This window comes from Pantherophis guttatus, chromosome 1 (genome assembly GCF_059756535.1).
Source record: "Pantherophis guttatus breed Tessera chromosome 1, ASM5975653v1, whole genome shotgun sequence".
Lineage (NCBI taxonomy): Eukaryota > Metazoa > Chordata > Lepidosauria > Squamata > Colubridae > Pantherophis > Pantherophis guttatus.
The window spans coordinates 235906079-235978167 of record NC_142063.1 but is presented as its reverse complement, the minus strand read 5'-3'; the positions used below and the strand labels follow the sequence as shown (position 1 = coordinate 235978167).

Below are 72089 nucleotides of genomic sequence, written 5' to 3'. Positions count from 1 at the left end.
TTCCTATAATCATTTTTATGGATAAATTAAACTCAATCTTAAACCACGAATGGTATTTCCCAAAGAAGGAGCAGAAGCTGTTTCTGCCAATTTTAATACTGCCTCAGTTCCTAACTGTTTGAATAGAGCTTACTATAAGGAAAAATAACAAGAAATATTCTTAAGGGTAGATAGAGTATTAACTTCAAAGACATCATATAGGCAATATCTGAAGGATTAAAAAAAGGATCAATTTAGAAATTCTACAACTAAAATAAGATTATAAAAACAATGATTAATAAAGGCATAGATTATAAAGATCATAGTATAGAAGATGTTGGTATGTATGTAATTGAGTTCATTGTCTGGTTTGGTGAATGGTTGTCTCTCAGCATGAACAAATAATAAGCAAAGAATGTGTGTATTTGCTTAATTATTTAACTGCAGAAGTGATTTGCCAGACATATCTAATGCAACTTCCTTCTGCAAAATAACCATTGCCTTTTTAAAATTCAACAATCAGCTGTGTAAATAGGGAGATGGAGAAATCCTTGAAAACTGTAGATTGGAAAGCACTTTCTTTGGGTCCTTTTTAAATATTTTATTCATGGCTTAGCCAGAATCAAACACTAGCTGTTATTGGGGGTGCAGTTTAGGGAGTGAGGAGCAAATGAAGCACCAAAGTTATGGAGTACTCTGTTAAATGCCTTGATGAAATAAAGTCATATTTAAATCAACCCTATTTCTACAATCTATTAAGGAAATTACACAGTCAAGAAATGAAAGAAGCTTGGTTTAATAAAACTTTTTCTGAACAAATCTATGTTGACTTGGAATAATCACTGCATTTTTTTCAAGGGGTTTATCGTTCAATCACATGATCTCTACTAGACTCAAACTGAGGAGTCTACTTATCCAGATTTTCCTTTTTCCTTCTTTTGAAGGGCTATTTGCTCTCTCTAATATATTACGTTTACATTTAATATATTACGTTTCCAGGATTTCTATCTAATAACCCCTGGCCCGCATTTTCTTCCACTTCCCTCCCACAGCTTCAAAATCAAAGTAAATAAGATTGTTCTTGAGTATCTTATTCATCTCAACTTTGATACACGGCAAAGACTGACTTTCAGCGGATTGATGACTTACCAGCAGAACAATAATCTATTTCTATAGTAAATGGATAGTACTAAAACTTGCTAGGCTTCTCACCTGGACTTGGCAATAAATCAATAATCTCCCAATAGTTCATCCTTAGCTCAAATTCTCTATTTGATTTGGCAGAAGATTCACGGATGCAGCTTGGCTAGATTAAATTCTTTATTGCAGACCAGAAAGCCTCACACAGAACAGGTGATTGCACACTTCAAAGCAAAGATGTTAAATAGTTTTATATGTTTTCAAAGGACTAACTATAGTTTAGTACATAATATACTCTGCTGACTGCTAGTTTCCACCTCACTGGGTAACCCACAAATCTGGGTAACATTTGTTAGAAGATTCCAGCAAATACAGTGTTCTTTTGCCTGTTTGCAAATAATAGTTACACTCCTTCTCACTTTCAGGCTTCAGGCTAGCGCTATTTTTTTTTCCTCCCGAAAATCACAAAGCATTTTACTTCACTAAAAACCTGAAAGCTGTTACTAGTTTCAAAAGCAAGGAATATCTTCTTATTCTCATTTCTGGTGGCTACCATAATCTTATAGGCTAGTTCCAATACTTAACAGTACTTCTCCTAGTTGGGGAAGAGTTGCTTCTGTGGCCCCATTCTTGGAAAAGCTCTTTTACTTGGCTGATGAAACATTTTCCCTTTCTTGTACTGTATGGATGTACCAACTGTGGCATATTTCACAGTAACTCAAATCAAAATTGAAGATCAGAGCCCTGAAGATTTTGGCCAAAGGTTAGTTTTTCCAGAAAATAAAGTCCAATTGAACGTTTATATTTAGGGGACTGAAAAGATGAATGAAATGGCCATTCTATGGATCGGTTAAATAGCTTTTTCCATTGTGCTACCAATCAGCTCAAAATGTATTGAAGGAAAAATGGAAGAGCAGCCTATTGAAAAGCTGGGAAGAAAGAAGCTAAAGATAAAAATGCTGGTACAACTGTTATCGGGAAGCTAGTGGAAAGCAGTGTAGTTTGCAGATGATTGAGGAAGTGTCACAACTTGCTAGGCCTGTGTTCCCAGGACACTACATAAAAGAACTTTGGGTGAGGCAGTTATAAGAATGGAAAGTTAGTAATTTGGATGAATAATTTGATGGCAAATTCTCTTGGAAAAATTGGCCAGTACTCCAACCAGCATTCTCTGTTTCTCTGTGTTTTGTTGGTTTATGTTTGATCCTTTTAAATTCTCTTCCTCATTGAGCCATCTTTACTACTGCACCCAGTAGGTCATAATTTGAAGTTGAGAAGGATAATATTTGGGTAACTTTGGTGAGGATGCCAGTTTTCTTCCTCTCCCTTCTTTCCATTTGGGTTTGTTTGTAAAACAGAATAACAGAGTTGGAAAGGACCTTGGAGGTCTTCAAGTCCAACCCTTTGCTCAAGCACGAACCCTAACCATTTAAGACAAATTGTTGTTTCCAATCTCTTTTTAAAAACTTTCACTGTTGGAGCATTCAGAACTTCTGGAGGCAAGTCATTCCACTGATTAATTGTTCCGTTTCTTTGCCATCTTGTTTCTTTGTTTCTGTTTTGTGTATTTTTATTTATTTTTAAATGTCTTTAATGTTTTTAGCCAAACCACCCAAAGTCAGTGGGACTTGGACTTTATTACTGTTTTGTTTAGAGGAGCATAAGTGACAGTAAATACTGCTTATTGGGTTTTAAAATTATTATTAAAGAAGGCATGTAAAAGGGGTTTGGAGTTTTGATATGAAGTTTATGTGAAGCCTTGAAAAGGAGTGGGAGGCTTTTCTTTGACTTGGTCAGACGAAGTGAAGCCGTATCTTATTTCCAAGCACTGCCATTCTGCCACATCAAAGCAACTATGTAGACAGTCTTCTGTGATCTTTTGTGCATGAGTAAGTGTGCGCACAGAAGACATTTGCACTAAAGCAAAGTAATCGGGCAAAGCCAAGTGAGCTCCCTTAATGCTTTGATGGAAAGTCTCACTTTTTCATGCTGTGCCACAGCTTTATTCCTTCAGTCAGAATTGATGTGACTCTGTTAAATGACCAGGCACAGAGACTTATTAGATAGGAATCCATGCTTTTAGAAATCTCCAGAGCACTCGATCCTCACTACCAAGTCAAGATTAATTGTATCCAAGGATACTACATACCAACTTGAGAGAAAATCCCTCAAGTATCCTTTCTACTCCCGTCATAAATCTACAATAATAATAAGTTAAATAATTAACGATTTGTTGTTTTCCCTGTCACCTAAATCCAGCTTTCTGCCAAAGATCTTCCAATCTGCTACTGGTAGAATCCATTCAAATTATTTCTTTTATGCACTGTTTTCACATGTATTTATATATTTTGTTATATATCACAGCAGGTGGCAGCATCTATTCAACCATGGCTGATCTCAAAAAAGCAAAATAGGGTCAACCTGACTATTACATAGCTAGAAGACTATCAGGAAATCTCAAAAGACTGCATTACATTAGTTATCTAAACAAGTCTATTTATTTATTTGTATCCCGCCATTATTATTTTTACAAATAACTCTAGGCGGCAAATATACCCAACGCACCTTCCTCCTCCTATTTTCCCCACAACAATCCTGTGGGGTGAGTTGGGCTGAGAGAGAGAGTGTGATGGCCCAAGATTACCCAACTGGATTTGATAGCTAAGGTGGGACTAGAATTTACACTTTCCTGCTTTCTAATCTGATGCCTTAACCACTAGACCAAACAGGCCCTAGATAAATAAAGTAAGTTTTTTTTTATAAAAAATGCAAAAAAAAAAAAAAAAAAGGTCCCAGAAAGAAATGGCAAACCACTCTTATACCCTGGCCAAGAATATTACATGTCCACAGAGTCACCAGGAGCTGAACCTGACTTGAGGGAGATTTTATTGTTTTCCTAATGCGATATGTTGTAAAGCCGGCTAGTCCTTTCCCTGTTTCCTGCTTAAAATGACTTTTTACTCTTGACATTTTAAAATGGTTCAATCAATAACAAAAATCACTGATTTTTATTTTAAATAGCATATAAATACAGGTGACTAGTCAGTGACTATATGAACGGCATGGAGTTTGCTTCCACGAGACTCATTTATTTAGTGATAGAACAGATCTTTTATAAGCAAAAATAATACACGAATATCTCTAATTTCTCTGCATTTGGATGGCAGCTCCTGAAGAATAAACTGTTTTTCAAAAAATATATTGCAACAATCAATATTAGCTTTACTAGGCTCCAGTATTCCTGTGCTAACCCAAGCTCCACAGCTGTTTCTTGTCATTCCAGTTGCTCAGCCAGTGGTCACTGGCTTCAGAAGTTCCAATAATGGTGTAATGTCCAGCCAATGAAATCTTGCATTGTACAGGGAGTTTACTTCTAAGGTCTCTATAGCTTCAATCCTCTCTGTTTTCTTTGAAATTACGTTTAAGTGGAGGTATACATAGATTGAAAAGTGACCAAACTGCTTTCAGAAAGAAAGATGAAAGATGGGATGAAATGAAACTATTGCACCCAACTCATTCAGTGAAAATCCACTTCTTTTTTTCAACATTTTAAAAATAAAGTATGGATGCCCAATTTAAGTAGATGATAGCTTTTGTAATTTGCAGGAACACAAGTGCAGGTAACTATTTGCTGTACAATTGGTTATGTTCATTTAATCAATATAATATATGCTTAATGTATGATTAACATCATCCAAGCGTAAGATTCATGGTTCATTTCAAAAAGATCATGGACCTAAACGGAGTTTGATCTGAGGTATGAAACTGATGGCTGGATATACAAAGTCCACGAAGCATTTAAATACCAGAAATCATCAAGATTATTGGTTTCTGTCAGAATGTCAGAATCATAAGAATGTTAATCCAAACTTTTAGGACTTCCGGCGGTGACGTAAGAGTCGTGGCGGCACAGAAGAGAAGAGCTCTCTCTCTGTTGCCGATTTTCCGAGCTTTGATGCCTGTTTTTGGCGGAGACCGGTCCCGAAGAGACCGGGAATAAAGAGGGGAAGCTTTGGGGGAGGCGAGGAGAGGTGCGATCTCCCGCCGTACCGTAAAGAGCCCTCAATCCAGGCTTGGGAAGAAGTCGGCTGGCGCGGTGAGCACAGTCGGCCCGGAGACCCGAACGAGCCGATTGAGATCACTGGGAGTAAAGGAGGGAGTACAGTGCAGAACTGCTGAGGTCGAACAGGAACGGAACTAATTTGGATTACTAATTTTGGCGCAAAACCGAGGAGAAAGTTTCTTTTCTTTCCGGAGGGACAGCGTGAAGAAGGAAGATCTCAAAGTGTAACCGGGCGGCAACTGGAAAGGCGAGCAAAGAGGAAGGGGCAAAATACGGAGCAGCGAAGAAAGTTTTAAAAACTTTAAAACAGACAAACGAAGGTGAGGAGAAATAACTTAAACAGAGGAGATTAAAAGAAGAATGGACTCTCTTTTTTTTTAACCCCGCTTCTAGCTGCCTGAGCGGAAGGAGTGAGAAAATCTTGGCAAAGTAAGGATTACATACAGTGACTGTGCAGAATAGAGGCCGCCATACTGTAACCGGAAAAGACTTCAACAGTTGTAAAAGAACTTGTTTTTTTTTTCTTTATTGAAAACATACCGAGGCCAACAAAAACATTGAAAAGCACTGCTCCAACTTATCATTATTTTCTTTACTTAAGTATAGATGAATTAATATTAATGTTATTTATTGGAATTAATCAATTAAGAAATATAGAGTATACTTAATCAATTTAGAAAATATTTATAATACATAGAGATTTAGAAGTATTATTATTAGAGCATCATATTACTATTAATTAATTAATTATTATATATTAACCAGTATATATTATTAGAATATTTTATGTTTGTGGATCTTATTGAATAACTAATTACTAGATATTAAGATACTAAGAATTGATCAATTGTATAGTCTTTAATTAGATAAGATATTTATTTATATATATATATTTATACTGGTAGCAATATTTATACTCATATTTATATTTATATTTATATCTATATTCTTATCACATTCTTAACTGAATTATATATAACTTTATATAGAGAGAATTAATTATTTAAAAGAATTTATTTATTTAAAGAAGGTTTATTGGATTGATCTTTTATAAGGAGGGGGGGAAAAAAGAGAAAAGAAAAGAAAGGAATTATAGAAATTATAGAAATTTGGATGGTGATTTGGGAGAAAGTTGATAAAATACTGGGAGAACAATACAAGATTTTGAAAGAAATGACTAGCACTACCACAACCACGTTGAAAACAGCTAAGAAGCCAACACCATTTTTAACAGGAACAACGGCCTCCCCAGTGACACAGAAAACCTTGGAGGGAATGTTTGCATCAGACAAGCAACCCAGTACACCTAATATGCCAACAATGCAGGCCACGCTCATAACAATTCAGGAAACTATGGCCAAAATGCAAGAGTGTATGACCAGAAACCATGAACAATCCAGAAAAGACATGGACGAGGTAAAGAGAGAAGTCAAGAATGACATTCAAAAGATTGATGGAAAAATGGACAATACAAGAAATCATTCAAAAAAATGACCAAAGGATAAAAGAAATAGAACAAAAAACTGAATTGACGGAAGAAAAATTAGAAGCATTAGATACAAAAATGACAGGATTAAATAAGGAACTTGAGAACACCGTGGCCCAATTAGAAATGGAGAAGGCAGCATTCTATTTGCGTTTCCAGAATGTAGCGGAAGACCGGGAGGAAGATCTGACGATGGTAATGGCTGAGATGATAGCAGAGGCACTCCAGAGAGAAAAAGACGAGATAATTAATGAACTAGATGAAGTTTACCGAGTCCACACTAACTACGCCTGACAAAACAAACTCCCTCGGGAGGTACACATAAGATTTGTAAGAAGGAAGGTGAGGGATATTGTATATAAGATAACAAAGGACGAACCAATGTATTATAGAAATAAAGAAATAATCACCCTAAAGCAAGTACCTAAAAGAATACGAGATTTGCGAAGAGATTATTGGTTCCTGGCCACGTTACTAAACAGAAGATATATACCATTCAAATGGATAACCCCGGAAGGAATGTTAGTAACATGGCAGGGAAAGAAAATCAAGGTGGACTCGCACAGCAAAGCAAAAGAACTATATGACCAAATGATGGGTGCTGAAGCAACAAATGGTAATAAAGAAGAGGAAGGACGAAATATCAAAGGAAAACAGAAGAGAGATCGGGAAAGAACACCACAACAAGGAGGGAAAGTAGATGAAGGAGAGACCCAGGAAGAGGAAGGAGTGCAGACAAGAGGCAAAAAAAAGGAACAGGAAGAAATAAAGAAGAAACAACAGGAAAGTCAATAAAAATAAATAAATAATGGAACGGACTTTAAAAATACTATCTGTAAATGTTAATGGACTCAACTCACCATCCAAACGACACCAAATTTACAAAAAAAATTTGAAACAAAAATCAGACATTGTGTGCCTCCAGGAGGTACATATAAGAAAACAGGATATTAAATATATACAATATAAAAAATTAGGTAAAGAATACGCTTCATTGGCAGAGGAAAAAAAAAAAGGAGTGGTGGTATATATCAAGGAAGGAATAGACAGTAATATGAGGTATGTGGATACAGAAGGTAGGATAGTCATGGTAGAGCTAAATCTTGAGCTCAAAAAGATATTATTGGTAGTAATATACGCCCCAAATAGTCAACAATTAGAATTCTACAAAAAAGTGCATGAGAAAATTATAGAACAAAAAATGGAGAATGTCTGTCTGATTGGGGATTTTAATGCAATCTTAGATGTAAGAAAAGATTATGAATGTGGTCAGCAAAACAAAAATAAAAAAAATGTATTACCTAAAACCTTTATGGATACGGTGGAAGAGTTAGATATGGTAGATAGCTGGAGATGTCTTAACCCCGAAGCAAGAAATTATACATATTATTCGAATCCGCATAAATCATGGTCAAGGTTGGATATGATTTGGGTAACTAAGATGTTAATAATGGAGATAGAAGAAGTAGATATTTTACCAAATAATTGGGCTGACCACAACCCGATAATGATGAAGTGGAGAGGTCAGCAGAGAAAGAAGAATAGATGGACTATGAACACACAGACACTGCAAGAAAAAGAGTATAAGAATTACATAGAAAAGGAGCTAGAATGGTTTTATAAGGAAAACACAAAGCAACACACTTCCCTACAAAACCTATGGGATACAACCAAAGCATATGTAAGGGGCCTCACGATATCATATAATGTAAAACGGAGAAAAGAGAGAGAGAAAGAATATAATAAATTATTAGAAGAAATTCAAAATTGGGAATGTAAATTGCAAAGAAACCCAGGGGATGAAAAAATAAGGTTAAATTGGTTAACAGCAAAACATAACCTAAACATATTAGAGCAGGAGAAATATGCAACAGCATTGAAATATACAAGACAAAATTATTTTGAAAACGCAAACAAACCAGGGAGATGGCTGGCGTATAGGCTGAGGAAGGAAAGAGAAAAAAGAACAATTCAGAAATTACGAGATGATGAGGGAAGGATTCAATGGGCTCTAGAGGGAAAAAAGGACATAACAGTCCAATATTATCAAAAACTGTACGAAAAGGATATAGTAACAGAGGAGGAAATTGAATATTATTTAAAAGGGGAGGGATTGCAAATACTAACAGAGGAAGAAACAGAATTATTAGATAAGGAGATTACGATGGGTGAGTTAAAAGAGGCACTGAAGAGGCAAAAAAATAACAAAACCCCGGGGACAGACGGTTTACCAATAGAATTCTATAAGACATTTGGAGATCCATTAAATGGAATACTGTTAGAAATATATAATGAGGCCCTAATGGAGGCAAAGCTACCCAACACATGGAAAGAAGCATATATTTCCTTAATACCTAAAGAGGGGACAGATACCACACTAATAAAAAATTATAGGCCGATTTCTTTGTTGAATACCGATTATAAAGTTTTCATGAGTATAATTGCCAATAGGATGAAAATAATATTACAAAATAAAATACACCAGGACCAAAATGGTTTTCTGCCTACAAGGCAGATAAAAAACAATTTAAGAATAGCATTGGATGTTTTAGAATATTATGAGGTGCATCCAGAGAGACAGGTAGCACTGATCTTTCTGGATGCACAAAAAGCGTTTGACCAAGTTAACTGGCAATTTATGAAGCAACAAATCAAAAGTATGAATTTTGGAGAAAGATTCACTAAAATGATAACATCGATATATCAGAATCAGAAAGCATGTGTCTTGGTGAATGGTGACCCAACAAAATTTTTTGGAATAAATAAGGGAGTAAGGCAGGGATGTCCACTTTCCCCTTTACTATTTATTTTAACATTGGAAAATTTATTAATCAGAATTAGAGCAAATAAAGAAATTCAAGGACTAAAGATCAAGAGAGAGGATTACAAGGTCCAAGCATTTGCAGACGACCTTGTTTTTTTCGTAGAAAACCCATTAGAAACAACCCCAAAATTAATAAAAGAGATTGAAAAATTTGGAAAGGTAGCAGGTTTAAAAATTAATAAAGAAAAGACAAAAATGATAACAAAAAATATGATAACAAAACAGGTAGAGAAATTAGTAAAAGAATCCGGTCTGCAGACAATTAAAAAAGTTAAATACCTAGGGATAAATTTGACGGCCAAAACGACAACAATAAAAGAAGACAATTATGATACTTTAGTCCAGAAAATAAAGGAAGATTTAGAAAAATGGGGGAAACTAAAATTGTCTTTACTGGGGAAAATAGCAGCAATAAAATCAAACATACTGCCAAGACTCCTTTATTTATTCCAAACAATTCCAATAAAATTAGATAAGAAATTCTTTGATAATTTGGATAAAATAACTAAAAAATTCGTGTGGGAAGGGAAGAAATCAAGAATAAAATTGAATATACTACAAGATGATAAAAGTAGAGGTGGATTTGGACTCCCGGCATGGGATAAATATTACAAGGCCGCCAGTTTATTATGGATTAAAGATTGGATAACCTTAGATAATCAAAGATTGCTAAATTTAGAAGGGCATGATTTAATGAAGGGATGGCATGCCTTTATATGGAGTTCAGGAAATAAAATATATAAACATTTTAATAACCATACAATTAGGAGATCTTTAATTAACACATGGCTACAAATTAAACAAAAACACTACATGAAAATTCCCGGCTGGCTATCGACTATAGAAGCAATAACTCACCCCAACATATTATCAAAACAAAAGATTCTAAGATACAGAGAAATAGTAAATGTTCAGGGGAAATTGAAAACTAGGGAAGAGCTCAAAGAACAAGGAATAGGAATAGACTGGTGGCCCTACTCGCAAATAAAAGTAAGATACAGAAAAGACCAAGAGGAAGAAGGAATAGATTTAAAACAAAATCGATTAGACAAACTATTAGAATCAAAAGAAGGGAAATTAATTTCAAAAATCTACAAATATTTACTCGAATTCGATTTGGCAGAAGAGTTGGTCAAAGGGCAGATGATAGCCTGGGCGAGGAACATAGGGCATAATATACAATTAGAAGATTGGGAAAGAGCATGGGAAGATAACTATAGAATGACAAAATCAGTATCATATAAAGAAAATCATTATAAAATGTGGTACCGATGGTATCTGCCACCCGCAAGGTTAGCAAAAATGTATCCAAATGTGAACCCGGCTTGCTGGAAATGTAAAAAAGCGCAGGGAACTTTTTACCATGCTTGGTGGCTTTGCCCAAAAATCAAAAAATATTGGAACAAAATAAAAACATGGATATTAGAGATAACAAATCACGAAATTGAATTAACACCTGAAGTCTTTTTACTCGGCATGATCAATAAGAATATTAGGAAGGACATAAAATACCTAATACTCCACATTATAACAGCGGCAAGATTAGCGTTGGCACAACTCTGGAAAATAGACCGTTTGCCAACTGATCAGGAAGTAATACAGAAAATCTATGTATGTGCAGAGATGGATAAATTAACCCTAAAATTACAGGATAAGGAAGATTCAAAATACTTTAAAATATGGAATAGTTGGTACCAGTGGATAAGTCAGAGAGAGGGAATGCTTAGAGATGAAAGTTAGGAGAAATTAATGCAAATAAAAAACTGCACTGTCAGAGAGATATAGAAGGAAATAAGTCACTGTGCGTATATATATATATATATGTATATATAACATTAGAAAGTAGTTGATAGATGAAGTTGAGCACTATATATGTATAGTATATGTACTTGTAATTTGTGTGTTTGATTAAGAAAAACTTGTTCAGTTTTTCTTATAATTGTTTTAAATGTCCTTTTTTTAAATACGAATAAAGTTTGTTTAAAAAAAAAATAATCCAAACTTTTAAAATTACTTTAAAATAATTTTTCCCACTATCCATCTATTGATCACTGGGCTAAGAAGTCATGGAGATAAATTGCAACAGATCTGGAAGACACCTGGTTTATAAAACTATTAGTGGCAGGTTGCAAAAATGCCAAGGTCCACCAGATGAGACAAAAACATTCTAATAATTTGCTACAATCCAGTTCTTGTACTTCATGTAACCTTAAAAAAAATATCAAAACTTGATGCCCAACAATTAAGCATCTTAGTGGGATGTTCTCACTTGCTTTAGCCTGCCCAGAATTATCCTATGGACTGTTGCATCTCTTTTTCTCCTCAAAGACTTTTTTTTAATCCTATCACTTTTTTTCCTATCACTATTGTTATGGAAAATCTTTAGACCATAAGCCACGGAGCATTGGAAGGATAATAATTTCATGTTTCAACTAGTGATTTGAAAGGTAAAGGTACTATTTCCTGGTGGTTTATTCTCTGCAGCTGTGTCCTCTTTCCTGTAGAATTCTACTTTTAAATTTCTACGCCCTGATGATAAGTCAAGTCATAGCAAGCTAGCAGAAATTGCAGGAGGATGTGAGCTACGGAAATGCAAAGATTTGTTTCATGTGTACAACACAGGTGCATCCTCTTATCTGTGTGAGTCAGTGCCTCTTAAGGTAGATAGCAGAATCATACCTATAGGCCAGTATAGTGGTAAGCAGTTCTTGGTCTCTTTCTTCCAGACAGCAAATATAAAATAGAAGGGAGACCGTATAAACACTATTCAGTTGAATTTTAGGAATAGATGAAAGTCTAAAGTTTTATTCCTGTTAATGTTTTATTTTCCTAACCTACCATTTTTCTTGTTAATTATCAGTTTGGATTTTTTAAAAAAAATATATCACAAGCCTCGTTTTCATATGGAATGGTCCTAATATGCAGATTTTCTATAAGCAAACCCTCTGGATTGTCAGGCACGAACAACCACAACCACATCCACACATGCAGAGTTGAAGCTAACAACTTTATTATCTACTGCCTATAATACAGGAATCTGCCCAGTCTGGCAGCCTACTCTTGGGAACAATTAGATAAGGCTCCAAAAACCAGGAGTGTGGAAGGGGGGGGGGATTGTCCTAGCCTTTTTGCAGTTGAACAGTGATTCTGCACTTGATCTCTTCTCCCTGCCCAGGTGCTTCCCAACATAGTTTATGTGCTATTTTCATCAGAATATGCATTTTATGTATATTTTCTCCTTATTGGTTTAGTCTTTCCCTTTGATATGATGATCCATATACAACAAGTCTAGCATTGCAATTTGGGTTATCAGCAAGGCATAAAACATCTAGTTCTGACATGTAGAGCAGAGGTGACCTTGAAGGTCAATGAATACATGTGAAAAGAAGAGCCCTGGTGGCGCAGCAGACTAAAGCACTATTAACATCAGCTGCCTACAATTACTGCAAGTTCAAAACTCACCAGGCTCAAGGTTGACTCAGCCTTCCATCCTTTCTAAGGTAGGTAAAATGAGGACCCAGATTGTGGGGGCAATAAGCTGACTTTGTATAAATATATACAAAAGTATGAAGGCTATTGCTTAACACATTGTAAGCCGCCCTGAGTCTCCGGAGAAGGGTGGCATATAAATCAAATTAAAAAAAAATAAAAAAAATATGGGGATATTATGAGAATTCTGACAACAGAATTGTCATTTGGGGAGGGGTCAGTTGTAAAACACCCAAAGTATTCTTTCTCATCCCATCTTATCTTTTCCTGGGTTGGTGGATGGGTAAACCTCCAACCAAAGAATTTGTCTGCAATGACTAACCATTATTATTTGCTAAAAATTCTTCTGCTTGGATCTATGGAAATAAAGCTGGTGCTGAGACAGGCACTTTGCATGGCAGCGTGCTAGTTTTCATTTCATTTTTTAATTAAAAGAATCTAAAAAAAAAAAAAATCAGAGACGGGTCCCTGACATCAACATGAAATCAGTCTCAGGCACAATACTGTTATCAGGTAATAAGGCACCAGGCTAAAAACCAGGAGACTGTGAGTTCTAGTCCTGCCTTTAGCACCAAGCCACCTTAACCTTGGGCCAGACACTCTCTCTCAGTCCTAGGAAGTAGGCAATGGCAAACTACTTCCAAAAAACCTTGCCAAGAAAACTGTAGGAACTAGACCACGCCATTGCTAGGAGCCAACACTGACTTAAAGCACATGGATAAACAAAAAGATATCTGAGAGTCTCCAAACCAACCTAATCAGCAGGCTGTTGGAAGCCCAAGCAACTGTAGGATCATACTTTCATCTCTTCTATTTCAAGCAGCATCCTCTCACCCTAAACTCCAAAAGATCCATAATTTAAAATTCAAGAGAGAAATAAAGTTTTACAAAAGAAAGAACATCATCCACCTACTTCTCTGCACGCACCCTCTGGAAACATCTGTGATTCTACAAGAGCCACTGCTTTGAAAGGAGTCACTCCCTCTAATGTGGAACCATTTTAAATTACAGCATGGATTTTTTTTAACAAAATAAAAGCGACTGAAAAGCAAGACACTTTGTATATGATCCCAACCCTCATAATTTATTTGCATGCAGTCAAGATGTACAGAACATACAGTATAATTGTACGCAGTTGAAGAGTGCTGAAAAATGAATACAAAAGGTCTGTTTTTCTGACATAATGGAAATAGAGCCTTTTCAGGGAGGGGCATCTATTTTTTTTAATCCAATTGTACAAACTAGCTGTCTTATTAGACTAACACGCTTTCATTTAATTTGGCCTTGACAATGACTCTTCACAGAGCATCAGTAGAATACAGATTGAAATCCTAACAATAACAGCAGCAGCATTTTGCTTTCTGCATTTTCTGTTCAAGGACTTCAGAGTGCTACACTGTTATTATTGATTCAGTTCTTATAGCAATTCAAAGGGTTTTTTTTCATACATTACTCTGCAGGGTGCAAACATCCAAACTTTTCAAACTTTATTGCCTGGTGTAAACTATGTGTACTGGTATATAGGTGCCCTGACAATAGCAGTAGCAGATCTGAGAGAGAGCTGAGTTAAAATGGTGGCCACCAATCTGTGAATGTACAAATGTATGCCGGCATAAACTGTGCTGTCTCCATTGTGGAATCTCGTTTTGCAGAAATAACTAGGATGGTGAAAGGGAACTAGCCTAATGCACATATTCCAGTCCAGGCAAAGATCCTGGACTGATAGATTCTCCCCATGTCATCTGACCTCTCACCAATCAGGTCTCTTGATGCTCCTGCATAGCACAGCCATTCTTCTGCATTTGTGACCAGCTCGTCTATTTACAAGCACAGGTCTAATGCTGTCCTCAAGGAGCACTAAACTCACATTCAAATATAGCCTGGCTAATAGGTGACAAGCAAAGAGAAGGGAAGCAGGATGAAATGGGAAATCAAACGATCAGAATAGAGTTGGAAGGTACCTTAGAGGTCTTCTAGTCCAACCCCTTGCTCAAGTAGGAGACCTATATCATTTCAGACAAATGACTGCCTCCAGTGATGAAGCATCCCCATAATAATAATGATAATAAGTAAGCTTCAGTACCAATAGTACTGCTAGGAAATACTGGCAAGAAATAGCCAGGGAGTCTATTTGGGCCAACAGCACCCCAAAATAACTGATATACTCTCAATTGTGGTTTGATTATGTCTAATAGGAGTAGCCAGCACTATTAAAAAAAAAAAACACCTAACAGCCATGCAAAATTTCTTGTTGATAGAAGCAGTGGAAAAGTTGCAATGCATCCAATTGGAACAGAACTAGCACCACACAAGCTGACTGAGGCCAGTTTTTAATTCCTGGTTTAAATTGATTTCTGTACTGCATAGAACTAGCTCTCTCTCTCTCTCAAGAGAGTTATTGTCTTCATCATAATCATTTCTAGAAACTAGGTGAGAAAGTGGCCCACAATTATATTGATCATTTGCCTCCAGTGATAGTTATCTAATTGGCTGACACACTTTGCAAGCATCATCTCCTACCAATATCCTGCAAAAATTGACCCCAATTTTTCCTGTCCTTGACCAGTCATGACAGAGAAGAATGAGCCCTGTAGTGAGCAGTGTTTTGAGGACTCAGACTTTGTGTGAGAGATTAATGTTCACTTGCAGAAAACTAAATTTTGACAATTCTATTTTGAGTACCATTTCACCTCAAATCCTGCAAAATGTCATTTTCACAGAAAAGAAATCAGAGAAGAACCAAGCATGGAGCAATCAATTGTTTTAATTATATTTTAGGTTGCTTTGCTCGGTCAGATTTCAGACTCCTAAAAATCATTCTGATGCAGTTATTTTCATGATTAATAGCAGCAACCAAAATTACTTTCTAGGTCTGTATATTCTCATCAAACAAATACAAAAGAACCAACCACATCCTTTATTAAGAAAAACCTATTTACGTCCTTTGTCCTAAAGTTTCATCTCCTAGAGACTACCTGGTAACTAAGGTTACTTGTATGGTAACTTGTCAATAAACTTGATATGCCTTAGAGCAATCAAATATAAGAACAGAGGAATACAGCTATTTCAACGTTAGATCTGCTAGCATTCTGTTGTAAAGAACTGCACTTATCCACAGTCTATTAGTATCCTACACTCATGGATAAAGAACTAAATAAGATATGTGACTGCTACTGACCTCTGTCTCTGACTCATGTTTCTTGGTAGCATCTAGTGAAAAATTAGCTAGAATATGATGTCATTTCACTCAGAGTTTCTCCACTCGTTGTTGTGTTCATTTTTGTTACTTATAGAGAAATTATGGCATTGCATCAAACAAGGTCTTTCCCCAGATTTTCTTCATTTTAGGCGGCATTAATTAGTAGCTATGTGTCCTATCATGTCTGGCTTGGGCCTTAAAATATATTAGCAATAGCTAAGAAAATACAGAAATAATGCTAGCTGTTCCTAGTGAATCCACATTTCCTGTAACAACTGCACACTAAATTTTTATCCTTAGATGGCAGAACCCTGTATATTGCAGACCAATCAGGTATAGGAAGAAATCAGATAATTTTTAAAAGCTACATGCTGTATAGCTGTGAACATTTTCAATGAGAAAGAAGCTTAAGGGAACTTTCTCTAAATTATTTTCTTTCTGATGTGTTGAACAATTCCCAGAACCCCTAATCACATGGCAGTGCTCATGGCAACTTGTTGTTTAAAATATCTACGTAGCACAGTAGGTAAGAAAAGTATTAGTTGAAATCTGATGGAATGAAAAACTTCCAAGCATTGTGAACTGTAGACCTGGATAAGTGGCATGTTAATGCTGATGAAAGTTGGCCACAGGTATGAACAGAAGAGGCAGTATGGAAACCTCTTTTCAATATATTTTACAAGAAGGCATATAGGATGAATAATTTGATAAACATGAAACAAAGTCTTTGATAAGATAATCATCTTATTAGATAAAGATCAACTTCCCAACCTTCATATATATGAGCCTCAATTCCCAGAATTGTTGGCAATGACCATGTTAAATTGGAAATGTTGGGAACTGAAGTTCATACATCAAGAAAGTGCTAAAATTGTGGAGCGTGATATAGACAATGATTATTCTCTCTCACACACACACATATATTTTGTAGGGTGGTGTAACTTCAAGACTTGAACAAAGACAGCAGAATTTTTCAGAGAAAGACTAGTTGTTCAAACAATTTGACAGGGAATGGCTATATCCAGTGACCAGAGAGTAACAGCTGGTTACCATGGGATGCTAAAAATGGAATATTATGTGGAATACTAGGAATAGAAAGGAGAATGTTTGCTTTACTTGCTGCATTTGTATCCCATCATTCCTTCCACATCTCAAGCCAATTGAAATAATATTGCTTGTTCTATTTTATCATTACATAAGCCTATGGAGTAGGTTAAATTGAAGACTACTGGAACCAAATAGAGGGAGAGATGGTGGAAGATTACCAATAGCTTTCTTCTTGCTCTTCTTTCACCTGATGGTAATACTCTGGGAATGCCCCATCTTTGTTATGGTGTCCTTTCTTAGAAACAATCGATGTAGCATCTCAAAATTTGGAGCCAAACTATAATGTGGTAGAAGAGGATGGTTAAGAGTGACATTATTTTATAAGAAGAATGAGGCTGCAAGATGACCTTCTAACTCACAATTGCAATGCAACACGGACTTTAGGAAATCCCCAGGTATAAGTATAGGACCAGTACCTACATTTCAGAATCTGCTGTCATATCATTTGGACAAAGGGTCTTCCTCATATTGTGATACAGTATTTGTCCCTGGAGAGAGTAGCCCTGGTTGATGGTAGAAGACATAGGGTCCATCTCTTGTCTTCTTGGATGTGTTGCTTTTCTGTGAACTTTTGAAATGCTTTTCTTATTTGTTCATTGCTTTAGTTCATTAATGACATTCAAACTGGAGACAATTAACTTTGCAAGTAATCTGGAATATTAGAGAAAATACAATCAAGTATTACTATTTTGCAAAGTAACTCTGAATTGATATCTTTACTGAGATACATTTTCCCTCTAAAATTTGATAATGTTTTTCCTGCACATCAAGAAGGCAATACTTTTAGACCATAATCTAGAAAAAGAAAACAAATCGTGCATTTCAATTACAAAATCAATCTGCATTAGGATTTCCTCAGCTTCGGGATGTATATTCATTGTCATGAAGTAGTGGGAGAGACATATATTACATAGCTGAATTAATGCTAGGATTAAGGTTCTTAAGGCTGCTTCAGAAAAGGAAGCATTCACTACTCCCCAAAGCCATTTGGGGAACTTCCTGACTTTGATGTCTCTGTACTCACAATGCAATTTATATACATTTGGGGAAAGAAGAAGAAAAATCTGTCGTCTTATTTCTTCTTCTGTTATTTCTTCAGTCTCTAGTGATTTTGCCTATTTATTGAAAAGCAACTTAAAAACAAACAAATAATATTTTGCTCTGCAGATTTATGATGAAAAGATGATATAAAACCATTATTCTTCTAGCGCTTAGTGATGAGGGGTGGGAGGGAAGCATGTTAACAAAGGAAATGCCTTTCAGTCAGATCATAATGTTCCCTGATGTTCAGCTGGAATGGTATAAAATGTGCTTCTAATGAAAGCAAGTGAGAAGGTGAAGAAAACTAATGAGGGTGTTCCTCTGCACTGGAACACCACTTAGGAGCTCTATGAACTTCTGTGTTAGGAGGCTGCACAAATTAGGTCTGATACCTTCACCTTCAAGTTCACAAAAGCCTCACTTGTGGTGTAGCAGAAGCAGTTATGTATCTTACATAATTTTCATTCCCATTATGAATCTACAATAATTTACAATAAAACCAAAACTGACTTAATTATCTTACCCTTCTTGTTTGTTTAGCGCATAAACACCTATTCCTAACCACAGTCATGTTAACACGACAAAATGTGTGCTGTGCTTTGCTCTTTCGTACTTGCAAATGATACCTAGAAATACATATGGGATGGAATTTGTGTCATGATGTCCCAATGAAACTCCATGAATGCCTCTGATTTAGTGCCCTAGGAATGTGTAAGAAATTTGGTGTAGCGCTTAAGACACCAGGCTAGAAACTGGACACTCCAAGTTCTAGTCCCACCTTAGGCATGAAGCCAGCTGAGGGACTTTGGGCCAGTCACGCACTCTCAGCCCTAGGAAAGAGGAAATCCAGCAGGTTCTGGAGAACCAGTGCTTCTGAATTGTTAATAAGCGGTCCAAAATCCTAGAGAATAAAATAGTCCAAATTAGAATTCCGATTTGAGGATCTAATACTATTATAATTTTTATAATTTATTTAAATACTTTATATAATTTCTCAATTTGCAAATAGTAACTCTTGGTTTTACATAGAGTTAAATGCATAGGTATTACTTAACAAAATACACTTAAAATAGACTTAGGACAATGTGTGAACCCAGTCTTAACTTCAGGACGAAAAGTTCAGTTACCTGTTGCTCAAAAATACAATGCAAGGGACACATTTTATAGAAGTAAATGTGGGCTGAATGCCATTATTCAAGGGATATGGAACTGGCTTGAAAATTATACTCAGAATGCTTATTAATGGTTCCTCAACTAAATGCAATAAGCTTCAGTCCTAGGCAATGGTGAAATCCAAATTATTTTACTAGCGGTTCTGTGGGCGTGGCTTGGTGGGATGGTGTGGCAGGGGAAGGATACTGCAAAATCTCCATTCCCTCCCCACTCCAGGGGAAGGATACTGCAAAATCCCCATTCCCTCCCCACTCCTGGGGGAAGGATACTGCAAAATCTCCATTCCCACCTCACTCTGGGGCAAGCCAGAGGTGGTATTTGCCGGTTCTCCGAACTGCTCAAAATTTCCGCTACCAGTTCTCCAGAACCTGTCAGAATCTGCTGGATTTCACCCCTGGTGCTAGGTCTTATACCTTTCAACATTTTTATCAATAATTTAGAGGAAGAAATAATGCTTACATTTTCAGGAGAGATAGAATTAAACAGGATAGCAAATACTGCAGAAAACAGAGTTCATTAGAATTGAGCAACTATAATAAATTTGAATAAATCAGTAAATAGAAACAGAAATAAAATTCAAATTGAGCTTGAGCTCTTATAAAGTTATTATGGAGCCAAATGAACTGACTATAATTTGTGCCCAAAGTTACATCCTTTGCAGTGTTCCTGAAGTCACATGATTGTGATCTGGCCACTTGACAACTCATTTGCACTTAGAACCAGTTGCCAAGTACCTTGAGATCATGTGATCACCATTTGCAACCTTCCCTGATCTCTTCCCCAGAAAGTCAATGGGGAAGTCTGCAGGGAAGGTTACAAGCTGCTGTCGCCTGCTTAGAGGACTCCCTCTCATCTCTGGGACTGGCTGAAAAAGCTCCCTGTCTAAAGAATTTTTATAATTCCTTAATCTGCAACACTACTGCTGAGAATTCTGGAGACTGAAGTTCACACAATTGGACAAGTTACACTGTGACACAACGTTGCATGTTCATTGCGATTGGCTAGGACTGCAAGTAAACGCCCTTTCAAGTTACAAAAAAAATAAAAAAAAATAAACCAACCAACCAATTAACCAACGAACCAACCAACAAAAATTTTAAAAGAAACAACATCTGGGAAAGAATAAAATAAATATATCTTTTTGCACATTATAAAATTGTCTCTTATCATATTAAAAAAAAAATGTAAACGGACGTTGACTTACCTCTGAACGTCCCTTTTGAGTGCGCTGCGACTCCAATCCATGGATTGGGGAACTCTCCTCCCGTTGCTGGGGAACTGAGTGCAAACTTTCTTGGCTGGCCACGCCCTCTCTGTGTCACTCCCGTCAGTCTTTCCTCACGAAGATACAGGAGCTCCAACGTCAACTAGAATCTCAACACACCCAAAAAAACAGAGAAGTAAATGCAGAACAGGAAGCCCCAACACGGGCGGGTATGGATTGGAGTCGCAGCGCACTCAAAAGGGACGTTCAGAGGTAAGTCAACGTCCGTTTTCAAGTACGCTGCTCCTCCAATCCATGGATTGGGATATACCCAAGCTACAGATCCTGGGCGGGAGGCTGACTGTTCCCTGAGCCCCGGGATTCGACCACTTGTTGTAAAACCCGACGGCCAAAGGATGCTTCTGCAGCAGCAAACGAATCAATTTTGTAGTGTCTTACAAATGTCGAAACAGACGTCCAAGAGGCTGCTCGACATATATCAAGAACTGAGGCCTGAGTTGCCCAGGCTGCTGAAGCCGCCGCACTGCGGGTAGAATGTGCATAAATACCCCCGGGAACGGTCTTGCCCGTGCTAGTATATGCAGTCGAGATGCAGGCCTTGATCCAGCGCCCCACAGTAGTTGGTGACACTTTCTTCCCCATAGTGGATGGGTGGAATGAAACGAGCAAGGCCTCAGTACGACGAAAGGACGCAGTTCTTCTGACATATCTGCGGAGGGCCCGTCGCACGTCTAGAGTGTGCCAGTTCTTTTCCCTAGGGTTCCGGGGATCCGGGCAAAAATTTGGCAGAATGAGCTCCTGGGCCCGGTGAAACCAGGAGTTCACCTTTGGTGAGAAGGACGGGTCCAACCTCAACACCACTCTATCCGGAAAAAACTGGCAAAGATCGCTTCTAACTGACAAGGCGGTCAGTTCGGAAATCCTCCTCGCAGAAGTTATCGCGATTAGAAATGTCAGTTTGAAGGTTAAGAACTTCAGCGGGATAGAGGCCAGCGGCTCAAAGGGAGGCGATGTGAGTGCTTGGAGGACTAGGGGTAAGTCCCAAGTCGGGAAACGATGGACCACTGGTGGTGAAATATTAGAAGCACCATGCAAAAAACTCCTGATACGAGGGTTCTGTGTCAAAGAGCGATGAGGTTCACACACTAGCACAGTTGCAAGTGCTGCCACTTGGCGTCTCAATGTGGCAGGCTTCAGCCCTTTATGTAGACCATCCACGAGGAAGTCTAACACGTCTGGAATGTCGGCGGAAGTCGGGTCCACATGATGTTTCGAGGACCAAATCGAGAAGGCCTTCCAAGAAGCTTGGTATATGCGAGACGTCGAAGGCCTCCTGGCGGCTTGGATAATGTCAATGGCCGAGTCAGAAAGTCGGTCCTTCTTCAGCAGTCGCCTCTCAAGTGCCAGACGGTCAATCGGAGCCACTGAGGCTCTGGATGGGCGATGACCCCCTGGCGGAGAGAGACGACCTGCTGAGGTATTGTCCATGGAGGTGATACTGAAAGGTTCACTAGATCCGCATACCACGGTCTGCGCGGCCAACAAGGCGCCACCAGTAAGATTTCCGCCTGTTCTGACAACATTTTTCGGATCACCTGAGAGATCAAGGGAAGCGGAGGAAACGCGTACAGAAGCCCGACTGGCCACTGGCACCTCAACGCGTTGCAACCCTCCGCCTCCTGGCATTGGTAGCGTGTGAAATACCTTGGTAGCTGTGCGTTGGTGGGTGCGGCGAACAAATCTACGAGCGGCTTTCCAAAACGTCGAACTATGTCCTGAAATATGTCCGGATGGAGTTGCCACTCTGCCGGATCGATGCGTTCCCGGCTGAGCCAGTCCGCTTGTATGTTGGAAATTCCGGAGATATGATCTGCTCTTAGAGATGCCGTGTGCCTTTCTGCCCAGGACAAGAGCAATTCCGACTCTATCATGAGGTTCCGAGATCGAGTGCCTCCCTCTCGGTTTATGTGGGCCTTGGTGGTCATGTTGTCCGTCCGGATCAACACGTGACGGCCCTCTACGATGGGACGGAAATGTCTTAGAGCAAGGCGAACAGCTCTCAACTCCAGCCAATTGATGCTGTTCGCCTTCTCCGCCGGAGACCAACGACCTTGGACTACGTGTTCCAGAAGGTGAGCTCCCCAGCCCACCAGACTGGCATCTGATGTTATGACTAGTCGGTCTACCTCGAGGAAGACACATCCGTTGAGAAGTGCGGGGGAGGTCCACCACCTCAGTGAAGATCGAAGTTGAGGCGGAATCCGAACCGACGACCGAGAATTGCTGCGATTGGTTTTCTGAAACGGTAACAGGAACCACTGCAACGGTCTCGCGTGCCTGCGTGCCCAGGGAACGATTTTGATGCAGGACACCATTTTCCCTAATACCTGGGATAGACGAAGCAGTGAAACCTTCCGGCTGGATGCAATCTGAGAGACCGATGACTTTATGTCTTTGATGCGATCCGGCGACAGAAATACCTGGCCTTTGGTCGTATCTATCACCGCTCCCAGATGGAGGATCCGCGTCGTTGGAACTAGATGGCTTTTCTCGCGGTTTATTGTGAAGCCGTGATGTTGAAAGACCCTGAGTACTGTCTCTATGTCTCTCGACGCTTGATGCGGAGAAGATGACAGGACAAGGATGTCGTCTAGGTAACATAGAAGACGAATTGGTATAGATCTCAGGGACGCGGCTACCACGGAGACCAGTTTCGTAAAGGTTCTGGGGGCGGAAGAGAGACCAAAGGGCATCGCACAGTATTGATAATGGAGAGAGTCGTATTCGAATCGCAGGAACCTGCGATGCACCTGATGGATCGGAACGTGTAAATAGGCTTCCCGTAAATCCACCGACTGTAGCAGATCGTTCGGCCGGACACATGCCAGAATCGACGACAGGGACTGCATCTTGAACCTCCGATACAGGATGTACTTGTTCAAGTGCTTTAGATTTAAAACACCTCTGTATCCTCCCGAAGACTTGGGGACGAGGAACAAGATGGAATAGAACCCTTTCATCTTCTGGGATTCGGGCACCGGTTCTATGGCTTTGATGGATAATAAATGAGCAATCTCCGCCTCCATCAGATGTCGTTGATGCAAGACCGGAGACACCGGGCAGCGACAAAAACGGCTGGGCGGGGTCCCGACGAATTCGAGACAAAGACCGTGATGAATGGTGCGCCGGATCCATTCCTCGGTTGTTGAACTTTGCCACTGATGAAGAAAGAGCTGGAGACGACCACCAATGGCAATTAGATGTTGTGAGTCATTTGCCACGCTTAGGAGGGCGGGAACCGCCACCCCTGAAGGGACGCTTGGAGGATGATTGTGAGCGTTGTCGGTCTCGAAATGGCTGACGCTCCTGGAAGCGGTCACCACTGTGACTAAATGATCGTTGAGCATAGGAACCACTGGATCCCGAATAGGACCGAAATGACTGTCGATTAACGTATGGTGAATACCTGCGTTCTGGTCTGCGAAAGGAAGAAGGAAGAAATTTACGTTTCTCTTTGTCCTCCACCAAAAGAGGGTCTAAGGCGGCGCCAAATAAGGCCGGAGCTTTAAAGGATGACGATGCCAGCTTCCACTTCGACTTCGAATCGGCTTTCCAATTGCGAAGCCAAAACATACGCCTGTTGGAAACTGTAGAAGCGAGAGAGCGGGCTGCGAATTTTGTGGCATTTAAGGAGGCATCCGCTGAATATTCCGTAGCAGCGACTATCTTGTTAATATCCTGATGTATGCGTTTCTCAGCAGTGGGAAGACGCTCCTGTAGCTGTTTGAGCCAAATTAACGTTGCTCTGTTGAAAAAGGATGTCGCTGTTGCAGCTTTTATCGCCCAAGCGGCCGCCTGATGTGCTTTGCGAAACCCCATTTCAGTTTTTCTTTCGTCGGCTTTCAAGCCGTCCATAGCATCCGCTGGCACAGCCGATGACGAAGAAAGGTTGGCCACGGGCGCGTCTACTGTTGGTAATGCTAAGATATCGTCCAACTCTGCCGCCGCGCAATAAAGCCGTTTGTCCAGGTTACTGGGCGCCGTTAGGGAACCCGGCTGACCGAAGGCACTCTGGACAACATCTGCAAAAAGTGGTGGGCAAGGGATAGCATCTTTCTCCTGCTTAGCCACCTGAAATAAGGCATCGTGTGTGGATGAAGACTTGGTAGCTGGACCAGGAAGAGGAGCAGTCAACAGTCCAAATTGGGTGGTCACTTTAGCTTTGTACAAAAGCGATTTGAAAACAGAAGGACGAAACAGTCCAGTAAACGATGGTTTCTCTGGCGGTAGACCTTCATCCTCGGAGAATTCCATGTCCTCCGGACACTCCTCCTCCTGGTCAGACGCCTCCGAAGAGACACAGTCGACTTGGGAACGTCCCGGTGCCTTGGTGCGAGGGGGGATTTGGGTCGGTGGCTTCGATACATTGGGAGCTGTTTGAAGAACTCCCATGCCTTGCTGCAATCCAGTCGCCAAGATCTTGGCCAATGCGTTAGACAACATTAACTGTAAGTCTATCTGGCCAGTACGTTCTTCAGGTCTCAGCCCAGCAGCTGTCGGGTTAAAGGTAGCCGATGGACCTGGTCTAGAACTATCCGATTGAACCGTCTGCTCCAACAAGGACACGTTAGGTAAAGACATAGAAACCCCCCGCACTGTTTCCAAATTAGAAGAAGGAGGAGGGTGATTGTCATTGGCCCCTGTAGCCTCTGAACAAATTGAAGAGGCACTAGAATGGTTTTGATAAGCTTCAGACCTTGTTGAAGAAGTGGGACATACGGACTGATCCCTAGCTTTCTTTGCTCTGTCGAACTGCTTTTCAAGCGCCTTATGACGCTGTAGTTCAGATCTGTGTCGACTGTCCAGTTTTGCGGCCTGAGATGATTTTGATGAGGTCAGATGTTTAGTTTTAGAACGTTTTTTCCCCCCTTTTTGTTGAGTCATCTCAGAAGGTGGAGTCACATCCTGCTCCCCATCGGATGATAAATCTAAATCCGCCATAATAAAAGGCAGCTGCAGGAATCGAACCTCGCAGCCGAGCCAGTCAGACACAAGAAACTGTTGTAAGAGAAAGTTTTGGGCCAGTAAGTATCAATCTCCCTTAATGAGGAATTGTCCTCAAAGCCCTGCGTTCAGGCAATTTCCAGGCCTTAACAGTCTGGCCGTAAAGATAATAGCAGACTGTCCCCCAAATCGCCGTTACTCACACACGTGGAATGGCTCTAAAATGGCGTCCGTGCGAGATCGGATTCCAAAATGGCGGCCGCAGTGAAAAAGGTCGAAATTAGTCTTTCTGGACGAGCCGGCTGCAGGGCGCCAACTCCTACAGCTGCTAGAGGCTTCGGTCCTGAAGATTTGTCTCCAAGGGAGCCCCGGAATTCACTTTAAGCCGGCGGCGATGAAACGGCCCGGTTGCGAAGGTTGGCGGCGATCCAAAATGGCGGCCGGCAGCTTCGATCGCGGACGACTAACCGTTTGGGGAAGCCTGGACCTCAGAGCCTGTCAAAGGCATAGACAGACGCTCCGGAGCCGCCCAGAAATGTCGGAGCTGAGGCGCTCGTGGTTATCCCAGCTCACCAGGAGACCAACGAAGCGCCGGCGGCTAAGGGTGTTCACGGATCCGCCCAGCCGGGTCGGAATCCGGATAGCTGCCTCGGAGAATGTCAAAGGGGAAGGAGCGAAACGCCCTGGAGCCCCAGGAACGTTATCGCTCCCCCAGCAGCCTCACCAATCCCACGCTGCAGCTCCAGTCACACAGAGAGGTACAAAAATAATAAACTAAAATAAAAACAAAATCCAACCTAGCCAAGAGTCTTTCAGGAATCTAACCAGAGCTAAATACAATCCAAGTTCCCTCAGTCACTGAGTGAGAAAGACTGACGGGAGTGACACAGAGAGGGCGTGGCCAGCCAAGAAAGTTTGCACTCAGTTCCCCAGCAACGGGAGGAGAGTTCCCCAATCCATGGATTGGAGGAGCAGCGTACTTGAAAATTTGATACAGTACTGAGCTTGCACTGTTCTTTCCTTCCAACACATGAATTCAATCAAGTGTAAATAGAAAGAAATTAAAAGGAGGAAAGCCCAAAATTCCAGATGTAACGTTTCACAAGCTTTCTCTTAAAAACAAACAAACAAAAAACACAGAGAAGAAATGGGCAACAAGTGGAAGTTTCCTACAACCTCTTCTAAGTATGTTTAATTTTCAGGTAAGTGTAAGATTATTTTCCCAGCTATGCAAGAATGAGTCACAAGGGGGAAGGGGTAATAAAAACAGAGCATATCATCATACAGTATGACCAAAATAGCAGAAAACCCTTGGTTAATAACCATTAACGCCACATACTAAATACTCAGACTTCTTTTTTAAAAAGGTAAATGATTACTCCTAAGCACACTTGGAGCAACCTATCTAACAGTTCTGCCAAGAAAAAAACAGCTTCTGTTATCACCGGTACACAACCCAAATGATCAAGAATGATGGCTAATTTGGTCTACTATCACTCAAGTCCAATTTAAAAGGGCAAAGCAAAAAGACAAGATACGAAAGGAGAATATTGGGAGACGGGATAGCTTCAGGCTATTGTTAATGATGGGAAAGAGAAGCTTTAATGCCTGCATCAGTGGGTTTTAATTTGTTTCAGGTCAGTAGTGGCAGGAAGTCATTAACATATGATAGCTATTTCTTTTTCTGAGTTTACTGTCTCGGTCTTTATCCTAATACATTGATATCCACCTTACAAAATTTACCAGCCTAATTGGCACCTTTGCGACAGCCTTAGTCCTCAAATGTATAGCCAGAGTGAATTCAATCTAACATTGTGAATGCTGTTGTGGTTCCAGCTCTGCTGAAAGCAAAGAAAATCTAACCTGCATAATAGAAGCTCTGTGTGGACTGCACTCTGATCTGCATTCCTCTCTAGCCCTAACCTGAGCAATACTGATAGCCCAGAATGACATGCAAAAGCCATCTGAAACACTGGTTAGAAGTTTGTGACAATTCACAAACACAAAAGCAATTAAGGGAGCACTTTCCACAAAAATTAAACTTAGAAGATAGAAAGGGGCATTTTAAAGCACTTTACAAAATGCAAATGGTTTTATTGTTTAGCTTTTTATGCAATTAAATTATTCATAAGGGCAGATCTTGGATGGTGGGGTCGTTAATTCATTTTGTGTGTGGTGCATGTGTACTTGCATGTTCGTATGCATCCAATTCTGGAGCAGCACATCATAGCACAGGTATCTCTGAATGAAAATGAATATATATGCTCTGCATATTTCTATTGCAAGAATACTTCATAATATTGTACCTAAAACTTTACCCCACTATTGATTTAAAATGCTATTCATCCATCCAACCATCCATCCAACCATCCATAAATCAATGCCAGCATTCAATTTGCTGTTCCTGTTAACAGTCATTTTCCTGCCTTCGTTGCATTTGCTCTGAATCATCACTGAATGGTGTCCCAGTTTTCAGGGTTTTTTTTATCCCTCCATCATTGTTTGTGAGAATACTAGGCATTAGAGGCAGACTGATTTTTTTTCCCAGTGAGGCAGACACTAAAGCAGAAACAACCCCAAAGAGGATGGAGATAGATCTGCCATGAATGTGATTCTCAAACAGCAGAACTGAACATGAGCAGCTGCTGAACTATGCATCTTAATTCTAGAGAGGGTTGGAGAATAAGTGACAAATATAGTGAAGTGGCAAATGCTACAAAAGCCTGGTTCAACTCCCCTCATTACTTTCTGGGTAGCCCTCTGTTTTCCCAAATATTATACTAGAGGTTTGCTGAGCTCAATTTTACTGGAAACAAATTGGAGCCAATTTGAATCCGGCTCCAAATTTGGCTATGCAAAGGAGATACATATGAAAGGAGCACAGAAAAAATGAGTGGTAAGTAGTCAGTGGAGACAGGGTTCCAAACAAGAATAACTCCAAATAGGAACAAGTAATAAAGACCCCAGAGTCTAAACATGGGCTTGGCTGGTAAAGAATATGTCAAAACATATTTCCAAAAATGATGTACAAGCAACTCTGCAAACTTAACCAAAATCATGAAAAAAAAATCCCAGAGTCCCGTCTGTCTGCTTAAAACTATAGTTTGGGCAAATTCTCAACACAGCAACAAATTCAAGATAGGATTTGCAATATGATTATGAACATGGAAAACATAAAGCCATTGGGTAGATCTCAAGGATAACCTTGCTTGTTGTGACCCTCATGGATTTTTAACAAAACATTCTATTTGCAATATTCTAAGTGTAGTGGGGTGCAGACACATCTAGTCTGTTTTTGTTTTCTGGTAAACACCTCGAGGAAGCCAGCTTGAAACAAAATGGTACATGAGGCACATAGTATTCATACAATAATTCAGTAGACAGAGGGCATTGGTTAAAAAATGTAGATTTAAAATGAATAGTACCTTACAAATTGCCTTTTTCCCTTTTGTTGCCATGACAGTTGAAGTAGCCAACCTAGAAACTGTAACTAATAGTCATTGTTTAATGAATTTTTGGTCACTTCATTCCAGAGCCCATGCTCTGTTTAAATTCAACAGATTTTTGTCTGCTGGTCTGTAAAGTATAGAAAAAATACCCTTTGATTAAATGGATAACAGAATTGCTCTGTGTTCTAACAGCTCTTTCTCTGTAATACACATGATTTGTCATTAGCAAACAATGAAGGCTTTGGGAAGTGGATCTTTTTTGAGTGAATATTCGTATGAGTGCACAGTATATATTTATCCAGATCATCCTCTTCTGTCCTTCGCTGCTGATCACGTGGGCTTAGAATTGTAGCTTAGCAATATCTAGAAGAGCACACTTTGTGTTTTTATGAGTATGAAAGCTATACAGATCTTTCCCAACCTCATGCTCCCCTAATGCCTTAGGACCACAACTCCAGAATTCTCAGCTGGGCTTGATAGGAATTCTAGGAGATGTGGTAGACTCACCACATCTGAAGAATATTAGATTGCGGAAAGCTGAGTTGCAGCATTGACACACCCTTGAAAGTGAAATCAATGAACTCTTAAATGAAGAGGAAGAAGATCCCAAACAGATGTAGTTTGTGACAACGCAATTGTTGAACTATAATTGTCCTGGCTTCCTCGAATGCAGGCAGTTGTAACTTAGCAATATATAGGAGAACACAAGCTGTCTGTTTAATAATCTTATGATTACCAATTTGAGAATAAATCCACACATATCCTAGGAGATATGCATGTTACCAAAGTGCAAAAATATTCAATACACACTCAGGAATAATATATCTGGGCTGCTGGATGACCACTGGATGATAGATAACAGATGTTACTGTGCAGATTTCTGCAGCACAGATATAGTATTCCCCAATGTATAGTAAAAGCTATAGATTAGTAGAAAAAGCTAAGCTCCTGGAGCTATTATTGCACCAATGTAATTCTAATTACATTGTATGTACAATATGTTGTGAATATTCCGACATTATTGCCAAAGACTAGTATTAATACAGAACAATGCTAGTTGTACTATGACTAGCGTAGTACAATGCTAGTCATGTATCACAGAACTGCACTGTATTCAGGCACCATGAACAAATTGATACATAGATATAATTGTGTTTGCAGCTTTTCCATAGCTTTTCATCTAATCTAAGTATCTGCAGAACTATGATGAGTCTTAGAAAGGAGCCATAATAATCAGATTCTTGTTAAATCAAGAACTAGTAATGCACCTCCAGAGGCTGCTGAATGATAACTTTCAGCAGCCCAAGCCTTTGTGACCATTCTGTTGAGAGATGCAGTTCAGCAACCTGGCTAAACTAGACTGGTTCTCCCAATTGGACTGGGGTCCCAAGGGTGGGTGCGTGTGTGTGTGTGTCACTCTGGCGGTGGCTATCTGGTTTAGAGAAGACCCTACATCTCCCATGTTCTTGCTCCCTTCTCCCCCCTCCATCTTTTAATAACTCATTATTATCATTATTGATTTGTTTTACCTTTTACTGGTTTTAATGTTTGCAAGCCACCCAGAATGATTTCTAGATGAGATGGGTTACACACATCAATCAATCAATCAATCAATAAGCAAACAAACTTCTGGAGGATCGCGCACTAAATGTCCACATCACAGGGAGACAAGAATCAACAGGAAAATATTAAACTATTCTATTACTTGCTGAAATATTCTTTTATATGGACTTTTCTTGTTACACTGGTGTAATCTATCTATCTACCACCTCCAGCACTTTCTTGCATTACGTTTCATGGATTGTATCTATTAAATCAGTGTAAGAACTACTGAACCAATACTTTTTGCAGTAAAAGTCTTTGGAGTTTGATCACTATTTAAAAATAAGACAGGGAAAAATAATTATGCTGCTGAAATCAAGCCTATCGGTTCAGGCTGAAGCTTTTTAACAAACTGTAAACATGGAGGAGGGATGAGCCCTGAAAAGAAAGCATGCCCTTGAGCTCTCTCTGTGGGCTGGTTCTAGTCTGTTGATATTCACTGAATGTCTTTTACTTCAGGAAGGCAAAAAGTGGTGGGACCTGATAAGGTAAACAGTTCCTAATGGCTTTAAATTAAAAAACAAAACAAGAAACATGGCAGGCTCCTTTAAGAAAAAGAGCCAAATAAGAATGATGAGTCCCTGTACGTAAGGAGGATAAAAACCACAGAAATATAGTATGATCTACTGCAGTGTTAAATAAAGATCCTTTCTTGCCTATCAGTCTTAGAAAAATTGCAGATATACAAGCACTCTTCCTTAGCACAAACATGATCACTTCTCTACTCCAGCTAGCTAAGCCATTTCCAAAATAAATATCCTTCATTGCATTTTTATTATATGGATTATCATCAAATAGCAAAAAGCTTGAGGATATGAAATGCTTGTAGAAAATCAGAACCAAAAAGCAACATCAGAACCTCAGAGTTAGTAGCAGGAAGTCTTCAGATCAGTTAGTACTGTATTATTGCTGCTGATTTGCTTTGTCAGTTTCAAATGTAAATGGCAAAAGGAACAAGGAAAGAGAAAAGACTATTCTGATATCTTTCTTCTCAGAAATAGAGTTATTTTTAGAGAGGATTGATTTAACGTAACTATGTAACTCTGAGGCTGCTTTCTTAACTGCCAAATTCTGTTTGGCTTCTGTGTCATAAAACCTAATGGTAAAAGTAATATTTAAATTATACCAATTCGGAGAACTCAAATCATATTTCTCTTAGTTTGTCCCATCTCAATATAAATCACAGTAGGACAATTATTTTGAGGCGTAGCAAGTTATATACCACTCGATGGATATTATTAAGACAGGTGTTCGCATTCTTGGGTGGCCAGGTTTTATTTTGCTTTTTGGAGGAAGGATGAAGGCTGGAGCACAGGGAAATGAGCCAAAGAAATCAATGGCACCAAAGTGCTGGGTGTGAAATGCTGGTCAATTGAAACCCAACCCTCTTTTAACACAATAGGTATATTACATGCATCACAATACATAAAAAAGGTCCAAGCTTTGATCATCCAGCCACACTCACTGTTTTGATAAAGTTGATCCTCCTTGCAGGCAGTCCTGCTGTAGCAGGCAGGACAATAATCCAAAGTGAGAACTACCATGTCACACATCTGCCTTTAGCTTGCCCATCTCAAATATTACCTTAAACTGTTTATCCCAAAGGTGCTTTTCCAAAGACTTTGCTTTTTTCCTTGAAAACATTTTGCTTCTCATCGAAGAAGCTTCAACACCTTTGGGACAATCATGATCTGGATGATTTGAGAATCTCCAGACACTTAAACTGTTAATATAAGTGTATAATCTTGAACTAATATTCCTTAGCCTAAGGTAGGCTTGTCTTATGAGAATCAAACTTAAGGGAATATTGTATACTTTCAATGGAGCAGCTAGAGGAAAAAAATGGGATATTAACCCAACCACCATAAGGGGCATGATGGCTCAGTGGTTAAAGACGTGAGCATGTCAGCTGGAAAGCTGACAGCCTGGGTTCAAGACCCAAGCACTGCGCAAAGGGTTGAGTTCCCATTCATTGACCCAGTTCCTGCCTACCTAGCAGTTCATATTACAGGTGATAACATTACTAAAATTGTCTTAAAGAAGAAGGCAATTTCTTTATATATATATCTTCTTTTTTCTTAAAAAGATAAGAATATATCTTAAAATATATATATATTCTTTTTTCTTTTGTTTCTTCCACCCTTTTTATTTTGTTATATTTTTGTAAGTTTGTATTAGTTTTTTATCTTGTAAACTTTAATAAAAATTATTAAAATAAAAAAAGCATGAAAATGCAAGTAGATAAATAGGTACCACTTGAGTGGGAAGGTAACAGCATCCCATGCACCTTTGGCATAGAGCCATGTTGGTCACATGACCAAGGAAATATCTTCAGACACACTGGTACTGGCCAGGAAATGGAGATGAGCAACGTGCCCTAGAATTGGACACAACTGGAAGGAAAACTTTACCTTTAATCTAACCATCAGGCAAAGCATTCTAGTGGATGCAAAGGAACTGATCTTTAATACTCTTAAGTCAACTTTCCAAAAGTAAGTTATAGCTGGCCCTGCAGTCCTGTATAAGATTCATAGAACACCAACACTCATTCTGAGGAAATAGACACAATCCTGTTGCACATTCCATTGGAATTCAATGTTTTCTCTCAGTGGGTTGTGCAATCCAAATGTGTATTAACTTAGAAGAATTATGTTTCATGAGTTTATGCCCAAATTACGTTGGGCCAATTGAAGTATTTTGTATGATGGGGGCTTGATTTAGCAGTTGTTTGATCTAGAAAAAGAAAAGATCAGACCTACCTAGTGCTTGAATGGATTACCATCTTGGAACTCCAGGACTAATGGCTAAATTGAGAGGAAGAAGCAACATTCTGGAAGAAGCAATGGCAACCCACTTCTGTAACACGGCCAATAAAACTATACTGATGCAGTCAACAAAAGTTAATCCCAATTTCAGAGAACCTTTACATTTTTTGCATAAAATGTACATTAAAATTAATTGCAAATGAACTGGAACCCCTTGTTTCGAATGGTTAACTTCAAACATCAAGTTCTATATTTAAAGATGTTACTCTGAAGAAATTGTATTTCTGCATATTGCCAATATAGTTTATACATTCATCTGCTTCGCAGCAAATCTATGAAGTTTGGATTATTGATATTCTAAGCAGGATGGACAGAAAGGCTGCTGTCAAAATGTAACTGAAAGACAAGATTTTGTAGGTACAACTTTATTTGTGACCATTATCTCTTATGTATGAGGACATATTATTTTATTTTATTCGATTTTAAATTTTGTATATGTATGTGTTTTATTTTATGGCTGTTCACCGCTCTGAGTCCTTCGGGAGTAGGGCGGTATAGAAATTCAATAAAAAAAAATAAAAAAAATAAAAAATAAATAAATAAATAAATATATATATATAAATATATAAATATATATACTCCAAGCTGTGAAAACATGCCTCAATAGATGTAAGGAATATTAGATATAAATTGTACATTTTCAACTTTTAAGTTTTGAAGATATATGTCCTGTACAGAACTATAATCTTTTCTAATATTTAACCATAGTTTCATAGGTACAAACAATGGCTTGGTCACAGCCATTGTCATTGCATTGGCTTATGCAATTCTATAGAGCTATGACCCTCTGGTATAAATTATTCTTCTCTCTGAGCAGCCAAAGTTAAGGTACATTCTGAAAAGCCAGATACAAAGTCATACAGCTTATTTTTTCCTAGCAAGCGCAGATTTGTGAAGAACTATGAGTGTGCGGATTTCAGTACTGCTCATGTGCATTCATGAAATATTGACTGAAAACAAATCCTGGTTCCAGATTCCAGTAGTTGGTTTTATGAAATCCAACTACTAATCTTGTAATATTTAGCACAAAAATTGTCAACATTTTTTCATTAAAGCATGGTGTAGTATTACCATCCTTAAGGAAGAACCTATATTGAAAAAGTGTTTAGTTTTCATCAGTTTGCATATTGTCTTCATTTCAGAAGCTCTGAAATATTTGCATTAAGAGCTAATAGAAAAAATCTGAATGTGGAAGTTCTAGATTTGGACCCAACATTTGTTATAATAAAATGTATTATCTTGGACTATGTAAAACAAATATATAGGTAATGAAGGCTTATAAGAAGAAATGAACATGTGAGTGGGGAAGGCAGTAAGGAACAAAAATGACCCTTGTTTTACAGCAGTCCTATTTATGCTTACCTGGCAATCAGTGATACTAAGAGAGGGAATATTGCATCCAGGAAAACAGGCACTTGCAGGTGAAAATCTGAGTGCATTCAAGGTGCCCATGGATAACATGGCTTGGGGTGCGTCTTCAAGAGTGGGGATGGCTGGTTTATATCACTTGGTGTTCCGGGAATAGCCATTATTCACTAAGCATCCTGTAACAGAAGCCTAAAACAGTTTTGGCTTCTAAACAGAAGCCTACTGCAAAGCAGCACCAAGAACTGTATGCATATAATTTATCAAGGGTTCCCAGAATGAGATCCAATTAAATACAGTATAGATAAGACAATCAAGCAGATGGGAGATATTTCCGCCATGCAGGTATTTGCAGCATTGATCACCTTAGAAGACAGGGCCATCCAGCTAGTAAAGAGACAACCCCAGTTTTTAACAACATTCTACTCCCACTTCATACTCATAACCTTAACCCTTTCCAAAGCACCTGGTGGCTATGCACCTTTTAAGGTGTAAAGCCCATAAAGCGAAATCAGTGCATTTTGAACTAAAAATGGCCCGGATGATGTGGGTCTAGTTCTTTTCTTACTTCACTTTGCGGCCGACTGCAACACTTCGCTGGCTTTCTGATTTCCCCTGGTTGAGCCCCGCGTTTCCCAAAGGGCGGGAAAGGAAACGTCCGGAGATTTAAACTCAGGGCCAACCAATAAACCTTGGGTTAATTACGGACTAAGGCGCAGGGCGCCACGTGCCCTGGCGGCGAAGAGAATCGCAGGCAGCCCACAGATACCTTCAGCCACCTGGCGTTACCGAGAAGCGCACCTTCTCCCGCCTCCGCCCCACGAAAAGTTAAACGTTGGCACTCGCAGTTGGCTTAAAAGAAAGGTGGCCAAGAAAAGGAAAGGAAGAAAAAGAAAAATCTCCGCCGTTCCAAAGAGGAGATCTCTCAGGGAGAAGGGCTCCTGCTTGTGAATAATTGAAAGCAACTAGATGAATGGGGAGAACCTCTCTGCAAAACGGGGAGTTGACGGAAAGGGGGGGGGGGGCGAAGAGACACAGCTAGCTCGTTAATCGTCTTCCCCCGGGGCGAGGGCTGACCCAGGCTGCCTTTCAAGGTATCACTGTAACTAATAAACAGAGAAGCCCTTCCGCAGCGCCACTTTCCGTAAGCCTCGGTCGGACGCCAACCTCATCCCTTTAGAAGGGCAGCCTTCGGTCATCTGACCCTTCCAGATGCTTTGGGATGTCAGATTTCAACCCCGCCGCGAATTCTGGGACTCGTGATCCTAACGCATCTGGAGGACGTCAAGTGGAGGAAGGCTGCCCTAAAGGGAGATCCTGCGAGGCTCCAAGAGCTTCCACGATGGCCCATAACGAACGCGCCACTTATGCGGGACGGCCCGGGTGCTTCCCCAAACGACGAGCAACCGAGCTCGTATTTCGCGAAGAAGAACGCCGTCAGCCCCGCCTCGGCCTTTAAAATGGGCGTTGTGGTAGTGTTCGTGAATTCAAGGCACCGAGCTGCACGGCCAACTGGTGCTATGCCGCCTAGCTCTCCGAGAGAATTGGGCGGGAGCCGGTGCGCGAAGCCTCGAATGATAGTCCTGTTCCCCAAGGGGTTCCTCTCCTCAGAGCTCAAAGGCGCGCGTTTTCGCTCGCCCTCCAAAAACTACGCGGAGATATATATACACACACACACACACACACAAACGGCCTTGTATGCCGGGCAGCCTCTCCTTGCCCTACAAGTTGACCGAAACGTTCTCTCCCTCAGCACTCCATCAACGTCCCGTTCCCTAGTGGCCATCCTGGTAGCCCACCGCCCCGTTCTCGTCAGCCAACCCCACGCTCTCTTTGGGGCAGAAGCTGGCCCGTTTGCCGCCCGTTTGCCCAAAGCGTTGTTGCCCCGTGAAGCTGCCGGGCCCGTTTACCCAAAGCCGTTGTTGCCCCCTTTCCTGCCGCACGCGCAAAGTTTTTGGCGCTCAGGTCTCTCTTTCCCTGTTCCTCCCCCGCTTCTCCCGCCCTCGCTCGTCGTCGCCGCCGCCGCCTTTGCCGGGCTCTGCTCCCGCGGCTGCCAACGACAGGACAAAGGCACATTAAACACGTGATGGCGAAGGCGCTTCATAAATGGGACCAGGAGGCGAAGAAGGGGTGTGCGCGCGGAGACAGACCGTTCAGAAGAAAGGGGACGTCGGGCGAACCGCAATAGCCGGAGCAAACGGCGGGAGGTGGAGACGGCTCGGGCGCAAGGGGAAGGGGGCGGTGGGGCGCAGCTCCTTATCCTCGGGGAGCGGCAAGGAAGAGAAGCACGGGAGAAGCACATGGCGAGGGGCGCGGACAAGCAGAGGCTGGCGCACCTCCTGACTGGCTGAAGGGGGGAAAAAACCGAGCGGTTGTCCACACCTGCCTGCCCTCGCACCGCCGCCTTCTCGCACGCAACACCCCTTGCCTCTCACCCGCCTTCCCCGCCCTCCTCCTTCTCCCCTCAGTAGCGCCGGGCGAGAAGGGTCGTCGCCGGCCACCGCTTCAGCGACCTCTCTTGGGCTGGGCGTGAGGTGCCGTCAAAAGAGAACACGAGGCGCCGGCAGCCGTTCAGCGAAGACCAGCGCCCTCCGGCTTTCTCTCCCTCACTTCAAGCCGCGGCTTTGGGGAAGAGACGGTGGCCATGTGAATGTGGAGGAAGGTAAGGAAAAGGGGCGCTTTGCCTGGGTTTGCTTCTTTGCCTCGGCTTTAGGGAGGAAGCCGGTCCAACGGTAGGACGCTGCTGCGAGGAGAGCCCGCTCTTTGGCGCCCTGGCTCGAAGCCCCGTTAGGGAGAAGGCGCATCCACCCATTTCATTCCATGCCATCAAGTCAGCCGTGGCTGAGTTCCTCTAAAGGGGACAAACTCACTGGATCATCCGAAAGGTAATGCGAGTTAATTGTTCTGCTCTCCGCAGCAGCAGCATAATAATAATAATTTAAAAAGCACTTGAGAGTTCAGCCCGCACACCGTTGGAAGACCGAGTCTCCATTGATTTAATTGTATCTGTGCATCTCTTTGAACTCCGATCCTAAGCTTCCGAATCGGTAGAACTTGCTGGCAAGTCATGTCCTCAGGTTATCAGTGAATTAAGTCGTGGACGTTTTATTTCCCATGTCTGCAGATATGTGTATTTTAAAGTGTTCCTTTAAGGTTGCTCAGGCAGCTTAATGTGTGTCTACTGTAGCAAGCTCATTGTGTGCAAATGCCTTATCAATCCATCTGGCTACCCAAATGCATATAGGTTACCTATTAAACTGCTTCTAAGCGGTTTGAGGATTGCCTACCGTAGATATTTTGGAAAATTTGAGCATGGTATCAACTGTTTGGAAACTCATCAGTTATGCCCTAAAGAATCAATAGGAACCATCAGTTGGGCATTAAACAATAATTTGCCACTGGCATTCAGAATAATGGATTGTTGCTTAAATCGTTAAATCTTCCAATACCTGATGAATCGTGAAAAGTTTTCTTTTTTGCACCCTTATAATCTGAATCCACATGCCAATGACCTTTGTTAAGATATTTGGGATTTCTTGAATTAGCCAAAAACAGACAGAAGGGTGTCTCAATGAACAGAGAAATAGTTATTGATTAATAGGAAAGCCTTTTCTTGATACCGTGTCTTGGCTCTCTATAGGCTTTAGTGTACTTCATATATTAAAGAAGAAGATAGCAAGGGATGTTTGTTCAAATTATCTAGGTTTCAATATGCCTATTTATTATTAATATGTAAAATGATTATTGGTATTTATTTGCTGCAATAGGCTAAACCTCCAAATCAAAAAAAATTGAAATGCAATCAGTTTTTTCATAGATGTTATATGTCTTAATAACAATTGTTCACCTTTATGGTTAACTGTACACTGTTCCTTTCTTCCCTTTATATTGAAGTATAATTGAAGCTACTTCAGATAAGATCAAGCCAATGTGTCTATAAAAGAAGACAAGACTGAGTAGATAACATTTTATTTCCTCTAAATTTAATTGTTTTGTTTAATGGGCATGATTTAGCAGAGGGGAGAAAATACAAGATATGACAAGAGCCAATCTTGTAGACCGGTAGTTTTGTGGTTAACAATATGTGTTCATTTTTCTCCATGCAGAGCAATCGCCTTCTAGGTTCCCCTAGGACTTTGTCAGACATAGAGGGTTTCATCTTTAATCCTAAGCCTTTGGTGATTAATAATGGAAGATATTGTTATTGATTTTTCCTGTATTTCCTCCGTTCTCCCTTCACTACCAAACTCCCAACAATGAAGTCTTTAAATAGGAGAAAAATATCACAATAGTTTTTGCTCTCTGATCATCCTGGATGAAGAAATGTTTGAGGGATTGAGAGACCGAAACAAACCCAATATATTGAGAACCCAATATTGGAAAAATATTTCAAAATCTTTATTTCAAAACTAGCATTCAAAATACAGTAAAGTAAGGTTAAATTCTAATGTTAAGCATCAGGTATTTTGACAAGAATTATTTTTACAATCTCTAAAACATACGTGCTAGTATGGAACATAAATCTAAAGACAAGATAGGCAGATTTCTTAAATGGAATAGTGGCTTCTGTCATTATTCTATATTTGAAATGATGTTAAAAGAAGGAATATTCTAGTTTTTAATATAAAGCCACAGTTCATTGTACTTTAAGGAGACATTGATAATTGACCCTGTTGTTTAGTTTAAAGTATTCAAAAACACATAAAGAGATTATTAAAAAATAATAAACTAGATTTGTTCATCTCTTGATGGAAATTGTTTCTACAATTTGAGAAATCAATGTACACAGTGCACACAAATTTATTTATTTATGTCTAACAGCTTAGGTATTGTAGTGTGTGTTTTCCTTACTCTTCTTGTATCTTCTTATGATGTCATTGTTCTTTGCTTTACAGAACATGTATGTTTGCTCCTTGTATTACTGCAGTTGTTTGACCTAGGGACATGATCAAAGTAGCATGTTTACATCTAATGACATCAAAATAAGAAAATGGTTAGCACTAGAACAATTAGCTGAGAATATTATTTTTCACAGATATAGCTGGAATGATATAGGTTTGCCTTTTTACAAGAAGAGATAAAACTCATTAGTGTGATGACAGCTCATATTCTGCAGTGGGTTTAAATTAACTATAGGAGAAAAGGCATGAGCATCTAATTAGTTTAAAGCCAGATTTACACATGTTAAATCACATTAACTTGAGAGGAGCTATGTAAGAAATGCAGAGGATAGTCTTAACTATACTGGAAAGAGAATACACTTATATTCATAAACAATAATTTCATTTAATGCTAATGAGTATTTGAAAAAATCTAAAAACATCCAAATATAGAAGAGTATTTTCTATCAATGTGCACATAAAATCTTTGATAACATCTCAAATATATTGGAAAATAATGTAATAAGTAAATAATTTTACCAAAGCTGAACAAGATCCAGTATTTGAGAAATTTAAGCACAATCTTAAATTTACTTATGAGATCAAATTTGAATGGGACCTTCTGTCAAGATTGCATTGTACCTTGTCTTTGAATTTCTTACAGTTGTTCTTTTAATCATAAAGTTACTTCAGTTGCATGGATGATGTGTCCTAAGTGAAACCTTCCTTATGTTGTTGAACTTGGAAAACTAGCCAACTAAATTTTAAAAAGAGATATAAACCTTCCTTAATTTCATATGACATAATATTGTTTAAGAAAATCTAGTTAATGTTGCCAGTTCCTTGAAAGTTTGGGTTCTAGTTAATTTAGTACTTAAAGAAAGATTTGCAAAATGTTAAAATGTGAGCAAAAATCGCAACCATATTAGTACTTTGTTTTTCCACAGGAGTTTCATTCTGAGTATACAAGACTATTGCATCTACTTTCCTACATCTCACTAATTTATTATGTGAAAAGTTAAAAAGAACCCTAAAAAACTTGTGTCTATTTCAGAAAAACTTATTTCATTAATTTTTCTAGCAAACCATTCATACTTCCAGCAAATGAGGAATTGTTTTTTGTTCCCATTAGGTACGTGAGCTGTTTTTCTCCTCTTTGATCATGCCTGTATTATTAGTTTTATTAGTGGCTTTATGGAATCTTTCTAAATCAAAAAAGAAAAAGAAGAAAAACATGTGGAGCTGCCCTGTATCCATGAATCAGGAAACTTGAATATTTGGATGCTGTTACTAGCAACAGTGACATTGTCTAGCTAATTGCTAATTTAAAAGGTTTATGGTCAGCAATCCCAGTGTATGGTTATAAGTGTGACTGTACAAGTGAAAACAAAAGCTAGAAAGAAATAGATCCTTTCTCTATTCTTGTTCTCCTATTTGTAAGAGTCTAAGTGCCAAGTCTTTCTGTTAAAAGCAATTTTTCAAACATGCCAAGACAACTTTAATTGGCATTATGTTTAAGTGTTAATGAAATTTTGCTTTATTCCTATACTGTTGACTAATACAGGCATATTTATTGCCCATTACTCTGAACATGCAGATGTTTATTTGGAGTTATTGTGGTGCTTAAGATTTTACAGGATTAACATTTGCGAACTATGATGATTACTTATAATAGCAATATCTGAACCTTTTAATTTAAGGAAAAATTCTGCTTATTATTTCACCCCAAAGTTTAAGATTCTTTATGCCTGAAGAATGTTTTGTAAAGACTTTTCCTCACTGGGACAAAAAATACAGAGAAACCTATGTTTGTTTTGTTTCTAAGACATAGTACAGCTAGAATTTTAAGACAGAGTACATTTTGTACATACACACATTCATGTTGTTAGACATTCAAGTGTTCTTATTGTGTATTTGGTCCTGCTTGTATTCCTGAATACAAGCAGGACCAAATCTATAGGTTTTCAATATATTGTTACAACAGCAGAGTTGCTAGGTACAATAAAAGAACAAGCTATCCCTTCTAAAGTAGCTGCTTGTGGAATTACTACTATGCTATTATAGCTAGCTAAGTAATAATACCAGGATGAAAAAAACTGTGCTTGCTTAAATTCCTTCTTCTGTTGAAATCTCTGGCCTGCTAATATCTCACTAATAAACAAATTAAATACTTGCATTTAACAATTAATTCTATATTGTCATGATTGAATAGTAAAAGGACATTACTAAAGATACTATATTTGTCTCTCAAGCTTTTCATGATCTGGAAATCACTTGATGTCTTTAGCAGTCATGGTTACTGAGTTAGTCATATTCATTGTAAAGGCTAGAGTAGAAGATACTGATTAAGAAACACACTAAAAGTCTATTTTAGTCAGATGGAGTAAATTTTCACACCTGCATTTTAGGAAAGCTGGTAAAATTTTCCTTCCCTTGATGACTCTGTGAAATTACTAAGGAATTGTTATTTTTAGCCACATCAGCCTGTTTTTAACATAGAATGTCAACGGGATGACTCTAGTATATCCATCATCTAAGAAAATCATATGAAATTTATTTCCAGGATGCTGAAAGAAAAAGCTAAAGATGATTTGTTTATTAATATATTTTATTAATTAATTATTACTTCAATCTTCTTCTGAAAGGAGCAGAAAAGTTTACAGGTCTTAAAAACATCTGGACTAGTTTTTAATCCTATAAGTACATAGGCAAATAAGAATGTCTTCCACTATTTCTGAAAAAAGACTGGAGCATAACTCTGGTTTTCAATTGTGATGCTGTCCTTGAGAAGTTCTATTGATGCCCACACACTGGAACTAAACCACCAGTGTGGTAGCTTGCAAAGTTCCACAACTGATTTTGGTGCAGGAGTTAAAAGGTGTTGGAGGACATGATACTTTAAATCTTTAGGTGCCAGACCTTTTATTTTAATAGTGTTCTTTCACATTATATTTCTTACATTTCTTCTTTACACATAGTTTATGTAAGTTTCAGAAAGAGTAGGTGCTCCACATGAAATACTTGGTATGTACTAAAATATGTATAGGTCACAATCCTATACAACCTACTTGAGAGTAAGTCCAATGAAGTCAGTGGAATGTATATCTAAAAAACATGCAGTGCTGAACATTCCTTACTGTTTGGAGAAAGAAGTCTGAATTGATTATATCAAGCATTTCTTCAATACTTGTAAGCTTTTTTCACTGATCCAGTAAACAAATAGGATAATACTTTTTATTAAATAAAATATGTCTATTTTAAATACAAAAATGAATTTATTTTGATATAGGGGGCTAACTGTTTCAAACAGCTGAAACTGTTAAATAGAGTAGTTTCAACTCAGTTTCCTTTTTATTTAAACAAAACGATTTGCACAATGGTGATTCAAGGAGAATATCTTGGAAATATGGCGTAACACATTAATGTACATGATGGAATCGATTTTCCCTCAATAAGGGTGATAACACACACACATTTTAGCTTTAAATTGATTAAACATAGACACTTGTTTGTGAAAGGATCTCCCACGTTTGCCGTTATGTGTAGATTTCACATTTACTAGGAGTTGTTTGTTTTCCTTCTTAAAGGCAGAGTCCATCCAATTGCAATAATGCACTGTAGTTTATATACCGTATCAGTGTACAATTGCAAACTACTACAAGTTAGGTTAAATATTTGCCATGCTCTGTAGTGGTTCAGCAACTTGTTTATCAGTCAAATCTACTTTTAAGAGATATGATTAAGATATTTAGTGGCAACCTGTAACTTAAGGTGTGTGAAGAAGGTAGTATCTATGTTAACTTGCTGAAACTTCATTAAAGTATGCAGATGAGTATGCTAGGCAATACTACCATTCTGTCTTTTTCTAATTCTGTAACTATATGTGAAAAACGTCTTTTCTTCATTTACTTATTTCTCAAATATAAAATTGCATATACTTTTATACCGTTCATTGCTGTAAACATTTAACTTCATGCTTTTGAATTACTTTCTAAACTATATCTTGACAATAGTTTGATACTAAGTATTAATTATTCTAGTCTTTTTCCCCAAATTATTCCTTCCTTTTCTCAAATGTATTAACACTTTTTCTATGGGCTATTGCATGAGATTCCTTTTTCTAACTATACAAATCAACATTTATTAAAATATTCTATAGGAGAGGCCAAAATACAAATACATGTCAATCTTCCATGCCAAATTTGAATGGGAAAATAATCATTATAATTATCGTATTAGTTTATAAAAACAGAAATAATTATATATAACTTTGTATCTCTTACAAATGGTTGATATTCAGGAAAAATAATTGGAAGTATTCCCTCAAACACCAGTTAACTATAAGATTCACTGCCAGTAATCATAAACAATGGTTCCAATTTATCTGAGCCAATGGGCATATTTGACTGCCAGCATTAGGGGCAGTAAGCTGTGATATATCAGCTGCTGGAAAACACAATGGAGTTGGTAGTGTAGTGGTCATGTCTTCCTCAAAGTTTAATTGGCCATAGTGGAGAATACAAAGCAGAGTAATAGGATTTCAAACTGATACACACACACAAATACATACAGTTACATAAACACATACCAGAGGTGGTATTCAGCAGATTCTGACCAGTTCTGGAGAACCGGTAGCAGAAATTTTGAGTAGTTTGGAGAACCGGTAAATACCACATCTGACTGGCCCCGCCCCCATCTATTCTCTGCCTCCCGAGTCCCAGCTGATCGGGAGGAAATGGGGATTTTGCAGTAACCTTCCCCTAGAGAGGGGGGGGATGGAGATTTTACAGTATCCTTCCCCTGCCACACCCACCAAGCCATGCCATGCCCACCAAGCCACACCCACAGAACCGGTAGTAAAAAATTTTGAATCCCACCACTGACATATACATACGTATAAGCAAATCGCTTAAGTTTAACAGTTCATTTGGACATTGATGCTGGATTTTGTCAATATTTTATTTCCAGTAACCAGAGTCAATATTAAATATGAAAGCATTTTTAGAAAATTTAGTTGTCATTATAAATTAAGTTTAAATTGCATTATATGTTTTTGGTTTTGCTTGTGAGTTGCCTTGGTGGATTGGTGCAGAGCTGAGAATGGGGTGGGTGGGGGGTAGAATCTGCTATCAATTCAGCAGCTAGGACAAGCCTATTGTCCTAGCCGAGCAAGACAGTTCTGGACCTATGCCATTAAGGGCTTTATAGGTCATAGTCAACATCTTGAACTGCGTTCAGTAGCAGACCGGAAGCCAGTGAAGTTTATAGAGCAGAGGTGTAATATGGGCCATCCTAGGGACCACAAATGCTGCTCTCGCTGCCACACTTTGTACCAGCTGAAGCTTCCATATGGATTTCAAAGGTAGTCCAGATGAGAGGTGACTAGGGCTTGAATAATTGAGCACAGGGAGTCATGATTCAGGAAAAGTTGCAGCTTGTGCACAAATTGGAACTGTGGTCTCCTAGTCAAACCTGCCATCTGCTCTTTAAGCAGGAGGCATGAGTCCAGGAGAACCCCAATATTGCAAACAGGGTCTGAATTGGATAGTGAAATCCAATCCAGAACTAAAGATGACAAAAATTCAGATCCTGAGGCTCCAAAGCCACTCAATCTTGCCAGGGTTCAGTCGAAGTCTGTTGTCCCCCATCCAGGTCCCTATCAGCTTCAGGCATCATGAGAAGGCAGAGATAGCATACTTGGGCCACCATGTGTAGAGATGTGGAACTGAGTATCATTCGGCATATTAATGATACCTCAACCCCTAGTGAAAGTTGATCTCATCCAAAGGCTTCATGTAGATATTAAGCAGGAGAGGAGACAGTAACTAGCCCTGCAGGACACTGTAAATGAGTAATCAATGGCTGGATCTCTCACTCGCCAATCAACACCGATTGGGACCGACCTTGGAGAAAAAAACTGAACCAGCACAAAACTCTGCTGTCCAGCCCCAATTCGCGTAGCCTGCTTTCTGCTTAAATAAACTGTCTAAAAGAAACAATTACAGAATCTGTGTTTTATGTTTTACAGAATTGATGCAGTTAAGCTTTCATGTGGTATGTTTTAATAGAGATAAGTTTAACATAGCAAATTAGAAATGGATGGTCAGGCCTGTAAATGAAGTTGCTTTCAGATAGAAGCTTATGAATGTGAACAGTTCTCACTTTTAACTAACTGTCCATTTCCTAATACTATATCCTGGTCAATTTTATTAAGATCAAATACAACTTTTATTCTACATTGAATAGTTCAACTTTTTCATATTTTCCCATGTAGTTTGTTATTTTGTTGTCATCTGAGGAGTGAAATTTACTTCATGAGTAAATAATAGTAAGCAGCATGCTTGTCAGTACTTGACATTCAGTGTCACAGAGGGCACAAAGCAAATTGTTCTGGTTTTAGCTAAAGATGCTGCAATGGATTTTTAATTGTTTACACTGCTGCTTCTCCTGTTTTAAATTACTTTAGTGGATTTGCTAGGATGCATTAGCAAGTGCTTCAGATTCCTGTTTTATGCATATATCATATTTTTTGGAGTATAAAACGCTCTGGATTATAAGACACACATTAGTTTTTGGGGAAGAAAACAAGAAAAAAAATCTGCCTTTGCCTACCGGCATCCATCGGTATTCATCTGGCTAGGGTCCTTGCAGCAAACAGCAAACAGCCTGGACAGCTTCAGCACCTTATCAGCACGTTATCGCAGCCTGATTCAACATGAGCAGCTGATTGGTGGTTGGATCAGCCTCCCGGAATATCACCAATCAGCTGTTCCAGGCTGCGGGGATCGCCACAGCACATTGTCACTTCTGCGTGTCACATTTTTGGTCTCCGCACACTCCATTTCTGGCCTCTGTGCATCGCGTTTTCGGCCCACCGCTGATCCCCGTATCCTGGAACTGGCCAAAAATGTGACACGTGGAGGCGGCAATCGGCGGCAATGTGCTGTGGCAACCCCCACAGCCTGGAACAGATCTAAAAAGGAGTGTGCGGAGGCTGAAAACGCGATGTGCAGAGGTCGAAAACAGCTGAAGGGTGGGGGCCGGCGGGTGGGTGGGGCTTTGGCAACATTTGATATATAAGACGCACAGGCATTTCCACCCACTTTTAAGGGGGGGGGAGTGCGTCTTGTACTCCGAAAAATATGATAATATTAATTTGGTTGACTTCAAATTCCATTTTATGTTTTTCTTTATGTTTTCTTAAGATTTTTTCTTGCTCTGAAACCATATAGAAATATTGTCATTAAATGAATTGATAAATGTAAAAAAAGTCTTCAGATTTTAGGGAATTGAGGCAGGGAACTCTTAATCTTCATTGTAACAGTTGATGAAAAGTATTCTATTTAATGTACAAAAGATGTCAGAGAAAGAATAATACCAAATTTCAGAAAAACAATACAGCAAAACCTTGCCTGCAGTATAGGTAGTCCTTGACTCATAACAGTTAATTTAGTTACCCTTCAAAGTTACAATGGCGCTGAAAAAAGTGATTTATGACTATTTTTCACACTTATGACCATTGCAGCATCCCCATGGTCACATGATCAACTCTGAGATGCTTGGCCATTGACTCATATTTATGACAATGTCCTGGGGTCATGTGATCACTTTTTACGACCTTCTGACAAGCAAAGTCAATAGGGAAACCAGATTCATTTAACTAATGTGTTACTAATTTAACCACTGTAGTGATTCGCTTAACAACTGTGGCAAGAAATTTCATAAAATGGGGCAAAATTCATTTAACAAGTGTCTCACTTAGCAACATAAATTTTGGGTTCAATTGTGGCTGTAAGTCAAGGACCACCTATAGATCTCCTTTCACCAAAAGGGATTATACTGCAAGTTGATTAAAGTTTAATTCATGAATTAGTTATCATTCAGTCTGATGCAAAACTTACTCAAGGAAGATCCAATTCTGGACTTAATTCCTAACAATATAATCCTATATCTGTTCAGAAGCCAAGCTCCACTGAGTTTGCTTTGCTTCCAATTAAATGTGTGTATCATTGTATCTTAAATAGATTCGGTTTTAGGAGAAAATAAAAGACAAAAGGAGTCAAAAAGATATGAAAAAGTGAAAAAGATGGATTGATTAGATTGTCTAATAATGAAAGACAACACAAATGGGCATACCAGAATAACATTTTACTGATGTCATTCATGAGTCTAGCAATACCAATAACACTTAGACTTATATACCGCTTCACAGTGCGGTATATAAATACCGCTTATGTACCGCTTACAGCCTCTCTATGTGGTTTATAGAGTCAGCGTATTGCCCCCCAACAATTTGGGGCCTCATTTTACCCACCTCGGAAGGATGGAAGGATGAGTCAACCTTAGAGATGGATGGGCTGTTAACTTCTTCCAGGCTGAAGGCATCATCTCTATTGTTCATTGAGTTCAGGGTGTCTTTCCTCAGTTGCTATTTGCAACAGAATTTATCTCTCCACCTGAATTTTATCTCCATGCTCATATTTAACTACTATTTTCTAATCTCTTAAACTATTAATTTAACTATAAACATTAAAAGATCATTAAATTCCATTCTTTTCTAGAATATTTAGTTTTCTTTTTTTAAGCATATGTTCCGTTGGGTTTTCTCACCACATTTGGAAGAGATGTGTTTGCATGACCAGATTAGCCTTGAAGAAACTAGAGTGTAGGTTAGTGGTTTGAAGGATAGTTTTGAATGTCTCTTTCACACAAAGTAGTGGAAACTCCACAAAACAGTGCACTTCATCCTTTCTAAAGAGTGAAATAAAGCTGCCATATTGCTTCGTGCCTGCTTCTTCTGGCAGGTCCATTAGCTGGAAAAGGCTTCTATGTGTGTATGCAGGTACCAAAGCTATTCCAGTGCTTCTAAGGAGCTACTGCAAGTGCCAGAAGATACATTTTCAAATGCACAATTTATGATACAAAATTCTTTTCCAGCTAGTAGGTTTGTCAGAGGAGGCAACTGAAGACAGAAATGCAATTATATCAAATAAACAAGTTTATACTTTGGGAGTCTTTCTGATCTCAGTGTTAAATATGAACGTTCAGATGCTGCTGGGTTAGATAAATAAATCCTCTGAAATTATAACCAAGCCCTTTAAAATGGTTATTTGTGCACTGATGTCAGCCAGGTTGAAAAAATCTGGAATTCTTAAAAGATAGTTTAGGCTGTGCCCATCACGCAGAATGCAACTGATTGAATGTACCTGGGCTGGCCAAGCTACAGTTAGATACTGGTGCTTGTCAGTACAATTTAAAGCACTGATTTTGAGCTTTAAATCAGATTTGGAGAATATAAAGACTTGCCATTGGCTATGAAACCTGAAGCTGCCCCTTCCTGCTTCAAATATTTAAACAAATAATAAACGATTGTTTTCATTTGTACTAGTCTGTGTATACTTTGAAATATCCTTTTTTTACTTGCCTGCTGCAAAAGGCATTGATTAGCTAATGCAATATAGAAGATATTTTAGTAATCAAGATACATTTCTGAAATGAGCTTCTAGACATCTTTGAAAGTATTCAGAAAGATTCCAAAGAGCTATTTCTTCCAATTGTTTTTTCTTGATTTTTTTTTAGATGGGGGTGATTTTACTTGTAATTAATGTATTTAAAGCTTAATGATTTTATGCTAGCTTGGGGGGGCTGTTTCATTGCATTGCTTCATTATGTTTACTATCTTGAACAGTGCATTCTTAAAGTTAGCCTAAAAAATAAATGAAATGGACTGTCTTTTTCTTATGAAAGAATGCTACCAGATTCTATATTGGAAACATTTATAGTAGAGTCTTTCTAGTGATGTAGTAGTCTCTTCCTCCTTCCTTTTTTTTTCTTGAATCCTTGAGAATTTGGGCGAGGGGGGGTTATTGTTGGAAAAGCATAGTCCTGTGTGTGTGTGTGTGTGTGTTTGTGTATATACACACACACATATATATAATCTTTGTCATTTTGTAGAGTTAATCATCAAACTTCAAATTTTCACTGATAGTTGCAAGGTATATGCATTAAATTTATACAAATAAATTCCAAGAAAATGGATTTCAATGGGAATTGAATTAGTTGTTTTAGCTTAGCTTTAATGTAGTTTTCAGTGTTTTAATAGGTGCAAGTACACATTGCCTGTGATTTGCAATTATTATATTCTCAAAAGCAAACAAAGAAATAAAGAGAAGAGAATCCAGCTGCATTCCCAAAAGACTAAACTCTTTTACTAATGAGCTCCCTTGTATTCTAAAAGAAATTTGTATTTGCAAAATACAGTAACTTGAAAATTACTGTGATAATATAAATGTAGAAATATGGGGGAAATGGGATATCATGGTGGGATTTGCTTGTCATGATATGGTTGATCATGGTGCTTGAACAGTAAACATACAAAGCAGCAATTTGTGGATTTTTTAAAAAAAATCTATGTATATATGTTTATATGTACCTTAAATCAAGTTACTATCTGAATATTTTTCTGCACTTTTATGATAGGAAAAGTTGTAAGGAAGAGTTGGCTGGCAAACTGTTCATTGCAGCTTTGTCATTAAATTGTTTAGCTTCATAAAATATGAAATGAAGTGACATTACTACAATATGCATAGTCAGCTTTAAGAATCTTATATAGCTAATTGAGAAGATCTCACAGCAAAAATTCTTTTTGTTATACACAACTCTGAAATTTTCCTTTTTTTAATGTAATGAGATACACTGATTTTTGTTAAGGATTTCTTTATTTTGTTTCAATAATTAGTATATTTTAGAGTTAGATATATATTGCAAGGCAATTAAATTTGATTATGTGCTATGGATTTTATTAAAATTAGTTGTGAAAATTTAATTAAAAATTCATCATTACGTATTTTAAATCAGTTCATTGGGAAGTTTCTTCCACTTACATTACTGTGTTGTGAACATATTTTAAATTTTACTCAGGTCCATATTGGATTAATGGTGATTCCAGTAAAATCTAGTGGCTAAGCTACAGTGATGGCGGTGTTTCACAAGTCTCAACTGTGAAAAATGTTTCTCTTTAAAATGTAATTAAACAAAATAAGTGCTATAATATAAGAAGCAACAATATGATAGTGGTAAAATAAAACAACAATATAATAATATTCACAGTTATTTATGTAATGATTGTATATAACTAAATGTATTCTAATAATAAAAGCAGAATTTTCTTTTGTAATGTACATCGCCAGCACCTACTGATTTTTACCCTGATTTTTAAAATTCTCATTGAAGTCAGTTATTTTTCAATTGATTAAAACTGGTTTCTACCTAGATAGTCCTTGGTGATATTTAATTCATGCAATGTAATGTTTGAACCACAACTTTAGTAAGCGGAGAAGTTGCCATTTTAGCTATAAAATAGAAAAGCATTAGGTAGGTTCCAAAGGAAAAAATAAATCAGGAAGCAATGTCCTCAGAAATTTAAGAGACAAGTTTATTAAAGGAGAATAAAGCTGGAAAGCATGAACAAATGAAATATGTAAAAAAAAATGGTACAGCATATGACATCTGACTATCACATATTGGTTAGATTCACACATAATGCTATACTATAAGAGGATTGGTTTGGTTGTGGTTTAGGGATGGCTGTAACCAATATTGTTGATAAATCCTGGTTTATAGCTGAGTTTATGTGAATCTAAAAATTGTGGTTTCCTTAGACCAGAGTTGAGCAAAATTACATAATATGATTGTGAACACAGTTGATGATTTTGAACCAGCTTGATAATTCTGTAACTGAAGCCTTATTAAAGCATACAACTTTATGTGTGTCTTCCATTAAGTTTTACAGAAGACAAATAAATGATAGTTCATTTAAGAGAGAGAGAGACAGAACTGTGTGTCATGTAAGATATTTAACTTAGATGCTATAATTATGTTTAAATAGGACATTGAAATAATATACCATACTTGACATATGAACGTTTTTTAAGAAGTAAATATCAGCTATTCAGAACTTTTAAATATAAAGTAATGCAAATAATAAATTGGGAGAACCATTATTGGGGGAACAAGAAGCATCTCAGTTTAGCTCTTCTGTTTTCTCTTTGTACCTTCTTTGGTTTTGAGGAAAGGCCTTTCCTGAAACTGGTACTTTGGGATATTTAACTTAAGTTCCAGAAGGTAATCTTAAAAACAATCACTGGTTCAGAAGAACACATTGAAATTATTTAATAAATAAATAAATGTATACAGTCCCCTTTGAGCTGAGGGTAAAGTTAAAGAAGTTAATTAACTATTTGTTTTAACTTAAACAAATAATTATTTTTAACTAAGTTAAAATTAAGTTGAACCTAGTTAAAGAACAGAATAATTTATGCAGAGAAGTGTTAAATAGATGTGTAGGAAACATTACTATCCATTATTTTTATTTTCTAAGTGAAAGTAAAGGGTTCATGTGGAGCCAAGGCATTCTTGTAAATAAAATCATGCTAGAGGCCAGGACTTTATTTTTCAGCATGCCTGCTTCCCATATTTTGAATTCAAAGAATAAAATAAATACATTATTTATTAAAAAAGGTATTCCAAGGTACAGCCTGTTCTCAATCTGTGATCTGGATCATGAAGATTAATATGTTCCCTGAATACTAACATACAGCTGAGAAAAGGTGTCATTCCTTTAAGAGCCTTGAACAAATGGTTCCTTTAAGAAAGCAACTTTTTTTTTAATAGGATGGAGAAACTTGAGGAAAAAAACCCAGGTTTCTTCAATGGATACGAGAAAAATGTTATACTCCTCTGGGGTCTGAAGTAATTCTTCTTGAACAGTTTTTAACCTTGCATGGTCATCTTCTGCTCCTATTTATTATAGAAAGTATTATATGGGATAGCATATTTTTTTCACTAGGTTTGCATGCTTAGATTTGCTTTAAAAATATTACCTACTTTAAGATCAGATACTGTATGAGGTAAATAGTTGAGAATTAATATTATCCAGCAACCCTGAATTGATTTATTTTGAATCTGATTATATTGATCAAAGCTGGAGGAGGACTTAAGCTTCTGCTGAAAGTGTTCATAAAATTTTGACTCATGTAACTGAGAGAAATAGTATTTATCAAAGTGATTTGATTTCTGCCTTGATTATACATGAATAATAGGTTTCACTTGTATTTTATTATATAGCAGTATCCTATGATTGGATAAGAGAGGAGCCTTATGATAGTAATTGAGCAATATATTCTATGGAATATTCAGTAAAATGATCTGAATCATGTACAGCTTTTTAGGCTTTTCTAAAAACAGCTTATCATATGTTGTATTAGTTTATCAGTATTAAGGAAAATAAAAATACGGTAATGGAAAACTAGGGGGAGGAAAAAGGGAATAAGACAGAGTGTGAGATAGAAAGGGGGAAAGAAAAAAAGGCATTGACACTGTACACGTGTCTATATGGAAAGAGTATAACTGAAAACCTGCTCTTGTTTCAGTATTCTGCAGCAACCATTGGTGTTACTGTATTTTAAAAAACAGAGATCACTGGCTTATGAAATAGAAACAGGAAAACATTTTAAAACATACACAATAGCAATAGAATACTTTAACCAAAACAAATGTGTACTGTAATATTTCTGCCCTAAGTTTTTAATCATTTCACTGCATAGAAAAATATTCTAAATATTCTGCAATTTAATTAATATTCATCTGCTGTAAATGTGAGAAACTGATTCAATATTCAGTAGGGCTAAGCGCGCTACTCAGTTAAGTTGCTTTTTTATTTCTTACTTCTGTTCCAACTTTGCATATATTTATTTAAGTTTGGTTTTCTCCCCAACAGGACTGTCTCAGATTTTTTTCCAACACTGCATAACAGCCATCTGGGGTTATGAAGTCAGTCCTAGATGGCCTTGCAGATACAACCTTCAGAACAATTACAACAGACCTTCTTTACATGGGTTCTAATGACATCCAGTACGAAGACTTTAAAAGTGACATGGCCTCCAAATTAGGATACTACCCACAGAAATTTCCTCTGTCTTCTTTTCGAGGTGATTTCCATCCCAAAATGACTGCAGGAGAAGACGCCTCTTTAGGTGCGCACCCATCGGATCAAATCAATATTACAGATTTTTACAACAAAACCTTGTCCCCCTTTAAGGAGAATGAGGAGAGCATACAGTGTGGTGATAACTTTATGGACATGGAGTGCTTCATGATTCTGAACCCCAGTCAGCAACTGGCCATTGCAGTCCTGTCCCTCACCCTGGGCACTTTTACTGTTCTGGAAAATCTTCTGGTTTTAATTGTCATCCTGCAGTCTCGAAGTCTTCGCTGTAGGCCTTCTTACCATTTCATTAGCAGCCTGGCAGTAGCTGACCTCCTTGGCAGTGTAATTTTTGTCTACAGTTTTGTTGATTTCCATGTTTTCCATCGGAAAGACGGCCCTAATGTGTTCCTTTTCAAATTGGGTGGAGTTACAGCCTCATTCACTGCTTCAGTTGGAAGTCTTTTCCTCACGGCAATAGACAGATACATATCTATACACAGGCCCCTCTCCTACAAAAGGATTGTTACCAGGTCAAAGGCTGTTGTAGCATTCTGTGTGATGTGGACAATAGCTATTGTAATAGCCGTTCTCCCTTTGCTTGGTTGGAATTGCAAAAAGCTCAATTCTGTTTGTTCAGATATATTCCCCCTAATTGATGAAAATTATCTGTTGTTCTGGATTGGGGTCACCACCGTACTCTTGCTTTTTATTGTTTATGCCTATATGTATATCCTCTGGAAAGCTCACAGCCATACTATTAGGATGCTCCAGCGTGGAACTCAAAAGAGCATAATAATTCATACTTCAGGGGACGGTAAAGTGCAGCAGATCACTAGGCCAGAACAAACACGTATGGACATTAGGCTAGCCAAAACCTTAGTCCTCATTCTTGTGGTTCTGATCATCTGCTGGGGTCCCCTACTTGCTATTATGTTGTATGACGTCTTCGGGAAAATGAACAAGCTTGTCAAGACTATCTTTGCCTTCTGTAGTATGCTGTGTCTGCTGAATTCCACGGTGAATCCAATTATCTATGCTCTGAGGAGCAAGGACCTGAGACATGCTTTCAGAAGCATGTTTCCACCTTGTGAAGGGACCGCACAGCCTCTTGATAATAGTTTGGAGTCTGACTACCAGCACAGACATGCTAACAATCCAGGCAATGTCCATAAGGCTGCTGAAAGATGCATTAAAAATACAGTTAAGATTGCTAAAGTGACTATGTCAGTCTCTTCAGACACTACTGCGGAGGCATTGTAAAACAAAGACAACGTTTGGGAGAAGGAAGTGAGAGAAAGCAGGAGAAAATCGTGACTTCAAAAATGTATTTTTTCTCAAATGTACCATTTTAAATTTTACTCTTTTTAAATGATTTTTTTAAATTAAGTAGTAGCCCTTAAATTAAGTAGTACCCCAAGTTCTATAAACAAGGACTCAGATTTTGTTTTTAGAAATGGATTTCTCAATTGGCAAAATGTAAAATGACTAGTAATTGCTTAACCCTATTATTATGTACAAAAACATCTCATTAATCAATGAGAGAGGTCTATATGCTAAGGGAAACATATTAGATGTTGAGTTGAAACATGCACAATACTATAATCAGATCTAATGCTAATTTTATAATTGCATTTAATTTCGGTATGAAATACATTAATGGTAAGTAAGTTTTCATACCATCCTCTCCTCCAAATGCAGCAGTACTGGACCGTAAACATTTTGTATTATGTCTTGTGAAATGTACAACGTTTACTGTATGTTACTGATATTCGTTTACTCGAAGTGATTAAGTAGATTTATGTAGATGTAATGTAAAGTATGTGATGATGTAACCTTTTCACCCTATCATGAAAATACTTCCCGTACTTTGAAGAATTTCTGTGAGGTATACTGAAAATTTTATGTTCTTAGTGTTTTTAGTGAACTTAAAGGGAAAGGCTTTACATTGGTTCTCTTCACATTTGAAATCCCTATGAAGCCTGAAATTCCTATACATGGGAATAGCAACAACAACAAACTATAACAAACTTTTTCTTTGCAGAAGAAAATTATATTGCTCAAACTGCAAAAAATAATTTTTAACAGATCATTGGCTTTTTGTTGGAAACGGTTTATGATGTAAGAGGCAAGATATCAGGCATTGGCTTATTTAACTGGAAATGATTTCATCTGGCCAGTTGCTAGCAAAGGATCTCCAAAGACAACATGTGACCAGTGTACAAAGTTATCACTGTGATATATACTTGAAATGTGTTGCATTCCTAAGTCCCTGGTTTCAATGCATTTTGAAAGCTGAGATGCCAAACTCTAATTTTTGGTCACAAATAGATAAAATGTTGCTATCGTACTTCTTAAAATATGTGGATATGTAATTACTATCTATGTATTTGTGTAAATTGTGTGTGAATTCTAAATAACTGTAGGTTACATTAATATTGTTAAGATAAGAAATTGTGACCAAGTGTTTTCTTACATTTGTTGTTGCATTCTTTGCACATGAATTCTGTTTTTAAAAGTGAGTTCTTCCAGCCAAATCCATAACAAAAATTCAGCATCGTATTGGAAAAAAATCCAATCTGATACCTAAAGAAAAATAATGTTCTGGTATTAACAAGATAGTTTGCTAAGAAGACAAAAGTGCTGATTGGCTTGTTGTTTAGTCAGAATAATTATAAAAATGATTGAAAAAGCAAACTATCACTATGAACAAATATAGAAAGCCTAAAATAGACGTTTGCAAGTGTCAGAATTAAGCCACAACAGCAGCAAAATGAGGAGAAGCCTGTTTGAAAACCTCCAAATCTTCATAATCTCTGCCAGAATTAAAAATGCATAGATAGAAATTTAAATGCCAAACCTTAAAGGACAGAACGAAATATGCAAGCCTTAAATTCCTGATCACAAAATAGGAGTCTTTGGATCACCATGATCTAGCCAAGATGACTTATGCTTGGAAGTAGATCTTCATGCTGTGAATCCTCTTATTGACCAGGTTATATATGTGGAGGAAAATGCTACATGGACAGTTTCCCTTTCTGGAGTCTTTTGGTGGTTTAGAACTATCCATAGCATCAGGACACTAAACCCATTGTTATCCACTGTCAACCTAGTAGGTGTATAAATTCAGATCCTTATATGCAACAGGACTTACAACTACCATATGAAAAGATGATTGGTCAACAGATAAACTGAAACCTAAAATATTAGAAACCGGGAATAAATAAATAAATTTAATTTCATTGATAAGCAAAATAAAGTGCTAAGTTCAAAAGTAGCACTTAACCAGTGATACCCAGTACAGTAGGACCTTTTTTCTTATGCTGTTTGCATGGAAGATTTTTATTTCAGGAATGTAGAAAGGGAATGGGTTCAATTTCATCTTCATCTATACTCCTGACATGGTTGGCATCTCTTGTTTGATCTTCTTCCATTCTCTTCTTACATACATACATACATACATACATACATACATACATACATACATACATACCCAATAAAATCCTTGATGTGGCTGCTGTTGTAATAGATTAAATCCTTAGGAAGGTGACCCAGAAGAACATGGGCCCTTCTCCGAGAAAGAAAACACCAGCCTACTCTATTGATGTTCATTGTCAGGAATTTCTGCTTTTTAAAGAGCAAGATCAGTTATTAGAAATGTCTCCCCCCACCCCCATCTGAAAATTATAGTTACATATAGGCTGGATACATACTTTATGCCAAGAAGAAGCCATAATGTGGCTTGTTTTATTATAGAATATGAACCCAACAATTCTGGCTTGCGAATTCATGGCTTTGCATGTTATATAAATCTAGCCAATTAAACAAATTCATACTTCATGGTCTGAAGATGAACCTAGTTGCAGACTAGGATTTTTGATAGCTTTGAATAATAAGGCTTCTGTTTTATTCAAGAAAAGATGCAGAAAATGGAAGAAGCATACATTACCTTTGATGTTTCCTTGGGCTGCTCCTGTTTTCATGACAAAGGGGACCTAGCTAATGAAAGAGGCTATGATTACATTGATAGTGCCTTATTTTTTTTTTATCACACTAGTTCTATGGCAGAATGAAAGAATCATGAAAATTAGCATTAAAAATAGCTTTGTTACCTCCACATAGTAATTAATGTAGGTAGTAGCAATATATAAACTTGTTACAGTAGCAGGAATTCATAGAGTTGTAGTCCAATGTACCCTGAGGGAAGAGATAAGAAGAAAGCTAATACGTTGTATTTACAATATTAGTAATTGTACCTGAATAGAGAAGAATCCAAGACTGGTGATCTAAACATGGGTTAATTCAATCTTATTAATTAGCTGGGTCACTAGAAGATAAATAAGAATTCTATTCTGATGAGCAACCACCAAAACAGTCCCAAACAGGAACAGAAAAAGATACCTCTAAACAATATAATTTTGGCTTATTGATTAATATCGCATTACTGTTGGGCTGAGGATAAAAAAAAAGTCACTGTTTGAATTTGAGAGATGCAGCAGGGTAATTAAAAGGGACTAAGCTGATGCTTGGCAATACATACATGAAATTTAGCACAATAAATATGTCCCATATCTTCACAATTTAGGAAGGTCCAAAAAGCTGGCAGCTTTCATATCTTACCCTATGGTCAGAGCTGTCCATCAATTAAACAGCAAATGTTGCAGATTAATTTCGTTGAAATATCCACTGGAAATTCTTACACAGAGAGAGAAAGAGAGACTGGTAATAGCTGTTCAAGAATTCAAGTCCCCATAATAGACAATTAGTATGAGTCTGAACATAGACTAAATGGAGAAGGGAACAAATTTTGTTACCTGTATGCGCTATAGCCATTGCTGACTAGGTAGAAACTGATGTAATTTGAAGTGAATATTTTCTACATCAATAGGAACAGTTTTTAATCTGAACATTTAGGAGCAAAAAATACCCAAAGTATAAAATATAAAAGTATTTCAAGAGCCATTTTTAAACTTAATTCTTGTGACTTTAATGCAAAGTTGTGTGGATTTCTGTTTTATGTATTCAAGTTGCTATCTTTTGTGATTAAAATAAACTTTGGGACAATGGGGCTGTCATGGCACTTACCATGGTGCTTATTGATAAAGAAACAACTTCCTGTGAAATACTATGTCCTCATCAATATATTCCATTTAAGTAAATAAGTATTTTTCCTTTAAAAAGCTGTTTTTACACGATGTACATTATAATAACACCATTTTGCAACTGAGCTGGCTATGGAGTCCCTACAAAATGAATGCTAAACATAATTGTTGCTACTTTACTTAGATTAGCTGCTTTTAAACCATGCTTTAGGGCAGCTATTCTCAAAACACTTGGGAAGGGAAACATCATTCTGGATGGGGAACTTATGATTCTTCTTCATAGCTAGTCATTCTGAAGAATGCTAGATTTCACACAACTCTAAATTAGGGATATAAACATTAGTGGGGCCACGTATCCACGTTTTTCTTCATTTCTTTCTCTTCCTCTCGGGGATGAGGAAAAATGCAAATATTGTCCATTTGCCCGAGAACAGAGCTTCATATGTTTCAGTACATGCGTTAACAGAGCTTTGGAAATAAGGTCCTTGATTCCAAGACTGGATATTTCATTTCATTGTGTATTTGTTAGTTGTATACATCCTGAAAAATCCATACTCCTGTTGAGGAATCTATAGAGTAGGATGCGTGTATGTATGCATGCATGCACGCAAGACAGTTTTCACATCTAAGGCAATATACTGTGAATGAAGAGGTTCATTGACTGCATTTTATATATTTCTTACCTACTTTTAAAAGTTGTGGTCTTTCCGGCAGCTTCTGTTCCACAGGGGGCCATTAGTTCTTATTCCTGTGCAGGGACCACAAGAGCCCTTAGATAGCAGTAAGGGACAGTTCCGTTTTCTTCCTCAAATGTACCTGAAGGAGGCAGGTGAGGCTCAGGGCAGCTGAATAAAGCTGCACTTCTAGCATGTAGTTTGGGTAGCATTAGGCACTGAATGGCCAACTGTTCTCAGACTGATCACACTGTTGATCATTCAGCCACCTGGTGCTAGGCAAGCCCTTACTGTGTCGTTCCTTATGGGGTGCCTCAAATGGCATGCCCCTTCCAATCCATCTTAGTCACTAATTGTTTTCTATACATTTTGCCAGGCATCCCTGCCTAAATGGAGTATTTTCATTCCCAGAGGCGCCGTATGTCACCTTGATAGAGGCTGGAAAAGAGGGGGGTTGCAGTATCCTTTGATAACCTGCTTGTGATCCTCCAAGATAAGCCATTTAGCCAGCCATTGTTGGAAAAACAAAGCATTTAGACCAGATAGGCTCTAGTAGTCTAGTCCACCCAATCAATTCTCCTGCTTTAATGCAGCATGGGGAAGCGAAAGCCTTGTTTAAGAAGGTCTGCTAGGAGAAGAACCGTTCCTTTGGAAAATGTTCTCCCCAAATGCTCACATTCCCTGCTAATAGCCTAGCAGCTTAACCTTCATTTTTTCATAGTTGCCCGCCCGCTCTCACAAAGCGAGTGGTTTCACGACTAAAAATTATGTGTATTAACTTTAAATGTTGTTGTATATCTGTACCAGAAACCATCAGTGTTATTATGTAGAAATTAGATTGTCCCTCATCTTAATGTACATTTGTATATTTCTTATTCGATGCTGTGCAATCACTCTGAATTTCTTTTTTCTTGCACTGATGAAAATGCCTCTTGTATAATAAATAAACTTCTTCCTGTGGTGAATGTATGTAAATAAAATTAAATAAAAACATTTAAAATGTCAGTTATACAAGCAGTGGCCTGAAAAAGGGATATCTGTCACAGCTGAATGGAGAAATCAAGTTGCTATGACATCTGAAAAGTTCCAGGGATGCAATGTCAGAGAAAGTTTTTCCTTGTAATAGCTAAGTTGGTTTTCTGTAGCTTTTTATTTTCATTGTTTCCAAGTGAAGAGCCTAAAACTCAACAATGTCTGTAAACCCAACATTATAACCTTCTCCTTAAAGTACACTGTGTTGTTAGATGTTTGTTTGAGCTGGTAGCACCCCTTGCAACTGCTGCGATACGTTTCTGTTGGCGATTTGTATATTACTTTGTACATGAGTACTGGTAAGACTGTCATGAAAAGTAGCTTCTGCCATTAAACTACCTATAGCGGAATAGTATATAATGTTACAAATGTGTTACTACCATGCCATATTTTATTTCTCCAGTGTAATTAAACTTATTTATTTGAAATCAACTACCTGTTTATTTGAATGTGAAATGATTTTGAGTACATTTTCTCGCTTTGTACTGGGTTAACCATGAGGAAATTTCAAGATTCTGAAAGAAATTTCTTTACTGTAACGACAAACAAGACTTTTGTCATATAGAAAGCTGCCCCCCTCTTGCCTAAACCAAACTGTCCATTTGGTTTAGGCCTGCAGGTAGCCCTTGTTCAGCAACAGAAGTTATCACAGTGCTGAATGATGGGACTTACATCCATTCGTCATAGTTGCGTCTCTTACAACATCTCCAGAGTCATATGATTGAAATTTGGTGTCCGGCAATCAGTTCGCAGCTACAACCCTGCAGCTTCCTGTGTCATGTGATCACCATTTGTGACTTTCATTGCCAGTTTCCGACAAGTAAAATCTGGGGAAGCTGGCAGGAAGTTGCAAACAGATCGCGTGACTATCAGATTCTGAAACCGCACAGGATTTGCCTAACAAAGGCATTGTTGCAACTGCCATCGTAAATTGGTGCGCTCATATGAAATTAAGCTTTATGACCACATCACTTAGCACAACATTCCCAAGGTTGGAGATTGTCCAAACTAAAAGTGTGACTGGAGCTCTGTGTCCTCTTTTCCTGATTGTGCACTAAAGGCTCATATTTATCCTAAGTGTGCAAAGTTCCTAATTGAAAGTCCAGCTGTCTATTGTCCATTCATCTGGTCTAAACCATGCCCATCATATTCCCCATTCAGAGCAAAAGCCAACTAATAATTTTGTTTTCTGCAATGTAATTATGGCTTTTCATAGTTCCCAATGCAATTACTAACCAGCTTGATACTGCTTTCCTGTCTGTGCAATTGTTTAATTATGTAATATTTTGGACAATACATCTCAGGTTTGCATTGCTGCAGATACAAAGTAACTGTTGGGAAATACATTACTTCTACAGATGCAAGAATGTTCCCATGAATATTAGGTATATTTTTATGAACGCATGAAAAAGACTCTCCATTTTGATCATTATTCTGATGATTGATTAATCTAAGTAGGATTTGCTTCTGGAAAGTGGAAAGAACGGAGGTAAGGCCATTCCAGCACAAGGTACATGACTTCCTCCCCCCAAGAGCAATGTCTCATTAGAAGAAAGCAAAATAAAACAAATGTCTTTTTTTTACACCAAAAATCATAGCATGCTGAAGTCTGTCTGCTTATCTGTCATCCAATGTCATTGGCTGATCCTAAATTTGATGATAATGAGAAAGGAACAAAAACCTTTTCCTATTCATTTCCCTTGTATTGTGCATAATTTATAGTCATATATCTATTTTACTTGCTTTTTATCTATATTTAAAACACCCCAAATCATAATAGAATCACTCCAGCTTCTTCATAATTTTGGCTATTCCTTCCTACATGTTTTCAGTTTTACAGTTATCTTCTTAAGCTTATTGTGATTAAAACAGAATTCAAATGTAACCATTATCATACCATTGGTTTTTCTAAAAGCTGAACAATATTGGCTGTTTTCTTTCCAGTTTTTTTTTCTAACTATCCCCAGCCATGAAATTTGCCTTTTTCACAAGAAGCTTCAAAACAACTGAAAGAATATTTATCAGCAGGAAAAATTACTTTGATTTTTTCGTATTTACCTGCTCAGACTCCATCAATGTTAATGTAACTATTAACTATTGACCAAATGTGCACTATACTTAATCTTATTTACCATTGTCTGTTCTTCATTTTACTCAAAATCTTTTAGAACTCAAAATTATTAAATTATACTATACTATAATTTATGCACAAATTCAGATTCAAACTGATGCATCACTCCATCTGCTCTAGAAAGCAATTTATACTTACTGCCAGGTATTAGTAGTCCTGCAACCCTAGGAAACCCTTACAAAGTGCTACCAGCTGGGTCATCTGGACCAAGGCTTTTTTTAAAGAGGTGTTACTACTCCTCACTCACCCTTTGTCCTGACTTGTGACAACCAGAACCTGGCTTCCCAAATGTTGGGCCCAGGATGATGAAATACATGAGCATCGCCCCTGAAGATCCCTTGGATTGATCCAAATGGAAACGGCTCTGCCGACAAGCGGAACCTGCCATAACACAGGAATAACGCTAGGAAGAAGAATGTATGCACAAGTTAAAATCAACAATCCAAATCCATGGTCATGTTTTTTTTCCCCCATTTCCCTGTAATATCAATTATTTATTCATTTCTTTGTGTTCTTTAATCTGTTACCTGAAAAGAGTCTCTTCAGTTATATATCCTATGATTAATATGTTTACCGAAGAAATTTGATTATTGTCAAAGACCTTTTTTTAGCCATTTGTTAATTTTCTGAATTCTACCCATATCAGTTTTGAAGAATGATGTTATATTGGCCACTTTCTGATATAGAGGCTGACCTAACATTTTGATTTGAAGATCAGTAATTTTATATTCATATTGTTTAAAAACTTGTGGATGGATCTGACCAGGGGTGAAATCCAGGTGTGAGTTCTACTTATCTTTACTACCAGTTTGCAATGGAATCGCACGCATGCGCAAGCAAAGCATGCGCAGATCGCCTATGACAACATCCGGGGCAGTGGGCAGAGCCTCCCACCAGTTTTACTACCAGTTCTTGCGAACCGGTCCGAACCCTGGGGCAACCCACCACTGGTGAAATCCAGTAGGTTCTGGAGAACCAGTAGCAGAAATTTTGAGTAGTTCAGAGAACTGGCAAATAACCACCTCTGGCTGGTCCCAGAGTGGGGTGGAAATAGAGATTTTGCAGTATCCTTCCCCTGCCACGCCCACCAAGCCATGCCCACAGAGCTGGTAGTAAAAAAAAATTGAATTTCACCACTGGATCTGACTCTGTTGATTTGTTCTCCTATAAATTAGCTTGATTATCAACTTATCCAAGGTTTTCTGGAAACACTTCAGTGCAAACAGTCTTTTGAAGGAGTCGTCCAAAGACCCATTACAAAATATGTTTTTACAATGTGTTTCCTAAAAGCAGCTGTTATTGGGGATATGTTGTAGGTATGTCGTAAGCAAGATTATTGAGTATGCTAAAATGATGTTCTTTATAAATATTGAACTGACAGAATATGTCCTTTTAATAATCTTATAAAATCCTATTGTTGGGCAGCTACATATTAAAGGGAAAAGGGAAAGAAACAGATCTGGAAAAAGATTGTTTCCCATCTATGTTATTGTCTTAATGGATATTATTCCTACTGTTCTTCCTCATCTAATCTGATGATATAAAGAGGAAGTTCATATAGCTCTCTGATCTTCTTTTTAAAAATAATTTCTGTTAAAAAAATAATGTAGAATAAAAATTAAACAAGACCTATTTAGAATGAAGAAAAGAGCAAAAACAAAGATGCAAAATAAAAGAAAAAAGAATAATGGAGAAGTGACTTCTGATTTTTTTTACAGCAGTTATAATTATAAATATAAAATAACCTTGCTTATAGGATACAGCTTTGTCTACATTTTCTCTATAATATATTATTTTTAGTCTAATCCTCAGAACCATATATCATAATATCATTTTTCTGTTTCCTGCAAAAAATCAATAAGATGTTTCCAATCATCTTTAAATTTAAACAATGTTCTAGCCTACAGTATCTCTAATTAAAGCTATCAATTTGAGCATCTCAACAAATTTCTTAATCTTCGCTATCCATGCCTCTAATCTGGATAAAGTCAAATCTTTCCACCTTTGTGCATACAATAGTCTTGCGGCAGCTGTTCATACAAAATAACAAAATTCCGTAATTTTTTTCCAGCTGCTTATCCAAATATCTCTATGATCTTGACATAATTCCACCAATTAATGAGATTATATTAATTAGTAATTAATAGTATTGATCAGTTAAAGTTTCAATCACTATTTTTGAATAAAAGGAAAAAAATGAGAGAATTTGTTTATAATAAATACAGATCACTAATACAGTCGTAGTGGGCTACAACATAGAGAAAACTTAGTGAAATATTTTTAGTCGTTTGCATACAGAGAGAATGAAACAGACAGACAGACAAACTTTTTGGCCAAAGTCTGAATGATAATCCTGGTAATTCCAGTAATTTCCAGTTAATGTACAGATATCCAATCTTTATAGTGGCTGGAGATGGATGCCAGACGGTTTGGGAAGTGCTGCAAAGTTGATAGAGCCATGTCATCTACATAGGCAAGGATGGAATTTTCAGATGTTTTCCTTGGATTATGAGGGAGAAATATTTAGAATTATTGTTATTGTTATTATTTCATTGAAACTGCATTGGGTTCTTTCTTCTTTCTCTCTCCCTCCCTCCCTCCCTCCCTCCCTCCCTCCTTCTCTTTCCTTGTAATAGTGCTGTAGAAAGGACACCTACAAATTTCTGATCCTAGGCGAAGTTTGTCCATTCCCAAATTAAAGCAATGCCAGGCAACCAGAGATGGATATGATGTGAGCTATTGGGAAAACTGCTACCAATCGAAAATTGAACTTGATTGATTAATAGACTGATTCGGTGTATGTCATCCTCCTATGTCTCAGTTTAGATACAACATGGGAGATACGTAGTTAATCTCCAGATATTTATAAATGAAAAACAAAATGTGGCCTTAAGCAAAAGAATGAAGTCAGGTACTCTATCTCCCTGTAACTTTTTGCTTTTTCAGAATTTTTCTCACAAAAGCATTGCAGTATGCTGTTTTTCCATCTACAGGATGGGAATCCTTTTTTTTTTCCTCAAGGGGGGAAAGTTTAAACAGGCCAACCTTTTGCCCTCTAAGTCAGAAATTCACTTGTGATCTACAGCCTAATTTAGCCTTCAAGCTTCAATTCTAATCCAATACTTCTTCTTCGTATTACACCTCCTGAATCACAAGAAAATGTTTAATCAGAAAAGGTCATCATGTAATTTGCGAGGTGGTAATATCATAAATTGCATCTGTGCACAGATCTGAACTTAAGGCATTGAAACTGGGTCTTGCATTAGTCTGAATTAATGTAGTTTTCTAAAAATACTATATTGGTTTTAAAGCAAAGTTTTAAAATTCTCTGGTCAGTCATATTTATTTTATTTATTTATTTTATTCAATTTGTATACCACCCTTCTCCTAGTGGACTCAGGGCGGTGCGCAGCCAGAACTAAAACACATACCAATACAAAATTTAAAATTATTAAAAGAATTACATAACTTTGGCCCAAATTTAAAACAATTCAAATTAAAACCCATTGACAATTTAAAAAGCTAAAAAACTAAAAAAGACTAAAGAACAGGGGGGTTTCACACCAGCCCTGCTTGATGGAATAGAAAAGTTTTCAGGGCACGGCGAAAGACCCGGAGATCCGCTATCCTTTGTATCTCCGGGGGCAAATCGTTCCAGAGGGCAGGAGCTGCCACAGAGAAGGCCCTCCCCCTGGGGGTTGCCAGCCGACATTGCCTGGCTGACGGCACCCTGAGGAGTCCCTCTCTGTGGGAGTGTACTGGTCGGTGGGAGGCTATCGGCGGCAGAAGGCGGTCCCGCAAATACCCAGGTCCTATGCCATGGAGAGGTGGTGGTGGTGACCAACACCTTCACGCACACCCGGAAGACCACTGGAAGCCAATGCAGCTCACGCAGGAGAGGTGTCACATGGGAGTGCCCCCTCGCTCCCATAATCCCATAATTCCCCATAATGAGGAAAGTTACTTAACCAACTTGCAGCATCAAGTCTTACAAGTGACAGACAACGTGCCATGACAGATGTAGGAAATGTCACAAATAAAAAGATTATGCAAGACGATAGAGAGCCAAAGAATTTCTCTGACATATGCACTTACACATAATTCTGTACTGAGAGTGCTTTGCAGCTCATATACAGGCAAATATACAAACCCTTTTGGGAAAAGATGATTTTAAAATTAAAAAATACAGCTCTCCCTTTTCTAATATAGTGGATGCAAACGTAGCTGTATTGCAGATGGTTTCTAGGATAGCATTCTACCATAGACCTAGGATGTGATAAGATATCCAGAACTGATACCACGTGGGCCATAGGAAAGTGGTAGGGCACCCAGAAGATTCCAAATTTAATAACTGGTATCTTCAGTGCACCTGGTCACAAGAGATGGGAAGCTTGAAGCAGAGATGGGCAACCCTAGCTAGGACTCCAGAAAATTGCAAGTAGACCAGCAGCTCCCAATCTTTTGGGCACCAGGGACCAGTTCCATGGAGAGAGGTTTTTATGTGGACTGGAGGGGGGTGGTAACCAAAACCTTGAAGCCCACCCGGAAGCCCACCGGGAGCCAGTGCAGCTCGCGCAGGAGAGGTGTTACATGGGAACGCCATGTCGCTCCCATAACCACCTGCGCAGCCGCACTCTGTGCCAGTTGGAGGCTCTGGGTGCTCCTCAAGGGGAGCCCCAATTAGAGAGTGTTGCAATAGTCCAGGCGGGAAGTGTCGAGGGCATGAGTGACCGTGAGTAAGGAGTCCTGATCCAGAAAGGGACGCAACTGGCGAATCAGGCGAACCTGATGAAAAATCTTCCCGGTCATGGCCATCAAATGTTCTTCTAAAGACAGCCGTGAATCCAGGAGGACGCCCAAGTTGTGAGCCCTCTCCGTGGGGGTCAACGATTTGCTCCCAATAGTCAGTGATGGTGCCAACTGACTATATCGGGACGTCGGAAACCACAGCCACTTGGTCTTGGATGGGTTGAGCCGACCCTGTTTCTCCTCATCCAGATCCGCACAGCCTCCAGGCACCGGGACATCACTTCAAGGGCATTGTTGGGGTGGTCTGGGGTGGAGATGTACAGCTAAGTGTCGTCAGCATACTGGTGGTACTTCACCGTGAAACCACAGATGACCTCGCCCAGCGGCTTTACATAAATGTTGAACAAAAGGGGCGAGAGGACCGACCCTTGTGGCACCCCACATATGAGGGCCCTCGGGGTCGACCTCTACCCCCCTGCCAACACAGACTGCAACCGGTCGGAGAGAAAGGAGGCGAACCACTGCAACACAGTGCCCCCCACCCCTAACTCTTCCAACCGGTGCAGCATGATACCATGGTCAATGGTATCGAAAGCCGCTGAGAGATCTAATAGGACCAGGACAGAGGAGCAACCCCTGTCCCGAGCCCTCCAGAGATCATCAACCAATGAGACCACTGCCATTTCCGTGCTGTACCCAGGCCTGAAGCCCGACTGGAACGGATCCAGATACGTCGTTTCATCCAGGTGCTGGGGAAGCTGTCGCGCAATCACACTCTCAACAACCTTCGCCACAAAGCGAAGGTTGGAGACCGGATGATAATTTGCCAACACTGCTGGGTCCAGGGAAGGCTTCTTGAGGAGAGGCCTCACCACTGCTTCTTTCAAGACGGTGGGGAAGTCACCCTTACCCAATGAAGCATTTATAATCCCCTGGAGCCAGCCTTGTGTCACCTCCCGGGAAGCCAGCACTAACCAGGAGGGACACGGGTCCAACAAACATGTGGTTACGTTCAGTCTGCCCAGAATCCTGTCCACGTCATCAGGAGTCACAGGATCAAACTCATCCTAGATAACATTCTCAAGACCTGCCTCAGTCATCCCCCCTGAAACTACTCAGTCGGAGTCTAGGTCTTCCCGAATCTGAGTGACTTTGTCATACAGATACTGTGCAAAGTCCTCAGCTCTACCCTCCAAGGAGTCCTCCCACGCTCCCTGGTGGAGCAGGAAGCGGGTCACCCTAAAGAGGGCAGCTGGGCGGTTATCTGATGATGCAATAAGAGCAGCAATATAATTACATTTTGCTGCTTTTATCGCCACTAGGTAATTCTTAATATGAGATCTTACCAGTGTCCGGTCAGATTCAGAAAGGCTGGCCCTCCAACTGCTCTCTAGGCGTCTTTTCCGGCGCTTCATCTCCCTTAGCTCCTCGGTAAACCAAGGAGCCAGATGAGATCGGCACCGGGTCAGAGGCCACAAAGGCATGACCCAATCCAGAGCTCCAGCGGCCGCCCTATCCCAGGCGGCCACTAGGTCTCCAGTCGAGGCGTGTTCCAGAGCCTCAGGGAATGGCCCAAGCTCCATCTGGAACCTGTCAGGCTCCATCAGGCGCCTAGGGCGGAACCATCTTACCGGCTCCACCTCCCTGCAGCAGGGTGCAGCGGTTCGAAGGTCAAGGCGAAGGAGAGAGTGATCCGACCATGACAAGGGCTCGGTGACTATATCCCCTATCTCAAGATCACTCAACTACTGTCCAGAGACAAAAACCAGGTCCAGCGTGTTTTCCCCCATGTGGGTAGGGCCATGAATTAACTGGGTCAGGTCCACAGCTGTCATGGAAGCCATGAACTCCCGAGCCACCTCAGACGTCTCACCCATGGATGGCAGGTTGAAATCCCCCATGACCATAAGTCTAGGGGTGTCAACCGTCACCGCGGCGATGACGTTGAGTAGCTTGGGCAGGGCTGCTGCCACGTGGCAGGGAGCCAGGTATGTGATCAGCAAACCCACCTGTACCCCATGACCCCCTTCACAAGGAGGGACTCACAGCCGGCCGTCTGAGGAACAGTGGCCTCCCTCGGTCTAAGACCTTCTTTAATAATAACCGCTATGCCCCCTCCCCTCCCCTGTGATCTCAGGTGATGAAATGCATGGAAACCTGTGGGCACATTTCAACGAGGGGAACCCCCCCTCCTGGCCCAACCAGGTCTCCATAATACCTGCCAGGTCCGCTCCCCCCTCCTGAACAAGATCACAAATGAGGGTACATTCCCATGTACATACTGCTCTCTGTACATTGTTTTCAAATATTTAAGGTAGAAGGCAGAATGAATTAGCTTAATACCAAATTCTGAAAACCCAATACCTTCGCATAAGTAAGTAAAAGAAAATAAGTCAGAATGCATCAAGAGGCCGTGAGTAAAGCTAACAAAGATATCTTGTATTCTTATGCATGTTAGATCAATAAAGAAAGTTAAAACTGGGACCATGGAAACAAGAGTTTATCTTTTCAGTTAAAAAGAAAGCAAGGCAGGTGTTAATGAATCTGTACTATCACTGAAATTGTGCTTCTAAATCCATAAAACAAATATATTTGCAAATGAAATGCTGAGAGAAAAAAAATACCCTCTCAAATATGAAACTATCAGCAGTGATTAAAACAAATCCTCTGTAACCATGTTTAGTCATCTATTCTACAGCACAATAATTTTCACGTTAAACTCAATTAATTTCTGAAAATCTAAAGGTAGAGATAAGCTTTTGCTCTCTGCCTAAATCTAAAGGCCAAATTCCATCCAATGTGATAAATTTAACTGCAGGTTAATTACATATAAGATTCCCGGTATGAAGATGTATAAATAGGTATTTGTTTATTTATTTTTGTACTTTATCAGCTTTATATCCTGCCTTTTATTCAGGAACTAAAGGCATCATTTTTATTCCTGAGAATAAAAACACTTGGAGATAGGTTGGGTTGAGAGAGAGTGAGAGACTGGCTCAAAGTCACCTAATTAGCTTCCATGGTTGATGGCAGACTTGCACTTGGGTGTTCCTATGTCAGTCCAAACCACTGAGCCATATTGTGGTTATGTGGTATGAACTCTCTCCCACCTACGTTTCCCCTCTTGTCTCTAGTTACCCTCAAAGGCAACTTTCCATCAGTTTGGTTACTGTATAAGGAGAAATACCATTTCATTTCATTTCATTTATTGGATTTGTATACCACCCTACTCCCGAAGGACTCAGGGCGGTGAACAGCCACAAAATAAAACACATAAATACAAAATTTAAAAACAGAATAAAACTGAATTAAACAATTTGGCCGAGACAAATTTAAAACACCCAATAATTTAAAAACAAATTAAAACTTACATTTTAAAGGGAAAAGATTTAGGCCAGGCCGGCTTGATGGAATAAAAAAGTCTTGAGAGCGCGACGGAAGGTGCGCAGATCTGGGATCCTCCGTATCTCCGGGGGAGCTCATTCCAGATAGTAGGTGCCCCCACAGAGAAGGCTCTCCCCCGTGGGCTGCCAGTCGACATTGTTTGGCCAACGGCACCTGGAGGAGCCCCTCTCTATGAGACCGTACCGGCCGGTGGGAGGCTATTGGTGGTAGCAGGCGGTCCCATAAATAACCAGGTCCTAAGCCATGGAGCGCTCTAAAGGTGATAACCAAAACCTTGAAGCGCACCCGGAAGACCAACGGGAGCCAGTGCAGCTCGCGCAGGAGAGGTGTTACATGGGAACGTCACGTCGCTCCCATAACCACCCGCGCGGCCGCACTCTGCGCCAATTGGAGTCTCCGAGTGCTGGAACAGGAATGTTTTATAGGGAGAAAAAGCACCAGATTTATGGAAGAGACTGATGAATTTTTGTCCAGGTCCCCTGTTGCAACCTTTAAATTATAGCTTACTTCATTGCTTTCCAATATGACAAATGCATGTTTAAAGTACAAGCTGCCCATATTATATCTTGGTAAGCCCTTATTACTATAGAGAAGATGCTCGTTTACCATTTTATTGCCACAGCAATAAAATTTGCATCTTATTTGTTGATCATTTGGACTCTGTTTGCTTGCATCATTTTTATTACTGATCTAGAATAGAATAACAAGTTGGAAGGGACCTTGAAGGTCTTCTAGTCCAATCCCCAATCTAGTCCAATAAGCAGGAAACCCTATAGCAGTGATGGCAAACCTTTTAGACACCAAGTGCCCAAACTGCGCACAAGTGCATGCCCAAACTGAAAGGCACATGTGCATGTGCAATCATGCGCATGCACAAATGTGTGAATGTGCGCATGTGTAGAAATGCACAAACCTGCGCATGCGTGGACATGCACAAATGTGTGCATGCGTGGACATGCGCAGGAGAGACCCGAAGACCAGCTAGCTGGTGGGAGGTGGGACATCCCAACACCGGCAGCGCAGCAAGAGGTAAGATCTTTTGTGAGCTTCTGTTTAGTCGTTTGCAGGGAAACAAGCTCATGAAAGAAATGCCACAAAGATCTGACCTGGGGCAACGGTGCGCATGCCAGCAGAAAGGGCTCTGCATGCCACCTCTGGCAC

General features: G+C 38.9%; 1 protein-coding gene and 1 long non-coding RNA gene across 3 annotated transcripts; one reads left to right on the top strand and one right to left on the bottom strand.

Moving 5' to 3' along the window:
- Window positions 1-14045: 14045 nt before the first annotated feature.
- Window positions 14046-36407, bottom strand: LOC117660755 (uncharacterized). Its single transcript, XR_004589786.3, has 2 exons — window positions 34969-36407; window positions 14046-17938 (listed from the first exon to the last, which is right to left on the bottom strand). It is a non-coding gene; the product is annotated as an uncharacterized LOC117660755 (long non-coding RNA).
- On the top strand, window positions 36301-61075 carry CNR1 (cannabinoid receptor 1). 2 transcript variants are annotated; one of them, XM_034408955.2, is made up of 2 exons: window positions 36301-37633; window positions 53629-61075. In XM_034408955.2, the coding sequence occupies exon 2, from the start codon at window positions 53677-53679 to the stop codon at window positions 55096-55098; it is 1422 nt and encodes a 473-aa protein (XP_034264846.1). In that variant the 5' UTR covers window positions 36301-37633; window positions 53629-53676; the 3' UTR covers window positions 55099-61075. The 2 variants fall into 2 exon arrangements, with proteins under 2 accessions (XP_034264846.1, XP_034264848.1); XM_034408957.2 differs by lacking the exon at window positions 36301-37633 and adding an exon at window positions 37640-37856.
- The last annotated feature ends 11014 nt before the right edge of the window (window positions 61076-72089 follow it).

Excerpts from the sequence above, each read along its gene's own strand:
- CNR1 (XM_034408955.2), top strand. The coding sequence starts at position 53,677 with ATGAAGTCAGTCCTAGATGGCCTTGCAGATACAACCTTCAGAACAATT.